The sequence below is a fragment of the Piliocolobus tephrosceles genome, chromosome 11 (assembly GCF_002776525.5).
Source record: "Piliocolobus tephrosceles isolate RC106 chromosome 11, ASM277652v3, whole genome shotgun sequence".
NCBI lineage: Eukaryota > Metazoa > Chordata > Mammalia > Primates > Cercopithecidae > Piliocolobus > Piliocolobus tephrosceles.
This window is the reverse complement of record NC_045444.1, coordinates 59265949-59338037: the sequence shown is the minus strand read 5'-3', so window position 1 is coordinate 59338037 and position 72089 is coordinate 59265949. Positions and strand designations below refer to the sequence as shown.

The 72089-nt window shown below is 41.4% G+C and overlaps 1 protein-coding gene and 1 pseudogene across 3 annotated transcripts; one reads left to right on the top strand and one right to left on the bottom strand.

Annotated features, from left to right (window-relative positions):
• Positions 1 to 13361: 13361 nt before the first annotated feature.
• CDCA7 (cell division cycle associated 7) lies at positions 13362 to 27502 on the bottom strand. 3 transcript variants are annotated; one of them, XM_023185985.3, is made up of 10 exons: positions 27344 to 27484; positions 23497 to 23622; positions 22843 to 23079; positions 18844 to 19080; positions 18408 to 18485; positions 17277 to 17471; positions 16670 to 16810; positions 15817 to 15966; positions 14975 to 15111; positions 13362 to 14626 (listed from the first exon to the last, which is right to left on the bottom strand). In XM_023185985.3, exons 1-10 carry the CDS (start codon positions 27362 to 27364, stop codon positions 14596 to 14598), a joined length of 1353 nt encoding a protein of 450 aa, XP_023041753.1. In that variant the 5' UTR covers positions 27365 to 27484; the 3' UTR covers positions 13362 to 14595. The 3 variants fall into 3 exon arrangements, with proteins under 3 accessions (XP_023041753.1, XP_023041755.1, XP_023041754.1); XM_023185986.3 differs by lacking the exon at positions 22843 to 23079 and having other exon boundaries at positions 13366 to 14626; positions 27344 to 27502; XM_023185987.2 differs by lacking the exons at positions 18844 to 19080; positions 22843 to 23079.
• A 16053-nt stretch (positions 27503 to 43555) lies between these two features.
• On the top strand, positions 43556 to 43778 carry LOC111522148 (annotated as a pseudogene).
• The last annotated feature ends 28311 nt before the right edge of the window (positions 43779 to 72089 follow it).

The following is a 72089-nucleotide window of genomic DNA, read 5'->3' as shown; positions in this document are numbered from 1 at the left end:
TTTTTTTTTTTTTTTTTTTTGACAAGGTCTTGCTCTGTCATCCAGGTTGGAGTGCAATGGCAAACAGGTCACTGCAACCTTAAACTCCTGGGCTCAGGCAATCCTCTCGCCTCAGCCTCCCAAGTAGCTAGGACTATAGGCGTGTGCCACCACACCTGGCTAGTATCTTTTATTTTTGTAGAGACAGGGTCTTGCTACGCTGCTCAGTTGGTCTCAAACTCCTGGCCTCAAGTGATCATCTTGCCTTAGCCCTCATCAGCCTCCCAAAGTGCTGGGATTACAGGTATGAGCCACCACACCTGGCCCATTTTTGTTAAGTAAAAAAATGTATATATACCCAGACACAGAAAACAGAGTATGTTAAAATGTTAAAAATGTTTATTATCTCAGGTGATAAGATTAGAGTTACCTTTATTTTCTTCTTTATGCTTTCAAGCATTTCCCACATTTTTACAATAAACACAGATTAACTTTGTAATCAGAAAAAAAAAAAAGTAGTTTTTTTGAGACCCTGTCTCAAAAACAATAAAAATAAAAAAGAATGGAGAGATCCTGCCCAGGCATGGTAGGTCACACCTGTAATCCCAGCACTTTGTGAGGTAGATCACCTGAGGTCAGGAGTTGGAGACCAGCCTGGCCAACATGGCGAAACCCCATCTCTCCTAAAAATACAAAAATTAGCTGGGGTGGTGGCATGCACCTGTAATCTGTAATCCCAACCACTCAGGAGGCTGAGGCACAAGAATTGCTTAAACCCGGGAGGCAGAAGTTGCAGTGAGCTGAGATCACATCACTGCACTCCAGCCTGGGTGATGGAGTGAGACTGTCTCTAAAAATAAAAATTAAAATTAATAGAGGGATCCCCAGAAGACTTTGAGAAAAATACAGGTCACTTGTTATAAAAAAACAAACAAAAAAAAAAAACCACGAAAAAAAAAACAAGATTATCACCAGCAAAGACCTCTGAAGGGTGAGGGAACAAAACTACAAAAATCCGAAGAGAAATTTGATTTTGTATTCTCTTTCCAATCAAACTAATAACTAAGTTTGAGCACAATAATTTTCAATGTGTGCAATGACTTAACTCTTCACCTGGCCGATTTAATTGCCTCAGGATGTACCCCAGCACAATTAGAGTGGAAACTAAGGGAAGGAAAAATGTGGGTTACAAGAAATTATGGAATTTACTCTTCTTTTTGTAGCAAAAAGTTGTGTAGCAAAATAGGGGAGTAATTTAGTGGCTTCAAGAGAAGAATGAAGAGGGTTCCAAGCAATAAGTAGAATAAAAAAGAAGAAAGATTAAATATATGATAAAGTATGTATTTCATTTTCCTTTCAAGAATAAAGGCAATCTAAAACCCTAGGAGAAATTTTGACATGTCTATAAAAAAGTTAAGAGAATAAAATGTGGGATAATTTTAAATAATCACTGGAGTATAAGAACAGATAATCCAACTGATGGTGGCACTGAGAATATTCTCCTTTGAGAGGCTGGCCACAGGTTGTCATCAAGAACTGAAAGGAAGGCAATGTAATCATAACGTATCATACCAGGCACGGTGCCTCAGGCCTGTAATCCCAGCACTTTGGGAGGCCAAGGCAGGAGGATAACTTGAGGTCAGACGTTTGAGACAAGCCTGCTCAACATGGCGAAACCTCATTTCTAACAAAAAATACAAAAAATTAGTCAGATGTCATGGCATGCACCTGTAGTCCCAGCTACTTGAGAGGGAGAGGTGAGAAAATCGCTTGAACCCAGGCGGCAGATGTTGCAGTGAGCCAAGATCACACCACTGCACTTCAGCCCAGGTGAAAGAGTGAGACCCTGTCTCAAAAAAGAAAAAAAACCCAAACATATCACTCACAACAGTAGTAAAGGATGCTATATCATCTTATTAATGTACATTGTTTATTTGTTCTCAACCTTTTGAAGGATCCTATAGACAAGGCTCAGAAGACATTTTTAGATCAAAAGGTAAATAGTATCAGCCTTGATTATGCAAAAATAAAATGAGAGTTGCCAGAGTTAGTAGCAGAAGTTAGGAAGAGAGGTCAGGAAGTCAACGAGTAAACCAAAGTTTATACATCAAGAAATATGAGGAAAGAATTATTAGTTGAGATATGGAGGTTATTCCTCAAAAGTTATAAAAACTGAAGTTAAAAGTGGTTGCTCCCTGGAAAATAGGGCTGGGGTTCTGGAGAGGTGGAGAAAGGAGCCGTTGCTTTTTATTGTAAATTCTTCAGAGCTATTTGATTGCTTTAGCGAAATGTTTTGATTTGAATGTTTGTCCCTCCAAAACTCGTGTTGAAACTTAATCCCCCATGTGGCAGTTTTGAGAGCTGGGATCTTTAAGAAGTGATGAGGTTATGAGGGTTCTGCCCTCAAGAATGGATTAATCTATTCATTGATTAATGTGTTAATGAAGTAACGGGTTAATGGTTTCTCATGGGAGTGGCTCAGTGGCTTTACAAGGGGAGGAAGAGAGACCTGAGTTAGCAAGCTCAGTCTCCTCTCCACGTGATACTCTGTGCCACCTTGGGACTCTGCGCAGAGTGGTCCCAGCAAGAAGATCATCACCAGATATGGGCCCTGGACCTTGGACTTCTCAGCCTCCATAACTATAAGAAATAAATTCCTTTTCTTTATAAGTTACCCAGTTTCAGGTACTGTAAGCAACAGACAATGGACTAAGATAGCAAGTCCACATTATTACTTTAATTTTAAAAAAGAAAAATAATCCATGAAAGACATGCCACAAGTAGCTGTCCAAATAAATATAAAGGAATTATTATTACTTCTAATAGTGCATTTAAATTGATGTTACCTAAAAGTAAGTCATTATCACATAATTTAGATGTGAAACAAAGGGTAGAGGGATAAAAGTTCTATGTAGCATATAATCTTTTTTTTTTTCTTTGAGACAGTCTTGCTCTGTTGCCCAGGCTGGAGTGCAGTGGTGCGATCTCGACTCACTGCAGCCTCCGCCTCCCGGGTTCAAGCAATTCTCATGCCTCAGCCTCCAAGTAGCTGGGATTACAAGCGTGCCCCAGCAAGCCTGGCTAATTTTTGTATATTTAGTAGAGACAGGGTTTCGCCGTGTTGGCCAGGCTGGTCTTGAACTCCTGACTTCAAGTGATCCACCTGCCTCAGCCTCCCAAAGTGCTGGGATTAGAAGTGTGGGCCACTGTGCCCGGTCATATAATCTTAATAATGTTGATAATACTCAGGTTCAGTACCCACAAATAACCCAATTCTTAACTGCGGTTACTTGTAAGGGGAAAGATTACGGGTGATTTTAATTATGACATTCCAATTTTCTATAGTAAGTAATTAAAAGATAATTTTTATTTTTGAGACAGAGTCTCACTCTGCCACCCAGGCTGGACTGCAGTGGTGCCATCAGCTCACTGTAACCTCAAATTTCTTGGCTCAAGGGATCCTGCCTCAGCCTCTCGAGTAGCTGGAATTATAAGGCATGCACTATCACAACTGGCTAGTTTTTCAATTTTTTGTAGAGATGGGGTCTTGCTATGTTGTCCAGGCTGCTCCTGAACTCCCAGTCTTAAGCAGTCCTCTTGCCTCAGCCTCCCAAAGTGCAAACTATAATTTTATAACCATCAAAAGATACTGAGCAAAAAAAAAAATTAATTATTTAAAATATAATAAACATAGGCTTATTTCCCATATCCCGCTTTATGTCTGTCCTGACAATTTAACATTTTCAAATGAAGTGCTATCATTGGTTAATTTAAAAGCAGGAACTGGCTGGGTGCTGCGGCTCACACCTGTAATCCTGTAATCCCAGCACTTTGGGAGGCCGAGGCAGGCGGATCACGAGGTCAGGAGATCGAGACTATGCTGGCTAACATGGTGAAACCCCATCTCTACTAAAAATACAAAAAATTAGCCGGGCGTGGTGGCGGGCGCCTGTAGTCCCAACTACTTGGGAGGCTGAGGCAGGAGAATGGCGTGAATCCAGGAGGCAGAGCTTGCAGTGAGTTGAGATCGTGCCTCTGCACTCCAGCCTGGGCGACTGAGTGAGACTCCGTCTCAAAAAAAAAAAAAAAAAAAAGTGGGACTTCTTGTTAATAAAGTAGTGTTGAATCCTCATATCAAGATGGGGTGGGACTAAGTAGGGTTGTAATATCCTTCAGCATTTAGAAAGACTGAGATAGGATCAGAGAATGACTGATAAACTCAGAGAATTAGCAAAAATTCTCAAGAATGCACCGATGGGAAAGCAGTTCCCTTAAAAATAACAGTAACATCGATATACAAAAATGAGTTGTGTTTCTATTTACAAGCAATGAATGATCTGAAAATGAAATTAAGATAACAATTTGGCTGGATGCAGTGGCTCACGCCTGTAATCCCAGCACTTTGGGAGGCCGAGGCAGGTGGATGGCCTGAGGTCAGGAGTTCGAGACCAGCCTGGCCAACATGGTGAAAGCCCGTCTACCAAAAATACAAAAAAATTAGTTGGGCATGGTGGTACGTGCCTGTAGTCCCAGCTATTCGGGAGGCTGAGGCAGGAGAATTGCTTGAACCCAGGAGGCTGAGGTTGCAGTGAGCTGAGGTCACACTGCTGCACTCCAGCCTGGGCCACAGAGTGACACTCCTTTCTCAAAAAAAAAAAAAAATTCCAGGCTGGGTGTGTAGTGGTTCGTGCCTTTAATCCCAGCACTTTGGGAGGCCAAAATGGGTGGATTACTGGAGACCAAGAGTTCGAGAGCAGCCTGGGAAACATAGCGAGACTCTGCCTCTACACAAAATTTATTTCTAAATAGAATTTTAAAAGAAAAAAGAAAACAATTTCAGCTATAATAGTATTAAAAGTAACGAAATACTTAGGAATAAATTTAACCAGGGATATGCAAGACTTATACAAAGGAAACTAAAGCATTGTTGAAAGAAATTAAAGAAGTCCTAAATAAATGGAAAGACATCTCATGTTCACAGATTGGAAAATTTAATATTGTTAAGATGGCAATATTCCCCCAAGTTGAACTGTAGATTCAGTGTAATCCCAATCAAAATTCCAACTTCCATTTTTGCAGAAATGGACAAGCTGATACTTTAATTCACATCAAGTTACAAAGGACCCCATATAGCCAAAACAATATTGAAAAAGAACAAAGTTAGAGGGATCACATTTCCCAACTTCACAACTTACCTAAAAATTACAGTTTTGTGGCCAGGTGCGTTGGCTAACACCTGTAATCCCAGCACTTTGGGAAGCAGAGGCAGGCAGATTATGAGGTCAAGAGATAAAACCATCCTGGCCAACATGGTGAAACCCCGTCTCTACTAAAAATACAAAAATTAGCTGGGCATGGCGACACGCACCTGTAGTCCCAGCTACTCGGGAGGCTGAGGCAGGAGAATTGTGTGAACCCGAGAGGCAGAGGTTGCAGTGAGCTGAGATCGTGCCACTTCACTCCAACCTGGCGACCGAGCAAGACTCCTCCTCAAAAAACAAACAAAAACACTACAGTTTTGTAATCAACACAGTATGGGACTGGCATAAGGACATAAAGATCAATGGAATAGAATTGGGAGTCCAGTGATACACTCATATATTGGTGGTCAATTGATTTTCAACAAGGGTGCCAAGATCATTCAATGGGGAAAGAATAATCTTTTCAACAAATGGTGCAGGGATATTCAATATTCATATGCAAAAGAATGAAGGTAGATCCCTAGCGCACACTGTATACAAAAGTTAACTCGAAATGGATTGTAGACCTAAATGTAAGAGTTAAAACTGTAAAGCTCTTAGAAGAAAACATAGGGGTAAATCTTCATGACATTGGATTTGGCAGTGGATTCTTAGATATAATACCAAAAGAACAAGCAGAAAAAAAAACAATAAATTGGACTTCATTAAAATGTTTGTGCTTCAGAGAACACAAGCCAGTGAAAAGACAGTCTGGCAGTTCCTCAAACAATTAAAAACAGTTACTATATGACCCAGCAATTCTACTCCTAGATATATACTTAAGCGAAATGAAAACATATGTGCACACAGAAACTTGGACAAGTTTTTATCAGCATTATTCATAATCCCCAAAAAGTAGAATGCTCATCAGTGGGCAAATGACAATGTGATATTCCCACACAATGGAATATTATTTGGCCATAAAAAGAAATGAAGTACTCCTACATGCTATAACATGGATAACATTGAAAACACTATGTGCCACATGAAAGAGGTCAGCCACAAAAGTCCACATACTTTATGATTCTATTCATATGAAAGTCCAAAATAGGGGAAGCTATACAGACAGAAAGTATTAACAGGTTGGTGGTTGCTTAGACCTAGGGGAAGCAGAGATGAGAGGTAGGGATAATAGCTAAAGGATACAGGGTCTCTTCCTGAGGTGCTGAAAATGTTCTAAAGTTGACAGTAGTGATGGCTGTACATATTTGTTGCTATGCTTAAAACCAAGGGTTGTATTCTTTAACAGAGCATTTCAAATGTTTGCATGGTATATGAATTATATCTCCATAAAGCTGTTAAAAATAAAAGTGGAAAACCCACAGAAATGGGAGAAAATAATTGCAAATCACATATCTGCTAAGGATCTAATATCCAGAATATATAAAGAACTCTTAAAACTCAAAACAAAAAGAAAAGAAACCAATTTAAAATGGGCAAAGGGTCTGAACACAGCAGCTCACACCTGTAAGCAAAGTGCTTTGGGAGGCCAAGTGGGAGGATCGCTGGAGCCCAAGAGGTTGAGGCTGCAGTCAGCTATGCTCATGCCACTGTACTCCAGCCTGGGTAACAGAGCAAGACCCTGTCTCTTAAGTAAATAAATAAAAATAAAAATGGGCAAAAGACTGCAGTAGACGTTTTTCCAAAGATAATATAACGGCCAACAAGTATATAAAAGTATGCTCTACATCATCTGTCTTTAAGGAATGGAAGCCAAAATCACAATGAGATACCATTTCATGCCTACTAGGATGTCTATATAACAAACATACAAACCAGAAAATAACAAGTGTTGGCAAGGATGTGGAGAAACTGGAGCCCTCACACATCACTAATGGAAATGTAAAATGGTGCAGCCACTGAGGAAAAGTTTGGTAGCTCCTCAGAAAGTTAAACACACAATTACCCTATGATCCAGTGATTCCACTCCTAGGTATATACCAAAGAGAACTGAAATTAGGTGTTCAAACTAAATGTGTAAGTGAAATGTTCATAGCAGCACTATTCACACTAGCCAAAAGGTGAAAACAACCAAAACGTCCACCAACTGATATATGGATAAATTGTGGTATATCCATACAATGGAATATTTGGGCATGAAGAGAAATAAAATAATGATACATACAACATAGATGAATCTTATTTTTTTTTTTTTTAACATGGAGTCTCACTCTTGTTGCCCAGGCTGGAGTGCAATGGTGCAGTCTAGGCTCACTGCAACCTCCACCTCCCAAGTTTCAGTGATTCTCGTGCCTCAGCCTCCCAAGTAGCTGGGATTACAGGCACCTGCCACCACGCCCGGGTAATTTTTATATTTATATTTATATATATATTTTTGAGATGGAGTTTCTCTCTTTGTGCCCAGGCTGGAGTGCAATGGCGTGATCTTGGCTCACCACTACCTCCACCTCATGGGTTCAAGCTATTCTCCTGCCTCAGCCTCCCGAGTAGCTGGGATTACAGGCACGCACCGCCACCCCAGCTAATTTTGTATTTTTAGTAGAGACAGGGTTTCTCCATGTTGGTCAGTCTGGTCTTGAACTCCCAACCTCAGGTGATCCACCAAATTTTTATATTTTTAGTAGAGACGGGGTTTCACCATGTTGACCAGGTTGGTCTCAAACTCCTGACCTCAAGAGTTCCATCTGCCTCGGCCTCCCCAAGTGCTGGGATTACAGGCATAAGCCACCACACCCGGCCTAACATGAATGAATTAGTAAGTGAAAGAACCCTGCTGGGTGTGGTGGCTCATGCCTGTAATTCCCAGCTACTTGGGAGGCTGAGGTGACATAATTGCTTGAGTCCAGGATGCAGTGAGCTATGATCACACACCACTGCACTCCAGCCTGAGTGACACAATAAGACCCTGTGTCTGTTTAGAAAAACAAAAAAGCCAGATACAAAAGGCAACATACTGTATGTTTCCAAATGTCCAGAATATAGGTAAATCCATAGAGACAGAAAGCGATAGGTTCTTATGGGTTGGAGAGAGGAAAAAAAGGGGGGTGATTTTTTAATGGGTACGAGGTTTCTTTTGGGAGCGATGAAAATGTTTTAGCGTTACATAGTGATGATGGTTGCACAACACTGTGAATGTACTGGAAGCCACCTAATTGTTTACTTTGAAATGGTTAAAGCGGCAAATTTTGTGTTATGTGAATTTTACTACATCTTTTTTAAAAATTGGGGGAAAAAAAGCAACAAAAAGCTAAACAATGGGCAGAGACCCAGCAAGCTTGATATTGAATTGTTTCCAAACCCAGTTCTCTGGTCAAGCAAAGTTGCAGTAGAACTTTTCCCTTCCCAAGGGCAGCTCTCTAGTTGAGTCCCAAATCCTGCCTTGCTGAAATCAATTAATAGAGTTCTTGGTGTCTGCCCTAATCATCATGCACAGATAAAATTTAGTTCATATCCTTTTCTCCCTCCCCAACACTGAAAAATAAGATAAATAGAATCTATCTCCATAATTTTCCTTACTCATTTAGTTCAGTAGCATCTGTTTATCATGATTTACAAGAATTTGGCTGGCAATGAGTTGCAGAAAGCATTTGCATAAAGGAATTTTATTTACATATTTTTCTTCCTTAAGCACTAAGGTACTCAAAATGGTCACATCTTGGAAATTCAGGCAAGCATCTGTGGTGATTATTACTTAAAACAACAACAACAAAAGAAAAAACAGGCCATGGTGACTCATGGCTGTAATCCCAGCACTTTGGGAGGCTGAGGGCAGGTGGAACAGTTCAGGACCAGCCTGGCCAACATGGTGAAACCCCGTCTCTACTAAAAACACAAAAATTAGCCGGGTGTGGTGGCGGGCACCTGTAATACCAGCTACTCAGGAGGCTGAGGCAGGAGAATCACTTGAACCCTGGAGGCGGAGGTTGCAGTGAGCCGAGATTGTGCCACTGCACTCCAGCCTGGGACAAAGCGAGACTCCGTCTCAAAAAAACACAGTGGATGATCATTAAGCAGTGAAAAACATTTATAGCTATTCAATTTAGAAGACAAACTTAAGGATTAGTCTATTAAAGTATGGAAAACCAAATAAAAATAAAATAAAAACTGAAATACCGGTTCCTGTTGATAAGGCTTACCTACTAAGTCTGTAAGGAGAGGAAATTTTACTTTTTTTCTTTTCCGAGACTGAGTCTGGCTGTCGTCCAGGCTGGAGAGCAGTGGCACAATCTCTGCTCATGGCAACTTCCACCTCCCAGGTTCAAACGATTCTCCTGCTTCTCCTGCCTCAGCCTCCCGAGTAGCTGGGATTACAGGCACACACCACCACAACTGTCTAATTTTTGTATTTTTGGTAGAGACTGGGTTGGGTTTCTCCATTTTGGCCAGGCTGGTCTCAAACTCATGACCTCAAGTGATTCGCCCAACTTGGCCTCCCAAAGTGCTGGGATTATAGGTGTGAGCCACTGCACCCGGCTGAAATTGGGCTTTCTTAGCATAAGCCCACAGAACACAGTCCATCCTTGGGCACTTGAGTAAAACAGAAAACAATTATCTACAGTACTTGTTTTTCCTCTGAAACTCTAAAGCTTAATTCCGTGTTCATACTTGTGAGTACTGATTATAACTTCAGAATTCTTTTTTTTTTCTTTTGAGTCAGAGTATCACTCTCTTGCTGAGGATGGAGTGCAGTGGCATGATCTTGGCTCACTGCAGCCTCCACCTCCCAGGTTCAAGCAATCCTTGTGCCTCGCCTCCCAAGTAGCTGGGATTACAGGTGCACCACCAGGCCCAGCTAATTTTTGTATTTTTAGTAGAGATGGGGTTTCACCATGTTGGCCAGGCTGGTCTCAAACTCCTGACCTCAGGTGATCCCACCCCCTTGGCCTCTCAAAGTGCTGGGATTACAAGCGTGAGCCACTGCTCCCGGCTGGAATTCTTTGTATAATAAAATTGTGTTTATCTCCCATATATATAGTTAAGTGAAAAAGGCAGGGTAAAAATAAGTATGCAGTAAGTAATATGCTACCATTTATCTGAAAGCCAATAGGAGGGTAAAAATTATATATATGATGTTTACATTTTTAAAATCAGGGCCTAATTTTTTATTTCTTGTAGAGACAGGGTCTCACTATGTTGACCAGGATGGTTTTGAACTCCTGGGTTCAAGCAATCCTCCTGCCTCAGCCTCCCAAAGTGCTGAGATTACAGGTATGAGCCAACCACGCCCAGCCTAATAACACTGAAGCCATATTGTATGTACTATAATTCTGTATTACTATATAATTGTTACATAATTTTATATTGTATATATTGAATATATAATTTTATATTATATAATTTAATATGTAATTTTATATTCTGTATTATATTATACTATATACATATATATTCTGAAGCCATGTACATAGCCACATTACTATTAATTTTACATATAAATACCAGTATGTATAAGCATATGTATGCATGTGTATATATGTATATATACACAAATATACTAAAAATTAATAGATAGATATAAAAGAAATGTGTTTTGAAAACAAAAAGCACTTGGGAGAAATGGCTGACTCCAGGCTTAGGGTAGAGATGTGCAAGAGTGAGCCTGTAACATTGGATCTTACCAGAAAACAAAAAGTTACCAAAGACCACACTGGGGCCAAATTTTAATGCTAATAGTTGCACATGTAGTGTAAGTGCTACCATATGAAACAAAACACAGATTGGAAAAAAACAAAATGTTCATGGCTTTCAGCTTTGAGTGGTATCTCTTCTGCATGCTCCTTCCCTCAAATGCTTTCATCACCTGGATGTTATAATGGATAAAGGACTTTCTCTGGAATGTGCCAGCTCCTCTGCAATCAGGAGTCCATCCCTTACAGTACCAGTCAGATTCCTGGCTCTTTACTGCCACCCCAAGCTCTAGTCCCTCTTCGTTGTCTCACAGCAACAGCTCCTAGGAAGTTTTCTTGCCCTCTGCTTTTCCTCCTCCTTCCCCGACCTTGTAGTTATCTAAGGAGTCCTCTCCACCCACAGGATTCCCATGCCCTTCAGTTAAAACCTCGGGGGTTTCTATCCATGCAGGATCATCCAAGGCCCTGGTTTCCTACTGTCCCACTGCCTCATTCCTTCTGAACCTGCTCTCCACCCATCTGCACCTCCAGTGCAACCCCCTGATCCACACAAGCGCCCAGACCCCTTCCAGCCCTGCCAGCCTCCTCGTTCAGCAGGGTTTCTACAGTAAGCCACATCAGCCAGGCTGGACCTAGCACCCAAGATGTCTTTGTTCTCCTTGCCAGAACCTGATCAACCCGCTCTTCTCCTTCTTTGACTCCTAAGGCAAAGTCAGCTTAAAGAGGGCAAAAAAAGAATAAAGTCCTCTCCCTGGTGTTTGGCCTAGCTTTGCCTCTTTGGAGTTCTGTATTACTGGGCATTTTTCTCGACTTACCTGGATTTACTTCCCCATCCTTTCAGACACCTGTGAGGTTAGCATTAACATAAAACCTATTCCCCTCAGGACTGAGGACCTAACACTGTCCCCATACTCCCATCTCCTCCTAAAGCACTGAGACCTCTAGTTCCGTTCTCCCAGTGACCCCATTTCCTTGCTGGGGCAATAGGAAGTCCCCTCTCACTTTCTTCTGAAAGCAAAACGAAACAAAAACAAAAGCCTCCAGCAGAACCCTCTAAACTGCCGCCTTTGCCCTTCATTGTGAAAGCCTTTTTAGTTCGTATTTCACTTCTTAACTCTTAAGTAAGAATCAAAATGTAGATACCATCTCTACCTCAGAAAATTCGACCTCAGGTTGAAGAAACAAGTATGAAAGCAGTTCCTGCGGCACAGCCACCCTAACACCACTTTTCACAGCTAGCTGTGAAAACTGGAGTTCTCTCCACTCAGGATGGCCTGTGGAGCTCTGCAGTGGGCCCCATGGGCTCCCACAGTCGAGGCTGAGGCTGGGCAACTGACCTAAGGCTCCTTATTATAAAATGGGATCATCACAAAACCCAGGAGCTCACCCATGTTTTAAAATGTCTGGTGATGGGAAAATGCCAGTTAGTTATTTTCCCTTCATTCCTGCTGAGAACATTATTTTTGGGTTTTCGTCTTAGTTCCATTAGATTGTAAATCCTTTAAGGATAAGGCATCCAAATCAACTGTTACAGTTAATTTTGAATGAAAACCACATTAGCTCTACTTTCTATTAAAACACGTTAACACCTAAACTTTTCCAAAAAAGCATCAATTTACATAAACTCTAAACATTTAAGCTTCCCAATTACATATCCAATAAGGTTGGATTATAATTTGGGTTAAGACCCAAAAAGTTTACAAAAACAAAGTTACTGATTTCTTTTAGATCTACATAGAATACCAGTTGTACAACTTCATTTAGCTTGCTCTTCTCCCCAAATGAGTATGAGGTAAACATGGCTTCTCAGATAACTCCAGAGCAGACACAGTAAACTTTTTCTGTCAAGTGCCAGGTTGTAAATATCTTAGGTTTTGTGAACCATGCTGTCTCTGCTTATTTAACAACCCTTTACAAATGAAAAAAAAAAAAAATACTTAGTTCATATGCCGTATGAATAAAGGCTGCAGCAGCATGTAGCCCACAGGCTGTAGTTTGCCAACCCCTGGTCTAAAGAATTGGACAGCCAGTGTGGTGGTGGCTCTTGCCTGTAATCTTAGCACTTTGGGAGGCCGAGACAGGAGGATCACTTGAGTCCAGGAGTTTGAAACCAGCCTGAGCAACATAGCAAGACCTGTCTCTACAAAAAATAATAAAAAAAGCACTGGACTGTGAGAGCTTTTAGACCATGCCTTTTTTGTTTTGATTCTCACAGTCCTGGAACAAGCCTCAACGTACAGCATGCATTTAATGTATGTTTGAATGGTTGATAAAAGTAAGCCAGGTATTTATTGCAAAGCACAACACAAAGGAAAACACTACAAAACTTTATGGGCATGTATTGTTTTCTATCAGGCACTGTGGTGATCTCAGCCCATTTTCTGATCATAGGTATCAGTCCTGTCACCTAGTGAGGTCCTTCCAAATGACCTGACCTTAGAACTTCAGAAACTTCAGTCAAAAGGCAGACTTTTTTAGAAAAGGTAGAAATGGCCTTTTATTTAAATATGAAAAAAAATTAGAAGTACAGTAAGATTATTTTTAAAAAAGCAGACAAGTTAGAACAAACATTTTATTATTAAAATAAACTTTTGTATAAAAGCATTACAAATCAAAAGCTATATGTACACTTATCGATTCAAGGTCCAATTATACATCAAACATTGAATGGCACAGCAATGGTTTACACATGCAAGTAAACTGGGACATACAAACACTTAGATTCCGCCTTTACCAAATAACTTGATTAATGCAACGAGGAGTGGGAACACTGACACAGGAAATCTGCCCAGCAACTCAACTGGCAGAGATGTCAGGTTAACAAACTGCGGAAAGTTACATCTCCAAAAAGGCACTTCTCATTGTTATAAAAGTGCTTAAAATCTAAATTGAACCTTGTGCCTGGTTTATAAATTTTCAAGAAACTGCAAAGAACCACTGACTAGTTTTTAATATCAAGTTTCCATGCAAAATTGTCCAAGAATTTATTTGCAATACCTTACATGTGAACTGAAATAAACTTTGCAAACTACAATTACACTAAAGTGTTACACCGAAAATTCAGCCTACTCATAATTTCCAGATAGCTCTTCCATCATACTTTTAAAGTATTACATTGCCCACCAACCTTTGAATCATGATTGTGCAAGCTGGACGCACCACTTACCCTTCAGGCAGAAGAAATTAGGAGAAATTAAGTCTCAACTGTGACAACAACTTGTAACATAAGCGCAATACATGGGATTGAGAGGCATCAATCTGCAATAATTACCTAATTTTTCCACATGGTTTTGAGACTTTTGTGCCTTGATTATATTAAAAATTTCAACCAGTATGAATGCTAAATCATACTTGTTTTTGTGTAAACAACTTAGAAGGTTCTTCTCTGAAATTCAATAGATCTAGTTAGTTAATACTTTTATTGTTTCCAAGTGCTTAGGTTTTATGAAGGCTATTTCAACACCAAGTAAATAAAATATGCTTTCATAAAACTGTAATTTAAAAGAAATTCAAAAACTAAGCGGTTGGAGAGGGGCATTGGAAATAGAGGGGGATGCTATGAGATGGGGGTTGGGAGCAGAGAAGAAACTGCAGGAGGGCAAAGTGTAACTAGCAGTATACCTTCCGTGATGCTCCAGAAACACATGTCTACTAAGATTAACTTGACTGGAGTTTCTTATGAAACAGGCTGATCATCAAGATTCTTAACTCAGGTTTCAGTGAAAAAATTGGAAACTTTTATAAGAAAGATTTGAGAAGTAGAAGGCAGGCAGCAAATTTTCCAGATATTATGCTTGCATTTCAAATTCCTGTTTCAGGCTGTGAAAGACAAAAGGAAACTTGTCAGGACATAGTTTTCAACCAAAGAATTCTCTTTTGAAAAAGCCTAATTCATTTTTAAAAACATTTTTATTGAGTTATAACATCATTATGGTCAAGTGTATGCATCTTCAAGTATATAATCTGACTTTTTCATACACACCCACCCACCCAGGTTGCCACCACCTAAGTGAAGACAGAAAATGTTCTCATCCGCTCCTGTGTGCCCCCTTCCAGTCAGTCTCCACCCCGCCAGACATAACCACTCTTCTGACATCTGTCATCTTTTCATTAAGACATAAATGAATATAAAATTCAGATGTGGAAGAGAAAAAAAACACCCACTACCTTTTCAAGTAGGCATGCACATTCCCAAAGCCATGATATTTGGCTAAATACACAAGGACCCCAGTCGCACACCGTCCATCTCGCTGCCGGCAGAAACTGCAGTTGCAGATTCCTCGACAAGGCGGGCAACGCCAGTTCTGAAGGAGGATTGTCAAACGGCACAATTAAGTTAAACCTTACCTCCCCACCAACTTATCTACATTACATTTAACCCCTTCTTCACGGTTAAAAATTTGTATGATTAATACGCATTAGTCATGCCTGATGCTTCCTTCCAGGAGTGGAAGTCACAAGCAGCTACCAGGAATAAATGGAGCAGCAACTTCCCAGGGACAGTTCAGACCACAGTATGGTGGAAGCGGCTCATGGCTATGCAGCACCATCACTCTGAATTCATTTGTGTTCTGAATTAAGAGCACCCTGGGATGGGTGTGGTGGCTCAAACCTGTAATCCCGGCACTTTAGGAGGCTGAGGCGGGTGGATCACGAGGTCAAGACATCAAGACCATCCTGGCCAACGTGGTGAAACCTCGTCTCTACTAAAAATACAAAAATTAGCTGGGTGTGGTGGCGTGCACCTATAGTCCCAGCTACTTGGGAGGCTGAGGCAGGATAATCGCTTGAACCCAGGAGGCAGAGGTTGCAGTGAGCTGAGATCACGACACTGCACTCCAGCCTGGCAACAGAATGCGACACTCCATCTAAAAAAAAAAAAAAAAAAAAAAAAAAGAGCACCCCGTAACACAAAGGGCTCCACCCCTTCGCCGATGCCTTTTTCTGGCCTCATCACAGTTTGTGATTGACCTTCAAGCCCACAGGACCAACCCCTGGCAGGCACCTACCGGATCCAGCAGAGCATCCCTGACCTCTTCACCATAACGGTTTCGAAGGCAGGGGCCACAGAACTGGCCTCGAACACCCCAGCAGTCTGGGTTTCTGCAGTTTGTTTTGGTATCAATAGTCTTCTGACGGCATTGATGACAAGTAGAGCCCTACAAATAAGCAAGTAAGAAAAAACAAAAAACAAAAAGCCACTGCTTTTTAACAGAGAAAATGGCATATTTACAGAATGTCCCTCTTCGTAGTACAGTCTTACATTTTATTTTGTCTGTGAATCTCTGTATACCCATGTACATGCCAGGGTATGAAAAAATAACTCAACCAGGTGCAGTGGCTCACACCTGTAATCCCAGCATTCTGGGAGGCTGAGGAGAGTGGATCGCTTGAGCCAAGGAGTTCGAGACCAGCCTGGGCAACATGGCAAAACCCCATCTCCACTAAAAATATAAAACTTGGCCTGGTGTGGTAAAACCACTTTCCTTTAAGAAAAGGTCTTATTAAAAAATAACCTACCCAAAGCCATTTTTATCTTTGGTGCACCACCACACCCCCAGCACCTAGCTATGTATATACACATAATAGATATGCAATAAATATATGTTGACTGATTTGATTTCTAAATTAGGAGAAAAGATTTACCACACTAGACTTACTAAGCAGATAATCAGATAATTCTACTGTGAAAGAGGGCTAAATCCCAGGGATACTTAAAACTTTTCCTTCCTTATGTGAAAAAAAACATATAGGCACACATTTCACATGCTAAGCCCTTTAGACCCTGGGCAACACTTAGGGACAGAAGCTCTCTTCCTCTCACAGATGTTTACATCTCAGGTGTAACTGAGAGGCTCTCACCAGTGAACGGTTATATATCTTCTCTCGAGAGTTGCTGCAGATGTTCTCCAACTCTTCCTCTGTAATTTCTTCCACTGGGCGAATTATATGCGGAAGGGTCATGGATGATCTGGAGCGACGACTTCTGGGCAGGTCATCTTCCTGCATTACAAGGAATATAAAACACAGAGCTTAAAAACTGAAAAACTGATTGAAAGAGATTCAAAACTGAAAACTAGAGATGCAAATATGAAACAGAGATTCAAAACTGGCTCTCCCCAGCTCTGAATCTCAGATACTTGACTTGTAATTTCTTCTCACAAACTTCAACCTGGAAATCTCTCCTAGAGCTTATGGTAGAAAAACCGGCCATATGCTTACCGTAGCCATAACTGGACATTTTGGAAACGATGCCTGCAGTTAAGAAGAGATGAAGAAAACCCAATTCTCACCTGCTAATAAAATTACCAAGTAAGCTTATGTGACGTTTACAATTGTGAATGGTTAGAGAAAAACATTTACTATGGATCGCCTGGTGTTGAGGATGTGTGTGTACCTGCGCTGTGTCTAATGCCAGGCCTACTGAAGATGAGAATCAGAAGAGCAAGTACCAATGCCAAGAACTCACATTCATGTAGCCGTCCATGGTCTTCCTCTTTCTCACCAACATGTACTTATCCTCTTCCTCCTCCTCCTCCATGGGTAGAGCATCAAGGGACCCGAGGATCCGGGACCTTGACCTGGTAAGAGGACGAGCTCTCCGTTCAGGGTTTCTCCTGGAAGCAACACCCGGGAATGTACGCCTTCGTGGTCTCCTTGATTGCTAAACAAAGCACACATAAGGGAATCCATTTATTCCATAATAAAGAGAAGTAGTACTTTGGGGAATTCATACCTTCTCCTTAAGGAAGTTTTAAGTAAAGAGAGCTCTATTTTTTCATTTTCTTTGTCATTTACATAAATGCATGGCAAAATGAGCCTAAAATCTATATGGCTATCTTTATTTTGCTTTTGTAATACCAAGCCCAGTTTCTTTCAACTTGAGAGATGAGCTATTTATTCTTTTACTTAATGAAGATGTAAGAAATGATCTTCTGTTCTAAAAAAATTTTTTCTCTGATGTCTCTTGACCCTGTAGAAACACATTCAGTTTCTACATTGCACAACAGAGGCATATCTGTATGGTTTCCCTCTTTCCATCTTTCCTTTCCTCAGGGGAAGGCAGGAAAAAAAAATCTTTTCTATCACAGCAGACACACCAAATCTCCCTGAGTTGTACCAGCTTAATTCCTCAGAATGCAATTGTATATGATACCAAGCTATGACTGGATAAGAAATTGTGATTTTCTTATTCTATTTTCATTCTCCAATTTTAAAAACATCTATTGCACATCTACCATGTAAGAGGAATGTGCTCCCACTGGAGAAGAGAAAAAAGTTTTTGATCTTCATTACCTGCCCATGAGGGCAGGTAATTAGTCTAGTTGACTAATTACCTAGTGCTGGACTTAGTCTAGTTGGGAAGAAAAGAAATAACCAATCAAAAGGGGTTCAGTGCCACAGAGGCACAGCAAGGAGAGATCAAACTACCCAGGATTCAAGGAGGATCATCCAGAGATCTGTCAGGGGGTTTCCTCTAGGTCCCCTTCGTTTGTCTAGAAGGCCACACAAATAAAGAAATTAGATTTTAAAATACAACACAGATCTACCTTACGTGTGTCCAAAACACTACTGTATATAAAGAAGGACTGGTACTTACTGAGTCGGAGCCTGGGAGGGGATGTCTTCCAGGGAACGAGCCAGGGAAGCTTTCCAATTCAGACATGAGTTTTGCAAGCTAAAAAGGGAGGAAATTAAACTGATATCATTGGCTTAGAATAACTGCCGAAAAAGAGCAACTAACTTCTTGAAAATACTCAAGTACATCTCCTGGTTTGAAATGTGAAAGTAAGTTGACACATTCAAAGTTTCTGATTTCCTCTATACTCTTAACCAGGCCTTTAACAGATTTAAAAAAAAAAGGAGTTCAGGGAAGAAAACACATTTTGAGGCACACATTGAAGACTTCACAGGTAAACAAAAGTAACTTTTTATTCATGTAACAGAAAAAAATAACTTTTTTGTGTGATGGAAGATTTAAGCAATGAGTCGCTTAGAGAGGAAAAATTAATTCTAACACAAAGTCAGATACCTACCATTGCTTTGTTTTGCTTTATATTTAAAGCCCTTTTCTCCAAAAAATTCATGCCACTTTCATCTTCCGAATCGGAGTTGGAATCAGTCACAGAATTCTCTGAGGGCTGGGGGGACTCTGCTTTTTTGTTGGTTGCTCCCCTAGTACTTCGCGCTGGAAACTTCATTGCCACCCTGAGAGGTCCAGAGTGCCTGCACTGGCTGCGGGTCCTACAGCCTTCCCGAACTGACTGCAGCCTCTAATCACAACAACGGAGTCATTAGGACTTGATCAGCAGACAAGCTTCATCAGTATGACTACAAAGTCCCTTCTGAACGAGACACTTGTATGAAATGAATTTTAACTGAACATTGACACCTCTGGGTAACAAAATCAGGAACTACAAAAAGTACAACAATCAACAGAGTGCAGTTTAATTCCATGTAGCCTACCTGGACTACACTGCTATAAGCTATTTTCACAGTCCCTAGGCCTGTGGTTCTGAGCCTTTTTTTTTAAATGTTAAAATTCCTACCACCTACTTTTCATTTCTTTAAAAACAGATCTTTACGTATTTTAAAAGAATTCTGACAAGAACAAATGTGTTCTCCTGGCTGGATGCAGTGGCTCACGTCTGTAATCCCAGCACTTTGGGAGGCCAAGGCGGGTGAAACACTTGAGCCCAGGAGTTGGAGACCAGCCTGGGCAACATAGTGAACCCCATCTCTGCCAAAAAAATACAAAAATTAGCTGGGCATGGTGGCGCGCGCCTGTGGTCCCAGCTACTTGGAAGGCTGAGGTGGGAGAATGGCTTGAACCCAGGTGGCAGAGGCTCAGTGAGCTGTGTTCGTGCTACTGTACGACAGAGCCAGACCCTGACTTGAGAAAAAAAAAAAAAAGGGAAAAAAATGTGTTCCCCTATAAATATGGCCTCAATGTTGATGGCAATATTAAATTATATTAACACATCTCAATTCTCTACTTTACAAAAATATATAATAAAATATACATAAGATTTATCACGTTAACCATTTCTAAGTGCACAGGTCAATGGCATTAAATACATGCACATTGTTGTGCAGCCATCACCACCATCCATCTCCACAATGTTATCATCTTCTCCAACTAAAACTCCCTCATACCCATTAAACAGTAATTCCCCATTCCCTCTTTCCCTCCGCCCCGGCAACCATTATCCTATTTTCTGTCTATAAATTTGACTTCTCTAGGTACTTCTCTAATCTACTTTTAGAAGCTCAAAATAAAAATATTTCCAGATTCCAAAAGTAATATAGGTTTTCATCATTAAAAATTTATCCAAATTAGCCATAGGGTAATATAAATCAAAATCACAATGAGAGGCCGGGTGTGGTGGCTCACGCCTGTAATCCCAGTTCTTTGGGAGGCCGGGGCAGGCAGGCCTCCTGACGTCAGGAGTTGGACACCAGCCTGGCCAACATGGTGAAACCCCATCTCTACTAAACCCCATCTCTACTAAAAATACAAAAATTATCCAGGCACAGTGACACACGCCTGTAATCCCAGTTACTTGGGAGGCTGAGGCAAGAGAATCGCTTGAACCCAGGAGGCAGAGGTTGCAGTGAGCTGAGGTCATGCCACTCCACTCCAATCTGGGCTACAGAGCAAGACTCCGTCTCCAAAAAAAACAAAAACAAAACAACAAACCCCCCTCCCGCCCCCCCCCCCACACACAAAACATAATGAGACACCAACCACTTCATAGTAGAGCTAAAAAGCAAAAGAAGGCCAGGTATGGTGGCTCACATCTGTAATCCCAGCACTTTGGGAGGTTGAGATGGGCAGATCACCTGAGGTCAAGAGTTCAAGACCAGCCTGGCCAAGATGGCAAAACCCCGTCTCTACTAAAAATATAAAAAATTAGTCAGGTGTGGTGGCACGTGCCTGTAGTCCCAGCTACTCGGAGGCTGAGACACAAGAATCGCTTCAATCCAGGAGGCAGAGATTGTGGTGAGCCAAAATTGTGCCACTGTACTCCAGCCTGGGTGACAAGAGTGAGACTCTGTCTCAAAAAAAAAAAAGCAAAAGGAAAATTAAAAAAAAACTATTAGCAAAAATTTGGAGAAACTGTAACCCTCACACACTGCTGGTAGGAATACAAACTGGTATAGCCTCTTTGTCTATTTCTCAAAAGGTTAAACAGTTACTACATGAACCACAATTCTACTCCTATGTATATACCTAAGAGTATACGTCTACACAAAAACTTGTACACGAATGTTCACAGTCGCATTATTCATAACAGCCAGAAAAGTGCACACAACCCACTTATCCATCAACTGATGAATGGGTAAATCAAATGTGGTTGATTTACACAACAGAATATTCTGCAATAAAATGAAGAACTAACACATGCCACAACATAAATAAACCTTGAAATCATTATCCTAAGCGAAAGAAGCCAGTCGCAAAAGACCACATATCATGATTCAATTTATATGAAATATCCACAATAGGCTAATCTATGACAGCAGAAAGCAGACTGATGGTTGCCAGGAGCTGGGGGTGTTGGGAAAGAATAAGGAGTGCCTGTTAATGGGTACAGAGTCATTTTTCGGGGTCATAAAGGTATTCCAAAATTGACTGTGGTAATGGTTGCAGGTTAAAAAAAAAAGAGAGAAGAAAAAATATCACCCATAAAGTCCCTGAATTTCACCTATAAAGACCCAGTTTTAACACTAAAACATTTATAAAGTGGCTCATGGCTGTAATCCCAGCACTTTTGTAGGCCAAGATGGGAGGATTGCTTGGGCCCAAGAGTTCGAGAACAGCCTGAGCAACAAAGTGAGCCCACATCTCTACAAAAAATTTTTAGAAGTTCCCAGGCAGGGTGGCACATGCCTGTAGTCTCAGCTACTGGGTAGGCTGAGGAGGGAGAATCACTTAAGCCCAGGAGGTGGAGGTTGCAGTGAGCCATGATCGCACCACTTACTCCAACCTAATTGACAGTGCAAGACCCTGTCTCAAAAAAGTCTTACATGCCCACAAACAGCTTTCTGTACTTTTAGTGTCCACGGATTTAGAGAGTACAAAACAACAAAAACCTTTCATGAGTTCCTACCAATTATAATGAATTGGCATTTTATTAACCATGACAGTATCTTCAAAGAACTGAAACACTGCCCAGATATTATTCAGGCTATTGACAATGTTTGTGTCACATGCAGATCTGCAGTCTGGCCCCTCTGCAACAAACTCCAGTAAGCACTGATTTGGACCAAAACACTCCTTGGCCAGGTGGACTGCCACTTGTATCAATGCTACTCAAACCGTGATCCTCAGGCAGTGGATCCATGTCAGACCAGTGAGTTGAAGAGCATGCACCTGATTATCAGTGAACGCACTGCTTCCTTTGTCGAGAAAGTCTTTGGAATGAGAGAATGTGTGCAGAATTAAACAGTACGCTCAGAAAAGAGTGGGACCAAGGCACAGCACAGCAGTGGCAGCAGCAGTCAAAGGAAGGTAGCATGCGTAGGAAAAGCCAACCAAGGAGCAAAAGTAGCAGCAGGAAGGGCCCTCAATGTCATTATCTGCAATGGCGCTCCTGCACATAAGTTATCACAGGTTTTCAAGATGCAGCCACAGATCTACCATGATGAGACCAACATTTATCAAAGGTCTGCTCTATGACAGGCACTAGGCTGGGCACTTGAACTTAAATGCAAATGTAGATAATATTTAGGACTAGTGTGCTTCCTGATTAGGCTGGATTTCTGTGGTGATGAAAATCTGGAGATTGGCCAATTTTATCTTACACTTTCCAAATTTTCAGAGCCTACAAAATGTTCATGATTTGTAAGTCCAGCTACATGAGTAAGTAAACACTGCTCTAAGACACGAAGAAAATACTCAAAATTGTAAAAAGGTCAACAAAGTCTGTTGGCATGACTAAAATCAAAATCGTAAGAAAAATTTTTTTAAAAATATGTCATGCCTCTAAATATATCTTACTTCTTGAAACTGGTGAAATTCTCAAACTCACCATTCCATCTTGTATCTCACTCTCTGAGAAACCGCAAAATGATTCATCGTCAGAGTCGGCATGAAAAATACTGGCCAGTTCGTTAGTGACATCTGGCCTTGGTTTCTGTAAAAATCCACAATGGTCTAATACATCTTGCACCTCACTTTCTGAAAAGCCGCAGAAAGATTCATTATCAGAGTCCTCATAAAAAACATTTGCCAGTTCTTCACTGATATCTGACCTGAATTTAGGTTTCTGTAAAATAAATAAATAAATGTGGTTGTGCATTTTTTTTCTTTTTCAAGAACCAATTTTCCATAAACCGTGCAGAGAGCAAATCACATTTACAAGTGCACTACAAGAGAACAGCTTTTGTTACAAAGAAAAATGGTTCAGAGGTTTACAAATGATTTCTGAGTTGTTATGGCAAATCATCATGCATGTTAGGTTAGGCGACATTTCAAAAGGATAGAATAAGTAGCTAATCTACCTCCAACAATTACTACCTAGAACCACAGCAAAAAGTGAAATGAAATTATAGTGCATACTGTATTTTCATAACGGCTGTATAGAAATGTAGGCAAAAAGCAAGCAGTTTTAATCACGCACAAAGCATGTGGGGCATTTTGAGCACTGCAGACTCAATTCTGTTTATTCTCAGGCAGCACTTACCGTGTTTGCAAAATTATCAGAAGCAAAGCTGTCACAACTGTCATCAGAGGATGACGAGGTTTCCATGGAAATCAACTTCACATATCTGAATTTCTTTAAGTTCTTCTTTACTCTGGGATCTTTCTGCTGTAAATGGAAATAGCACCCCTATTAAGCATGATGCTTACTTAACTAAAGACATCATTTTTTTAGTTTAGTAGGTTCAAACAGCACAGAGTAGTTATGTCCATTTATCATACCCTACATAGAAAAGGAAGTTTGTCAACTGCTACAAAAAACTTTTTCTTTCTTCTTTTTGTAAGAAGCAGGATCTCGCTCTGTCGTCCAGGCTAAAGCACAGTGGTGAGATCATAGCTTACTGCAACCTGGAACTCCTGAGCTCAAGCAAGCCTCCTGTCTCAGCCTCCTAAGTAGACAGGACTACAGGCATGCGCCACCATGCCCAGCTAATTTATTTTATTTTTTTAGAGATAGGGTCTTGCTATGTTGCCCAGGTTGGTCTCAAAGTCCTGGGCTCAAGCGATCCTCTCATCTGAGCCTCCCAAAGTGCTTGGATTACAGGCATTAGCCACTGTACCTGGACCCAAAAATCTTTAAAACCAGGTCAAATTCTTTTTTTTTTTTTTTTTTGAGACAGAGGCTCGCTCTGTTGCCCAGGCTGGGGTGCAGTGGCGCGATCTCGGCTCACTGCAAGCTCCGCCTCCTGGATTCATGCCATTCTCCTGCCTCTGCCCTCCGAGTAGCTGGGACTACAGGCGTCCGTCACCACGCCCAGCTAATTTTTTGTTTTTTGTATTTTCAGTAGAAACGGAGTTTCACCGTGTTAGCCAGGATGGTCTTGATCTCCTGACCTAGAGATCCGCCCGCCTCAGACTCCCAAAGTGCTGGGATTACCGGTGTGAGCTACTGCGCCTGGCCAAAACCAGGTCAAATTCTAAGAAGGGATCCCTTGGCAGGAAAATTATAAAGACATTTATCAATTTTTTCAAACATCTGTAGAGCTACCTCTCAACCCACCTTTATGAGCCCCTAATCTTTAGCTCTTAGCATTATACTGGGCTCCACAGGAGTTTTTAATGCTAAACTCCTAAAATCCAACCTGTTTTTTTTTTTTTTAATTAAACTGTACTTCTAAAAGGAAATTTCAAAAGTACAAAGTGGCAGAAAGATTTTCTCCCTCAGCCAAAATCAAGCTAATGAGGTATTTTTTGTAAGCTTTGGGCTATGTACTGTGATGCTAATTTCACAAACTACAAAAACTGGGCAGGACCTCTACTTCAAGATGGCAGGCTTCCAAGCAGGCCCCATTCCAATCAAGAGGGCTATCCTGATTTCCACACAAGTCTTTACAAAGCAAATACATCAAACCCTTCAACAGATGGTACAAGGAGCCAAGTTAAAGGTCAAACAGCACTCCAAATGCAGGTGCGATACCTGATTCCATTTTGGCACTATTACTTGAGGCTGTCATTCAGCTCTTTCTGCTGTTCCTTTGCTATACAAGACTTAAGTTTTTAAAAGTCCTTTTATAAAGTGCAAATTACTTATATAGAAATGCTTCATTCATTCATAAATACTGAACAGCCTGGCACTGCTCTCAGAAAATGCAATTGGCATCTATCTTGTGTAAAAAGGATAGCGGTTTGTCATTTCTTAACATTTAACGAGATTTCTTAAGTGTTGCTTTAGGTCCTGTATTTTTATTCTCTTAAATGGGGCCATGGAATAGCAGAAGTGATTCCTTATACTGAAAACTTTGAAAGGGCAAGCTCTGCTTCAGATTCTACAAAATATGCTAAGATGTAAGATGTCAGGTGACCAGAATGCTGTTGCCCTCCTTCTTTGCCTAACATTACGCATTTCAGTCTCTTGAAAATACATGAGGGCACCCCCAACATCCCTATACCCCTAAGTAAACTCCGTTCAGTCATCTTAGGAAGTTTTTGTCTTTTGCCTTTTTAACAAGGCAGGACAATGTGTAAAAGGTAGAGCTACTAAATATAAAGGTTAGGTGTGTGTGTAGGAGGGTGGCTCACACCTGTAATCCCAGTGCTTTGGGAAGCCAAGGTGGGAGGATCACTTGAGCCCACGAGTTTGAGACCAGCCTGGGGAACATGGTGAATCTCCGTCTCTACTAAAAATACAAAAATCAGCCGGGTGTGGCGGTGCGCACATGTAGTCCCAGTTACTTGGGAGGCTGAGGTGGGAAGACTGCTTGAGGCCGGTGGGCTGCAGTGAGCCGTGATTGTGCCATTGCACTCCAGCCTGGGACACAATGAATGTTGGGAGCTGAAAAGGATCTCAGATCCCATTTTTCATATGAGGAAATTGAAGGCCCCAGGAAGGTGTAATAGACTGCAAGATCACAGGGGCAGGAAAGAGAACCCAAGTCTGCCATCTTCTTAAGAGCAGTACTCCTCGCATTACTGCAGGAATTACCACCTTTTATTCATCAATCTACCTGCAAGCAGTCAGAGGCCCCAGATAGCTCAAAGGCGGCATTCTATTGGATGCTGTCCGAGAAATACATGCTGAGTTCTAACAAGTCAGCACAAGCCAAGAGTTATTTACCAGGCAAATGTATCTTTGGAGGAAAAGCCACAAAAAAGCAGCAAGGCAAACAGTCAAGACGGAGATGAACTTCTTTGGCAGGTAAGTAATAACTAATAACATTTATAGTAGTTTTTCGTGCCAGGCACTATGTTAAGTATGCTTTCAGGTCAGGTTTAATTCTTTGCAACAAAGGTGCTATCGTTATTTTCACTTAGCCAATGAGGAAACTGAGGCTCAGGAAGGCGAAATGGATTACTTAAGTTCCATGGCGGCTCAAATTTGAACCCAAGTATGTCAGGTTCCAAGACCAGCTACACATGGTTTTCTCCATCCGGAAAGCCAATGCCCAGCTCCACCGGGGCGGCGACTCAGCTCTGAAACCACGCCTCATCGCACCCACCCCCGCGAACCTGTCCTCCTCCGCGTGGGTCCCAAACCCCGATACTTATTTTAAACGTGTCATTGTCTTCCGTTTCACCCAACCCCCACTCTTCTACCCTCTCCAGGAGCCCGACCCTACGTTCTGGCTTCCGTTAGAGCAAAAAGTAACGTTCCATTCAGAGTAAAGTCCTGCAGCTAAGAGTAAGGCTGGGGGGTGGGGGGTTGGGGGTTGGGGGTGGGGGTGGAGGAAGTGGGAAACGAGCAAATGGTCGGCGAACGGTTTGGCCCACCAAGCCCTTTAAATGCACTTAACCGCCGCCCGGTACTACGGTCAATTCCCACTGAGTGCGCAACCCAAGTTCTAGGAGACCGGTTCGAAAGACCTTAACGATCCAACGCACTGGCCCTCAGCGGTTAGAAACGGACGCTTTTGCCGGGAGGGGTGCGCGCCCAAGGGCCACCCACTTAGCGTGGGTATAGACGCGGCGAGCCACGCACTGGCTCCGAGTTGTGTGCGGGAAAAGGATGGGCCGCCGCAGGACAAACTCCTAGGGGACAGGCAGGCCGGCTCTGCCTGGCAGGCACAATCGGGACCGGCCAGCCCTCCCGGACGGTGTCCGGCCTTTGGCGGGCGCACGTGCCTAGGGCTTTCCAGCGCTGCCAGCCGTCCTGCAAACGACTCAAATCTCCACGCCGCCCGCACTTCGGATGCGCACGCCGCGCAGGAACGTCCCCATGGCCCTCAGTTATTCTAGGTGCACTAAATCAGGGGCTTGCCCAAGTGGGCAACGCCTAGGCGGGCCACCAGTGTAAAGGCAGCGCTAGGCTGCGGAGTTGGAGAGGGTCGGCCCGCGCCCGCCTGCGTCCAGCCCCCACCGCGCCCGCCCCTCGGGTTAGCCCGCCCAGCCCTCACCGGCACGCGGCGAGCGTCCATGCTGGTGGCGGGTGCCCAGGTCGGCGCTTGGAGCTGGGAGAGCGGAGCAGCAGCGCGGTCAGCGGTCCCACAGCAGGAGGAGCAGCAGCAGCGCGGCCAGCAGGCGGGGCGCGCCGACCCGGGCCCGGAGGGGCGGGGCTCGGGCTGTCTTTCCCGCGTTTGGACACAGGTCCTGCAAGCTGTGGTAACGGCCAGACCTGGCGCAAGACTAGGTGGTCCCCTGGAAAAAACACGACCTCCCTATATATTCTGACCTAAAGGGATAGCCTTGGCCACTCCTAAAATCCCTTTGAGAAAGGGGCGCTTTAGGGGCTACAAAGATCACTCTCCTTATGCAGCTGCACGGTCCTGAGCGAGTGGCGCGAAAATGGTTCGTATTGCCCCGGGGTTTTCTGGCTGATTTGCATGAATTCTCGTGGTGGCGGAGGAAAAGTGGAGTCTCGGGGGTGAAGGAGAGCAGTGCGAGGGTGGCGCGGATCACGCACCGTGGCATTTAGCACTTTCATTGCTGCTAACAATGAAATGATTTTATTTTAAACAATAAAATGAGTGCCGTTTACAAGATTTAAAAACTCATAGAATCCAGCACGAACTCCACTCTTCATAATCCAATTCACCGCCCCTGGATGTAACCTCTTATCTGGGAACCACACCATTATCTGAAACAATAAAATGAGTTAAATCCTGATCTTTCCAAAAAGCACAGGAAGCCAACTTGTTTTACATTAGACTTGTGGTTTTCAAAGTGGAAGAAAAGCCGCAGCCGCTTGATGTAGACATCTATAATATAGTTAACCTTTAACGATTATCTGTTGGGGATAGAAACTAAAGATTGAACAATTATGGTTTGATGATCTTTTCTGTCTTCAGAATTGAGAACTACCCTGAGTCAGTGCGAACGGGAAACACTTTTCATTGCCCTTTTAACCAAACTTGGCATTACAACGAGATAATGAAATAAAGTGAGGCTTTTTGTCTGTGTGAAGAGCAAAAAACTTGCTTCTAGAAGAAAAAGTAAATTTAGTTTCTTTAGAAGACACTAACTAATTATACTCTTAACATTTAAAACAAGCGCTTAAAATGAAAACATTCGCATTTCCCACCTCATTTCAAAACTTTTCTCTGGGGAATAATTAATTCCTTCGCAGTAAGAGTGTGCGTGGACATACTGTGTTCCTCTCTGGGTATACTGAATACAAAAACTGAGCAAGTAAATAATGCCCGAGGACAATGGATTAGAAGGAGTCTTCCTGCCTTTCTTAAATACAGCTACCCAGTGATCACTCCGCCACTGTGCAAGGGACAAATAGCTCAAGGTCTAGAAGGTGAGTGGCAGGAGGAGAGGCTATTGGTGGGTGGTGAAATTACAGAATTACAGGGCCCTCAGTAAGTATTTGTTGAATGAATAAACATTTGGGAATGTAATTTTGTGCCACTAAAACTAAATATATGAGAATTTGGAATTACTAGACCCATGAAGCAGGGGAAGATTAAGTCACTTTGCCTGTGAAAGGCTCTGATAGGGAAATTTTTAGTCTTCCTGGGGGCACAAGAAAATTATTTGGTGTATGTGTTTTTTAAGGATAAGATCTCTGGTCTGGTCTTTTTAGTAATCAGGAAAATGCAAATTAAAACAAGTGTTACTGGAAAGGGGTCTCGATCTAGACCCCAAGAGAGGGTTCTTGGATCTTGCACAAGAATTTAGGACAAGTCCGTAAAGTGAAAAGGCAAGTTTATTAAGAAAGTAAAGGAATAAAAGAATGGCTACACCATAGACAGAGCCGCCTGAGGGCTGCTGGTTGCCCATTTTTTGGTTAATTCTTGATTATATGCTAAACAAGGGGTGGATTCATGCCTCCCCTTTTTAGACCATATAGGGTAGCTTCCTGATGTTGCCATGGCATTTGTAAACTGACATGATGCTGGTGGGAGTGTAGCAGTGAAGACAACCAGAGGTCACTCTCCTCACCATCTTGGTTTTGGCTGGCTTCTTTACTGCAGCCTGTTTTATCAGCAAGGTCTTTATGATCTGTCTGCTGACCTCCTACCTCATCCTGTAACACAGATAACAAAGTGGAATGCAGCCCAGCAGGTCTCAAGGCTTATTTTACCCAGCTCCTATTCAAGATGGAGTTGCTGTGGTTCAAATGCCTCTAACACAGGAGATACAATTTCACTCAGACTGGCAAAACTTAAAGAGCCTGATAAGACCAGATATTGTTAAGAATATGAGAAACTCCCACAATGATGTTAGTAGTGTAAATGCTTAACTTTTCAGAGCAATTTGGGAATAGAGGCATACCTCATTTTATTGCACTATGCTTAAAATTAAAGGTCTGTGGCAACCCTATGTATAGCAAGCCTATCAGTGCCATGTTTCCAAAAGTGCATGCTCATTTAGTGTCATTTGGTAATTCTTGCAATATTTCACCTTTTTCATTATTTTTATATCCATAATGGTAATCTATAATCAGTGATCTTTGCTATTACTGTTGTAATAATTTTGAGAAGTCACAAATTGTACCCATATAAGATGACAGACTTCATCAATAAATGTTGTACGTGTTCTAACTGCTCCACTGACCAACCATCCTGTCTCTCTATCTCTCCTTATGCCCCCCAGTCACTGAGATAGAACAATATTGACATTAGGCCAGTTAATAACTCTACAATGGTCTCTAAGTATTGAAATGAAAAGAGTCACATATCTCTCACTTTAAATCAAAAGCTAGAAATGATTACGCTTAGTGAGGAAGGCATGTTGAAAGCAGAGATAAGAAGAAAGCTAGACCTCTTGTGCCAAACAACCAAGTTGTGAATGCAAAAGAAAAGTTCCTGAAGGAAATTAAAAGTGCTACTCCAGTGAACACACCAACGATAAGAAAGCAAAACAGCCTTATTGCCGGTAAGGAGAACATTTAAGTGGTCTGGAGAGAAGATCAAACCAGCCACAACATTCCCTTAAGCTAAAACCTAATCCACAGTAAAGCCCTAACTCTCTTCAAACTCTGTGATGACTGAGAGAGGTGAGGAAACTGCAGAACAAAAGTTGAAAGCTAGCAGAGGTCGATTCACAAAGTTTAAGGGAGAAAGCCATCTCTATAACATAAAAGTACAAGGTGAAGTAGCAAATTATTCAGAAGACCTAGCTAAGATAATTGATGAAGGTGGCTACACTAAACAAAAGATATTCAAAGTAGACAAAACAGCTTTCTGTTGGAAGAAGATGCCATCCAGGCTTTCATAGCTACAGAGAAGTCAATGTCTGGCTTTAAAGCTTCAAAGGACAGGCAGACCCTCTTGTTAGGAATGAATGCAGCTGGTAACCTTAAATTGAAGCCATTGATCATTTACCATTCCAAATTCTTAATTCCTTAACAATTATGTGACATCTACTCTGCCTGTGTTCTATAAACAGAACAACAAAGCCTGAATGACAGCACATCTGTTTACAGCGTAGTTTGCTGAATATTTTAAGCCCACTGTTGAGACCTACTCAGAAGAAAAGATTCTTTTCAAAATATTACTGCTCATTGACAGTGCCCCTGTTCACCCAAGAGCTCTAACGGAGATTGATGAATGTTTTCCTGCCTGGTAACACAGCATCCACTCTGCAGTTCGTGGATCAGGCAGTAATTTTAACTTTGAAGTCTTATTATTTAAGAAATACATTTCATGGCCGGGCGCAGTGGCTCACACCTGTAATCCCAACACTTCAGGAGGACAAGACAGGAGGATCACGAGGTCAGGAGATTGAGCAAGTAAATAATGCCTGAGGACACGGGCATCCTGGCTAACACTGTGAAACCTGTCTCCACTAAAAATACAAAAAATTAGCCGGGTGTGGTGGTGGGCACCTGTAGTCCCAGCTACTCGGGAGGCTGAGGCGGGAGAATGGCGTGAACCCGGGAGGCAGAGCTTGCAGTGAGGCGAGATCGTGCCACTGCACTCCAGCCTGGGCGACAGAGCCAGACTCCGTCTCAAAAAAAAAAAAAAAAGAAAAGAAAAAAAGAAATACATTTCATAAGTCTGTAGCTGCCGTAGATAGTGATTCCTCTGATGGATCTGAACAGAGTCCATTGAAAACCTTCTGAAAAGGATTCATCATTCTAGATACTGTTAAGAAACTTGTGATTCAAGAAGTTTACATTCTAGTAGGAGAGCAGAGGTAAACAACAACAACAAAAAAATAGTTTCAGGTGTGCTAACTTCCGCAAAGAAAAATAAAAGCAAGGTGAAAGCTAAAGACAGGAGAAGGGGATAGAAAATGAAAGAGGTACAAATTTAAATAAGAGAAACAGGAAAGGCTTCTCTGAGAAGGTGACACCTGATGAGGAACATGAACAAAGTCAGGAAGGAAGCTACAGGAAGAAGAGGAAAGTGCTGGTTTCAGGCACAGTGCACAGCTGGCCCAAAGGCTGTAAGGCAGTGCACAGCCAGGCACACTATAGAAAGCCAGGCAAAGAGGGAGAGAGCCCAGATCACGTGGGACCTTCTTGGCTATGAGAAGAACTTTGAATTTATTCCAGATATGATGGGAAGTCATTGAAGGATTCTGAGAAAAAGAAAGACCCAATCTGACCCCATGGACTGTGTGGGTCATAAACTGAAGGAGAGCCAAGAGTGAAAGCTGGGATACCTATGGGCTCCTGTAGAAGAAAATGATGGCTTGGACTGGGATAACTGTGGGGTCAGATGAAGTCAGATTTCAGATATATTATTATTATAAAAGTTAGAGCTAACTGGACTTGAGGGATGGATGGTTCATTCATATTGGCATTATGTACCATAGTAAAATACTGCAGTCAACATGCCCCTCAGAAGGGAAATGGATACATGAACAGTGGTGTATTTGTACAATGGAATCTGAACAGTAGTTCAAATGAATGGCATAGCTTACTGGCATCATTGTTGAGAAATCTTAACAGTGTTCAGTGAAAAAGCAAATAGCAAAAGTATCTATAAAGTGTACCCTTTATGCAAATTTTAGAAACACAAAACATACCTAAGTTGTGAGAGTATAGAAACCTAGACAAGCAGAATATGACAGAAGTTAACTTAAGGTGAAAAAGGAGGAAAGAGGCAAGGGTGGGGCCTTTGATTCTATTATTAATGCTTCTTTTCTTTTTCTTTTTTTTTAAAGGCTGGGTCTTGCTATGTTGCCCAGGCTGGAGTGCAGTGGTGTGATCATAGAACATTACAGCCTCCAACTCCTGGCCTCAAGTGATCTTCCCACTTCAGCCTCCCACATAGCTGGGACTATGGGTTGTGCACCACCACCCAGCTATCACTCATGCTGTTAAATTAAGTTTAGCCCAAAGCCGCCTCCTTACATATTTTAAGTTTAGCCTAAAGGCTTCTCCATACATAATGAACTGTAACCCAACTGGATGTATAAACAGACCAACCTACTCTTGTACCAACCACCAAGTTTTGGCCAATCAAGGGTGACCAACTGTTCAAGCTATATTCAAATAAGGCAAACCCTGAGCTGTAACCAATCCAGCTGTTTGTGTAATTCACTTCTGTTTTCTGTACCTCACTTTTCTTTTTCTGTCCATAAATCTTTTTCTACTATGAAGCTGCTCTAGAGCCTCTCTGAACCTACTCTGGTTCAGGGGATCCCCGATTTGCAATTCTTTGCTCCATTAAACTGCTAAATTTAATTTGTCTAAGGTCAGTGCTTTAACAGTGCTTTCTTGAAAAATAAAAATCATGAGAAGCAAATATGGCAAATTGTTAAATGTGGCAAATGCCAGTGATTAGTACATGGGTGTCTTTTACATGTTTACTTCCTGTGCTTTTTTTTCTTTCTTTCTTTTTGTATCTGAAACATTTAATAATTTAAAAATGTTTAAGTTTTGGAGAGTTTGTTCTGCCAATCAATATCAATATATTTGTTGTATTAAATATGCAGTTCCTATAAATAGGAATGCAAGTTTGTCTTGCAATTTTAGGTGCCTCATAAAGGTTTTAAGTCATTCTATTAATCACACACTGGTAAATATTTTCATTTTAAATGAAAGACACAAAATGAATAAGCATGGAAAATCAGTGTTCAGGGAAAGATGATGGCACAGGCCACAGCAAAAGGTAAAAGGAAATGACATTTTATAAGCATATACTTATACAGACAGTATTTGATATGAGGGTTGTTAATACAACAGGTACTTAGTAAATACTTATTATAAGTATTATTTGTATAAGTTAATTTAATTATTTTTTAAGTTCCAGGGTAAATATGCAGGATGTAATGTGCAGGTTTGTTACATAGGAAAATCTGTGCCATGGGTGGTTTGCTGCACCTCGCAACCCATCACCTAAGCATTAAGCCCAGCATGCCTTAGCTATTTTTCCAACTAAAGTGGTTGTAGGTGGAATTTTATTTTTACATTTTTTTCTTTTTTGAGACAGGGTCTCACTTTCACTCAGGCTGGAGTGCAACAGCATGATCATGGCTCACTGCAGCCTCAACTTCCTGGGCTCAGGCAGTCCACCTACATCAGCCTCCCAAGTAGCTGGGACTACAGATGTAGGCCACCACATCTGGCTGATTTTTCTATTTTTTGTAGAGATGGTTTTGTCATGTTGCTCAGACTGGTCTCGAACTCCTGGGCTCAGACAATCCGCCTGCCCTGGCCCCTCAAAGTGCTGGGATTTCAAGCATGAGCCACCGTCCCCAGCCCTGGAATTTTAAATCTTCAAAATATTCTAAAATATCAATCTCCTGTTAAAGAGCTTTGAATTCCCTGGGCTACTACAAACTTTAAGAATTCTGTGTTTCCCTATACCTTTTATTCCCCTTGGACAAAGAATTCCATTTCCTATTATTAAGTTTGAAACTTGACCGTGAGGTTCAGAGCACTTGTATAATGAGGTAAGCTAAAGTCAAACTGTAACTCAGAATGATTGGTTTTCAGACAAAGAATGCAACTGCTAATAGCATGTATCATTTTTAGATGAGATTTCAAAACAATGCTAATGTTTCATGTGCTGCTCTCAGTCCCACACACCCATCTCTCAGGCAGTATAACATGAACCCAAACACCCCTGTAAACCAGAGACCTTCAATAGACCGGATACCCCCGGAGACAAAGGGCTGGAGCAATTTCACTGTGTTTGTGGATATAGACAGGTTGCAGTCTGTCAGGTCACAAATCTCTGTTTTAAATAACCCCTAATTACAGATTTATCTCTCCAGTGCCTGCTTTCAGGATGCATAAAGGCAATATAGCTAAAAGGCCTAAAGTTAGGCTTCAATTGACAAAAGCCGCTCTGTTGGAGGGCCCAGCCCATTATCACCCTGGCTGTTTGGTTCACAAATGCTGGCTCTCCAAGCCATATTGATATGTTTGTTTTTCATTGTACGTCAACATTGTTTTAAGTAGATCAGTTTGCTGACATCTGACACCTGATTAGAAAAAGGAATATGGAAAAATGAATGCAAATCTGACCATTTTTGGCAAGAAGAAATACTTGTTTTTCCGTGGATGAACATTGTCTATTGTGAAATATATTAACTGCTAGTGTTAAAACATCATTAAACACTTTGCACAAGGGAAAGTCAAGCTTTGGTTACTGAATCAGTCAGTTCCAATGCTATGGAAACTGAATTACAGCCAAAACCTAATTCGGCTTACTTCTTACACAATTTCCCTGTCACTTGTTCACCTTTCCATAATTTCTTTTTTCCATTTGGCACAGTTTTTGTCTGTTTTTATGCAATAATTTTTCATTTGTTTTTAGTTTGATCATTTTTCTCTCTGGAAACACCCCAAAAAGGTGTTAAAAGTCTCTGTTCATTGCGTAGGCAACTTATTCTAAATTGTCCTAGTTGTGAATTATATAAATCATCTATTTCTTCTTCAGATCTGTTCCTTTTAAGCAACTCTTTGGAAAGAGAATTGCTGCAGAGAGAAGAACTTCATTAACTAAAAGGAGACTTAGGGCTCATTTGTTTAATTTCTGAAGTAAACCAATGCAAGATATTGGTAGGGGGTCCCAGGGAAGAGACTAATCTGTACATTGTCCTATCAACCTAGAATTCAAAACTAGTCCCCCAGCAGGCCTCAAAAGTTAAACATAGGGCCAGGCCAAGTGGCTCATGCCTGTAATCCCAACACTTTGGTAGGCTAGGTGGGTGGATCACCTGAGGTCAAGAGTTCGAGACCAGCCTGGCCAACATGGTGAAACCCCATCTCTACTAAAAATACAAAACATTAGCTGGGCGTGGTGGCACACACCTGTAATCCCAGCTACTCAGGAGGCTGAGGCAGGAGAACCACTGGAACCCAGGAGACAGAGGTTGCAGTGAGCTGAGATAGCACCACTACACTCCAACTTCAACCTTGGAGACAGAGTGAGACCCTGTATAAAAAAAAAAAAAAAAAATGAATAAAATATGGATCCTTTGAACATGGATAAAACTTAAAAATATTACACTGAGTGAAATAAGCCAAGCACAAAAGGATAAATATTGCATTATTTCACTCATATGATGTACTTGGTATAGGCAAATTCATAGAAACAGGCCAGGCAGGGTGACTCACACCTGTAATCCTGGCACTTTGGGAGGCTGAGGTGGGTGGATTACTTGAAGTCAGGTGCCGCAAAGAAGAACCAGCACTGAGACAAAGGATTTCTCAGCAAGGCAAATTTACTTTGGCAAAAGGGTGCTGCCTGCATCAGTCATGATCGCAGGAGCACACAGAACAAAGAAGAGTAGGGTTTTTATTCCTAATGCAGATTCTAGCTCTGTGTCTTTCCCCCACTGACTGGGGTTGGACTGCACAGTCTAAACTAGTCCTGATTGGCTAAATATTCAAACTTTCTTAGATAAGGGAGGCACATGATAGAGGAGAGAGGGAGAGGAGGAAGGGGTCACCTCTGGGGGACTAAAAAGCTAAACTATTCCCACATAAGGAAAGGAATGTGGACTGGGGCTTATCATATCTAGGCATATTTAGACAGGTCAATGCCCAGCAAAAGCAGGGTTGGTGGGGGAGGGGGGTGGTACTTGGAATTTAGAGAATAAAGAATAGGAGAATTTGGCAAACTGTTTGATGAGGAACGTAGCTGTATCTAACATCAGGAGTTTGAGACCAGCCTGGCCAACATGGTGAAACTCTGTCTCTACTAAAAATACAAAAAAATTAGCTGGGCATGGTGGTGCACGCCTATAGTTCCAGCTACTCCAGAGGCTGAGGCATGAGAACTGCTTGAACCCAGGAGGTGGAGGTTGTAGTGAGCCGAGATCACACCACTGCACTCCAGCCCAGGCGACAGAGCAAGACTGTCTCAAAAAAAAAAAAAAAAAAAAAAAATCATAGAAACAGAAAGTAGAATACCTGTTACCTGGGACTGGGTGGAAAATGAAATTGCTTAATGGATACAAAGTTTCTGTTTGAGATGATGAAAAAGTTCTGGAAACAGATGGTGGTATGGTTGCACAACTCTGTGAATGTACTTAATGTCACTGAATTGTACACTTTAATTTTTTTTTTCTCAAGACAGAGTCGTGCTCTCTCACCCAGGCTGGAGTGCAGTGGCACAATCTCAGCTCACTACAACCTCCATCTCCCAGGTTCAAGCAATTTTCCTGCTTTAGCCTCTCAAGTAGCTGGGATTACAGGTGCACGCCACCACACCTGACTAATTTTTGTATTTTTAGTAGAGACAGGGTTTCACCATGTTGGTCAGGCTGGTCTTGAACTCCTGACCTGACCCACCCACCTCGGCCTCCCAAAGTGCTGGGATTATAGGCATGAGCCAGCATGCCTGGCCTGAATTGTATACTTTAGAATGGTTAACATCTACTATGTGCCCATAAAAATTAAAAAATTAAAAAGTAAAAAAATGTGTTTAATAAGAATGGTTAAAATGGTAAGTTATATGTTCTGTGAGGTATTTTTTGTTTTTGTTTTTTGTTTTTTGAGACAGAGTCTCACTCTGTTGCCCAGGCTGGAGTGCAGTGGTGGGATCTCGGCTCACTGCAACCTCTGCCTCCTGGGTTCAAGCAATTCTCCTACCTTAACCTCCCGAGTAGCTGGGATTACAGGCTCCCACCACCACACCCTGCTAATTTTTGCTTTTTCAGTAGAGATGGGGTTTCACCATGTTGGCCAGGCTTGTCTCAAACTCCTGACCTCAAGTGATCCACCCACCTCAGCCTCCCAAAGTGCTGGGATTACAGGCATGAGCCACCGTGCCCAGTCTGTTCTGTTTTGTATGTTTTATCACATCTTTTTTTTTTAAATAAAAACCTACCAGAAGTCTTGATTCCATGAGGTTTCTTTTTTTTCTTTCCTTTTTCTTTTCTTTTTTTTTTTTTTTGACATGGAGTTTCGTTCTTGCTGCCCAGGCTGAAGTGCAGTGGCACAATCTCGGCTCACTGCAACCTCCGCCTCCCAGGTTCAAGCAATTATCCTGCCTCAGCCTCCTGAGTAGCTGGGATTATAGGCGCCTGCCAACACGCCCGGCTAATTTTTTGTATTTTTATTAGAGACAGGGTTTCATCATGTTGGCCAGGCTTGACTTGAACTCCTGAACTCAGGCGATTCATCCGCCTCAGCGTCCCAAAGTGCTGGGATTCCAGGTGTGAGCCACCATGCCCCTTCTTTTTTTTTTTTTTTTTTTTTTCCGAGACAGGTTCTGGTTCTGTCACCCAGGCTAGAGTGCACTGGTGCAATCTCGGCTCACTGCAACCTCCAACTCCCAGGTTCAAGTGATTCTCCTGCCTCAGCCTCCTGAGTAGCAAGGACTACAAGCATGTGCCACCACACCTGGCTTATTTTCATCTTTTTGGTAGAGACAGGATTTCACCATGTTGCCCAGGCTGGTCTCCAATTCCTAGGCTCAAGCACTCCACCTACCTCGGCTTCCCAAGTGGTGGCTCACGCCTGTCATCCCAGGCATGAGCCACCACACCTTGCAGATTCCATGAGGTTTCATGGGGTCAGGTTAAAGGTGTTGAGAACAAAGAGGAGAATCACATTCTCATGCCAGCCACTCCCAGCTTTCCAGAGAGGAGAAGAGATTACTGTTGGAAATGTGGTAGAATTATTAACAACTTATAAAGAAATCATAGTTCACAGCTCCTTTTTGCTGTAATAGTGTGTAAAGATTGCAATTTTTTTTTTTTTTTTTTTTTTGAGACAGAGTCTTGCTTTGTCACCCAGGCTGGAGTGCAGTGGTGCGATCTTGGCTCACTGCAACCTCCACCTCCTGGGTTTAAGTTATTCTCCTGCCTCAGCTTCCTGAGTAGCTGGGACTACAGGCATGTGCCACCACACCCAGCTAATTTTTTGTGTTTTTAGTAGAGACGGGGTTTCACCATGTTAGCCAGGATGGTCCGGATCGCTTGACCCTTGTGATCCGCACAAGGTCGGCCACCCAAAGTGCTGGGATTACAGGTGTGAACCACTGCACCTGGCCAACATTGCAGTTTTTTAAAATAGCGATAAAAATGTTTCACTATTATGACACATAATCTCTATACCCATAAAGATGTATTCACTTTTTGGGCCATCAGGGAGAAATGTGATGAAAACATTCAGAATTGTCAACTGGCCCACATGCACAGAGATCCAACCCTGGGAGAACTAGCATCCCTGTCCCTTGGTGGGTGTCCCCTAGCATGAGGGAAATAAGCTACAGGATACTCAGGCTGAGTTACGTTCCTCCTGGAACACCTAGGAATATCTGGCCCAGGGAAAGAGAGTTGGTTTGTTTGTTTGTTTCAGACAGAGTCCCGTTCTGTCGTCCAGGCTGGAGTGCAGTGGCAAGATCTCAGCTCACTCCAAACTCCGCTTCCCGGGCTCAAGCAATTCTCCTGCCTCAACCTCCCAAGTAGCTGGGATTACAGTGACATGATCTTGGCTCACTGTAACCTCTGCCTCCTGGGTTCAAGCGATTCTCCTGCCTCATCCTCCCGAGTAGGTGTGATTACAGGTGCCCACCACCACATCCGGCTGATTTTTTGTATTTTTAGTAGATACAGGGCTTTTCCAGGTTGGCCAGACTGGTCTCGAACTCCTGACCTCAGGTGATCCACCGGCCTCGGCCTCCTAAAGTGCTGGGATTACAGGCATGGGCCACCGCGCCTGGCCAGAAAGGTTTTGAAGTGGCACACAATGATCTACTCAAATGGTCTCCCAATGGGCTGGGTGGAACTTATCCCTCCTGGGGTTGTAACTAAGAATGGGCTGCTCCCTTGGGGATTAAATGAAAGAATTGTAAAAATGGGGGGAAGGCTTTTTCTGTCTCAGCAAGACTAGAAACTACAATTACAAGTGTCATCAAACAGACCCTCATTGATGACTGAGGGCGTGATGAGGTGACATGAGTAATAACAGCAAGGCACTTTGCCCATGACGACCACCAGGCAGTGGAGCAGAAAAGAGGCACTAACAGGTTTCACAGGGACAATCTAATGGCAAGCAAGGAGATCACAGGCGTCTCTTGAGCTAGAATTTGAAAGGCTTAAGGACTTTGGGTTTCATCCTGAAGGCAATAGGGTTATGAGCAAAGGAACAATATAATACAATTTGCATTTTAGAAAAATAACTTTGGCAGCCAGAGAAGACTGTCCTGTAAGAGGGCAAGGCTGGAGGCTGGGAAAACAGAAAGCGATTCCAGCAATCTAGACAAGAAATGATGAGGGCCTAAATTAACCTTCTTTGGATGGGATTAAAGGGGCAGCAGAGCATGAAACTGGACATAAGAGATATTAAGGAAAGTCAGAGGGAACGAGAATATAACCAGTAGAAGAAGAGTACAAAATGGCACAATTAACAGAGATTTAGAGTGGTGTCATAAAAGAAAAAGAATCTCACTCATGTCCTCGGGAAACAAGCCAATGAAGTACATTCCTAATGCCACATGAGTTTGGAGATACATTTTTTTAAATGTGTGAAAAACTGAAAACTATGTATATGATTCCAATAATCGAATCAAAGTTAGAAGTAAAGACATTGGTCTTCAATTGGAATGATATAATTACTAGGGTGATCAAGTGTAAGGAAGACCCCATGTTAGTGGATTTACTCTGTCTGTACTATTCGCTCCACGCCCAGTGCTTTGCTAACATAAATTCACTTAAGGCAGGAGAAAACAGGATCTAGTTTTCTAGGGGCAAGACTCATAGTGAGCTGAGCTCATCCCTACAGTACTTTAATTCTTAGAAATTTATTTATTTTTATTTATTTATTTTTTTTTTTGAGATAGAGTTTCGCTCTTGTTGCTCAGGCTGGAGTGCAGTGGCATGATCTCGGCTCACCACAACCTTGGCATCCCAGGTTCAAGTGATTTTCCTGCCTCAGCCTCCCAAGCAGCTGGGATTACAGGCATGCATCACCATGCCCAGCTAATTTTTTTGTATTTTTAGTAGAGACAGGGTTTCTCCATGTTGGCCAGGCTGGTCTCGAACTCCTGACCTCAGATGATCCGCCTGCCTTGGCCTCCCAAAGTGCTGGGATTATAGGCGTGAGCCACCGCGCTTGGCCTAGTAATTTATTTTTTAATTTCCTCATTCATTTAATAGGTACTTGATATACTTTACCTTTTTTTTTTTTTTTAAGATGGAGTCTCAGTCTGTCTCCCAGGCTGGAGTACAATGGCACAATCTCGGCTCACTGCAACCTCCATCTCCTGGGTTCAAGCGATTCTCCTGCCTCAGCCTCCCGAGTAGCTGGGATTACAGGCATCCACCACCACGCCCAGCTAATTTTTGTATTTTTAGCAGAGACTGGGTTTTACCATGTTGGTCAGGCTGGTCTCGAACTCCTGACCTCAGGTGATCCACCCACCTTGGCCTCCCAAAGTGCTGGGATTACAGGCGCGAGCCACCATGCCCGACTACTTTACTCTTTAATTAATATACTTCAATACATATTTAAATAATAAATACTTAAATAATATGTCAGCAGTGTTGACATAAGTACCATTTAGTCCATAGGTTGTATGGCAAGAAGGAATTGGAGCAGAACTTGGATGTTGTCAAGAGGTTGTATATTCTGAGACTGAAAAGCATACTTTATTATTGCCCTATTATATCATCTCTCGATACAGTACCTGGCTTTGATTTTAGGAGACTTTTTTCTTTCTTTTTTTTTTTTTTTTTTTGAGACACAGTTTCACTCTGTTGCCCAGGCTGGAGTGCAGTGGCATAATCTCGGCTCACTGCCTCCCAGGTTCAAGCAATTCTCCTGCCTCAGCCTCGCGAGTAGCTGGGACTGCAGGCATGTGCCACCATGCCCAGTTAATTTTTGTATTTTTACTAGAGACTAAGTTTTGCCATGTTGCCCAGGCTGGTCTCGAACTCCTAACTTCAAGTGATCTGCCCACCTCGGCCTCCCAGAGTGCTGGGATTACAAGCATGAGTGACCACACCCAGCCTAGGAGCCTTTTTTCTTTTGGAACAGGAGCGTGAGCTTATAATTAGAAAAGTATATTTGAATTATATTGGCCTAGGGCTACTTTGGAACTATAGAATGAGAAAACATGTGTTTATCAGACTTGATAATAATAGCTAAAATATATTGAGCACTGCATTCATGCCAGAGATGTACTCATTTTATCCCAATGCCAATTTGTGAGGTAGCCTTGGACTATTACTTAGGAATAAGTACACTGAGACACTGAGAGATTAACTTGTCCAAGTTCATAAAACATGTGGTAAGTGGCAGAGCTACTTTTCTAGCTCGGGTGGAGTCTACATTCTTTACCATTGTACTGAGTGGGACAGCATCTGAATACCCATCCCTGGCAGCTTAAGCACTGCATTTGACACCATGTGGTACTGCTCCCCTACTTCCAGTCACCAAAGATTGGACGCCTGATGACATAGGGACTGCTGATTCAGAAACATACACACATGCATGACGTGAACTAAGCCAGTCATTTTCCTTCTCTTGGCTTCATTAATCTCTTCTAATACCAAGAGATAATGCTGGTCAATGGTAAGATTAAAGATAAAACCATGAGCTGGTTTTCTGGCAGACCAAAGCCTGCTGTGAGCCAACTTATGAGGAAGCAGAAAAGACTCAATGGCAAGTGAGGAGGCTGGGCTGCTTAGGACAGCATTAAGAACTACTCAAAACTTGGAAAAATTAGGAGCTGTAAAAACTGTTTCCATCAGTCATGAATCCGAGTTGGAAATTGGTAAGGCCTAGCTATTCTAGTTATTGTCTTTCAGAGTGAGGGTTTGAAAGATATCGTCTAGTTTGTCACCAGTGTTACGAGGGCATCTCTAGCATTCCCTGCCACGTTGTTTCTGTTTGAACTTCTCTTTTTTAGGTGAGAGACTGGAAGCCTGGCTATGGTGTTATATGACTATCGTAGGGCTGCCATAGCAAATTCCTGTCAACTTCGTGGCTTAAACAATAGCAATTTATTCCCTCAGAGTTCTGGAAACCAGAAATCTGAAGTCAGGGTGTTGGCAGGGCTGTGCTCCCTCCACGGGCTCTAGGAGAGATTCCACCCTGTTCCTTTTCCAGCTTCTATGGCTGATCACATGCCTTGACTGGTGGCTGCTTACTCCAGTTTCCACCTCTGTATTCACAGAGCCTTCTCCTCTGTGTCTGTGTCTTCTCCTCCTGTGTCTCTTATAAGGACATATGTCATTGGATTTGGGGCCCACCTTAGTAATACAGGATGATCTCATCTCAGGGTCCTTAATTTAATTAATCTGTAAAAACTCCTCCAAATAAGGCCACATTTACAGCAGCTTGGCATTAAGACATGGACATACATATTTTCAGGGGCTGCTATTCCACCTATTCCAGGTCCTGGATGTGGTGTGGTGCCATTGTTTTTCTAAAAGCCTAAGGAAAGACAAAGGAGAGTAATACACTTTCAGGTTTCTGTCAGTGTTTCTTTTGTTTAATGAACTCTATGGGTTGGGGCCCATGAAATTCTAGAAGGATTGCTAGAGAAAGTATCCGCCCACAATATTCTGCATGTTTTATGTCTGAAGCATGGGGAAAGCCTTTACAAACAATTCGATTAACTCTTCCAGGGTTAATTTTGGGGACTCCCAGAAAGATAAAATAATAAGAAAAAAAAACTGAAATCCTGCCATTTGACCAGTGAAAGCTACTGATCCAGTGGACTTAGAAACCTTCCTGAGGGACCTGATGCAAATTTGCACCAAAGCAGCAGCTGCATTTCCACAGTTCTAGCTTCACCTTCACAATGTTTCCCTTGCTCAAAAAAGCACTAAGTAATCTCCAAGTCTGAACAATGGCAAGGCAGAGCCCCTACACCTGATTTTCATGACAAACACAGTAATGCTGTATGAGCTAGTGAAGCCACTTTCTGTATCGCTGTGCGGATATGTATAGCAACACAAATTGGAATAGAATGGAACATGTCCCCTGTTGGCAGAGTCACCCCAAAGGAATGGAGAGATCAGTAGGCAGCCCAGCTGGTATAATACTGAATTGTTCAGAAAACAACTCATAATTGATGCCAAGTGAAAGTACTGTGTACCCATCAAAACATGACATTATTGAAGAAATAGTGAACTCTTCAAACAAAAAATTACCTAGGATCACAAACTGGTGTTGTCTAGGAGACAGTTCAGGTTACAGATAAAACAGAGATCTACCCAAGATAACTCAAGTAAAAGATACATGGGGAACAACAAAGAGACTCGTGCAAACCCAGTATCAAATATTAGGCTTTAACAGGTCTGGGCCATGTGGGGAGTGGGGTTTGGATTTGTAGCAGCTCCAGGAGTTCGTGGATCTTCACCAGATTCTCCACCCGTAACATGACTGGCCTGTACACCACTGTGTGTTTCTGTCTCCTGACGTCAAATATAATTTTCAGAAAGTTAGAAACATAATTCCTACAGTTTGCTGTTTTGTACACAACTGGTTAATGTCCCACAAGAACATGAAACCATCTTCTTCAGAATTATCTTCCCTATTGACAGAAAAGAATCACATCTTATCCATTTTACACGATTATAGAATGTCTAGTATCTAATCAATTCTGTAAACAAAGTCCATTTCCCTAGAGTTAGGTGATGCTTAAGTCAAAGATTTGGCGTGACACTAAAAATTCACAAAATCAAAAAAAAAATTTCATAGAATCATATCATTGCTTTATTTCTAAGTTTTGCATAATTCTCCTAAACATTCCCCCTTTTGATCAAAAATAATCTTTAAGCATCCTTATTGGATAGTCAGCAAATCTAGAGCCATGTGGCACTGATCAGCTACTAAGACCAGAATATTAAATTTTGTCTAGAGATTAAAAAATCTATAGTTTCATCTTCAATAGCTTCCATGGATCCAGAGATGATTTCTATGACTATTTACTCATCCATCTCAAAGTTAGGAAATCAAAACCAGAGAATTCAGCTCTACTAAGTTTTACCTGCAATACCTTGTAAACATACACACAGGGTCACCTCGGACTTTTGTCTGAACTCTTCTTTATTCTAGACCTTGTGGTCTGATGCCATTTTCATAAGTGTTGATTATTTTTCTTGGCACCATGTTTTTCCCTCCTTATAATCTGTCTTCTGACAGAGCCCCTCCAGTCTTTAAACTTATTTCTACCTTCCTGCCCCTGGCTTCTATCTTGTAATGAATTCCCCTTTTCTGTTTAAGCCAGCTTGAGTGGATTTCTGTTGCTTATAATTGAGTCTGAACCAATTCAGTCACCTAATCCTACAGCCTAGGGTAACCAAACGTCAACTCAGACTTTGGTGGGACCCCACATTACCCTTGGAACTGAAAGATCTAAACTAAAATTTATGTTTGTCTGACATTTTGATTAGGAAGAAACTATCAAAGGTAAAATTTGAGCTAAGTCTTGAAAAATCAGGCAGTTATTTATTTTTTTAAAAAAGTAGTTGTACAAAAAATGTATTTGTGGGGACTTCCACTTCTGAGAAGACAAAACAGACATATTTTTTTCCCCATTTCTCCTACTAATTATGACTAAAAACCCTGGATACTGTATATACTAGGATACAAACATAAGGAGACTCCAGAAGATAGAAAGAAGAAAGCAAACCAACAAGGTACACTGGAACCTGAGAACCCACACACAGGGGACTTCCTTTGATTTCCTTTTTGCCTCATGATCCCAGACTTGAAGTGGAGGAAGCCAGCAACCCATATTGTCAGTGATTCCAGACCAAAAGAGCCCCAACAAAAGTCTATTCTCTCCAGCCAAAAGACCAAGAAAGATGTAGCCAAATAAGACAAGAATTTTAGATGATACCCACTCTACTCCATCCAAATACCATAGAAACCAATTGTGGCACCATCCCTACCCCCATCAGCAAAAGTCAAGAAGCCTAAACTTCCGCTCAAGAGATACCATAACAAGGTATCCCAACACCCAACCCCAAAGGGTTGGTGTCAGAGAGGGACAAGCAGATAGCTGAGAGTTTCATCTCTGCTGGCCAGTAAGAGGGACCTTCCCCTCCCCATGGTGTCAGTGGAGACCATGTGGGGAGCCTGGACTTCCAGCCCTTTCCAGCACTAATGAGGCACCCTTTGCCACTCCTGCCAGGGTAGTATCAGAGGGTCTAGTGAAGAGTCAGAACTTTGACCACTGTCTAGCAGTAATTAGGTCACTCCCACCAAGGTGTCAGTGGAGACCACATGGGGAACTGAGGCAGAAGGAGCCTGCTCCCCTCAGGTCTCAATGGTGGCCAAGTAGAGAACATGGACGTGTACCTCTGCCTGTCGTAAAGAGGCATCATCATCACACATATCTCCCTTACGAAAGTAGTGTCAGAAAAAGCCAACAAAAACAAAAAGTTTAGATAAAATCGAGAGTCTCAGAACATAATACAAAATGTCTAGGTTCCGATGGAAAATTACTCATCATGCCAAAAACTAGAAAGATCTCTGTCTTAGCTTAGGCTGCCATAACAAAATACCATAGACTGGGTAGGTTAAATAACAGGAATTTATTTCTCACAATTCTGGAGACTGGAAGTCCAAGATCAGGGTGCCAGCAGGGTCTAGTGAGGGTCCTCTCCTTGGATTCCTGTGTCCTCACACGGCCTTTCTTTGGTGCACAAGGGTGGAGAGAGGGAGAGAGGAAGCAAGCTGTCTAATGTCTCTTCTTTTAAGAGTGCCAGTCCCATAATAAGAATTCCACACTTATGACCCCTCAAAGTCCCCATCTCCCAAGCATTATCACACTGGGGCTTAGGACTTCAACATATAAATTTGTTGGGAACACAGTTTGGTCCATAGCAATCTCAAACCAGTGAAAAAAGGCAATCAATATATGCCAGCACCAAAATGAGAGAGACATTAGCATTATTTCACAAAATTTTAAAGCGGCCATGATAAAAAAAATGTTTCAGCCAGGCATGGTGGCATGCACCTGAAGTCCCAACTACTTGGGAGGCTGAGGTAGAACTGCTTGAGCCCAAGAGTTCAAGACCAGCCTGGGCAACATAGTGAGACCCCCTCTCAAAAAACAAAACAGTTGGCCAGGTGCAGTGGCTCATGCCTGTAATCCCAGCACTGGAGGAGGCCAAGGTGGGAGGACTGCTTGAGCCCAGCAGTTCAAGACTAGTTTAGGCAACATAGAAAGACCTTGTCTCTATAAACAGTTAAAAAATTAGCTGGGTATAGTAGTGCATGCCTATGGTCACAGCTACTGGGGAGGCTGAGGTGGGAGGATTGCTTCAGCCTGGGCATTTGAGGCTGTGGTGAGCTATGATGCCGCTGCAATCCATCCTAGACAACAGAGAAAGACCTCATCTCGAAGAAGAGGAAGAAGAAGAAGGAGAAGGAGGAGGAGGAGGACAATGACCCAACTGAAATATTAAAATTTAAAATTTAAAAATACAGTAACTGAAATTAAAAGGTACTGAAATTAACAGCAGAAAGGAGTGAACTGGAAGATAATGCAATAGAAATTAATATGAATAACAGAGAGAACATAGCCTAAAAAAAAGGAGGAAAGAAAGTCAAACAGGGACCTGTGGATTATAATAAGTATCTAATGTTAGTATCATTAGAATCCTATAAGCAGAAGCAAAAAATGAGAAAGTACTCAACAAAATAATGGCTAAAAGCTTTCCAAATTTCTCAAGGGGCATAAATTCACAGATTTAAGAAGCTGGGCATGGCTGGGCATCTTGGCCCATACGTGTAATTCCAGTGCTTTGGGAGGCCAAGGCAGGAGAAGCACTTGAGGCCAGGAGTTCAAGACCAGCCTGGGCAGCATAGTGAGGCCCATTCTCAAAAAATCAAAAACGGCATTATGGCACATGCCTGTAGTCCCAGTTACTTGGGAAACTGAGGCAGGAGGATCACTTAAGCCCAGGAGTTTGAGGCTACAGTGAACTATGATTGCAACATTGCACTCCAACCTGGGCAAAACATGAGAAACTATCTCCAAAAAAAAAAAAAAAAAAAATAAGGTAAGACAAAATTAAACTTAAAAAATTAAATATAGTTTTTAAAAAGCTTAACAAACCCCAAAAAGGATAAACTCAAAAAACCATACCAAGGATCAGGCATGGTGGCTCATGCTCATAATCCCAGCACTTTCGGAGGCTGAGGCAAGAAAATCACTCGATCCCAGGAGTTTGAGACCAGCCTGGGCAACATAAAGAGACTCTGTCTGTAGAAAACAAACAAACAAACAAACCATACCGAGATATATAATAATTAAACTAAAGACAAAGAAAAATCTTGAAAGCAGCCAAAGTAAAATAATACCTTATCAATAAGGGAAACAATTAAAATGATAGTGTACTTCTTATCAGAAAGCATGGAGGCCAGAAGGAAGTGGCACAATATTTTTTCAGTGCTAAAAAAGAAAACTGTTGATATGGTTTGGGTGGGGACACAGCTGAACCATAGCATCTTGAATTCCCACATGTTGTGGGAGGGACCTAATTTTTGTATTTTGTGTAGAAATGGAGTTTTGCCATATTGCCCAGGCTGGTCTTGAACTCCTGAGCTCAAGTGATTCACCTACTTTGGCCTCCAAATTGCTAAGATTACCCATGTGAACCACCATGCCCGGCAAAATATAGTAATCTTAAATATGTATATGGCTAAGAATAGAGCTGCAAAATGTGAGAAACAAAAACTGATAGAACTTAAAGGAGAAATAAATACATCCATAATTATAGTTGGAGACTTCAACACTCCTCTCAACAAGTAATAAAACAAGTAGACAGAAAACAAAGATATGGAAGAACTCAACATCATCAACCAATAAGAGCTAAGTAACTTTTATAGAATACCTCGCTGAATAACAGCATTATACACTCTCTTCTCAAGTGCTCAGCAAACATAAGCAGATACATCATATCATAGGTCAGAGCAACAATCCCTAAGAAAGTTAAAAGAATGTACATCACACAGAATGTGTTCTCTTACTGTGATGAAATCAAACTAAAAATGAATAACATAAAACTAAGAGGAAAATCTTCCAACACTTGGAAACTAAACAACACACTTCTAAATAATCCTTAAAAAGGAAGTACCAAGGGAAATTAGAAAATATACAATACTTAATGAAAATAAAAATACAACATATTAAAATGTGTCAGACACTCCCTGTTGGTAGGGAAATGCATAACCTAAATGCATATATTAGGAAAGAGGATAAGTGTCAAATTAGTAATTAAAGCTCCCAACTCAAGAAATCTGAGAAATAAGTGCAAACAAAACCAAACATATCCAGAAGAAAAGAATAATGATTCAAGTATAAATCAGTGAAATTTAAAACAGGAAACCAATAAAGGAAATCAATGAAAGGAAGATCTGGGTCTTCGAAAAGATCAATAAAATTGACAAATCTCTTTTTAAACTGACAAATAAAAAAGAGAATACACAATCGCCAATATCATGAGTGAAGAAGGGGATATTACTACAGACTCTGCAGACTACACAAGGAAAATAAGGAAATACTATTAACAACCTGACACACAAAAACTTGGCAACTTAGATAAAGTGGACCAATTTTTCAAAAAAAAACACAAATTGCCACAGCTCACCAAATATGAAATCAATAGTTTGAATAGTTATATAACTATTAATAAAATTGAAGATGTAATTTTAAAATTTTCCCCAAAAGTCATAACCAGGCCTGGATAGTTTAGAGAAATTCCACCAAAAAATTAAAGAAGAATTAACACCAATTCTATACAATCACTTCCAGAAAATAGAAAAGGAAGGGACACCTCCCAACTTATTTGATAAGGCCAGTATTACTATAATGCCAAAAGCAGAAAAAGACAGTACAAAACCCAGCAAACTACAGATCAGTATTCAAAGAGGGAAACTTTCTAACTTGATAAAGACCATCTACAGAAAACCCAGAGCTAGCATTTCACCTAATGGTAAGACTGAATCCTACTCTGTACAATTGGGAAAAGGCAAGGTTGTCCATTCTTCATATTAATTACTTCTATTTAATATAGTACTAGAAGTCTAGCCAGTGCAATAAGGCAAGAAAAAGAAATAAAAGCCATATAGGTCAAAAAGGAAGAAATAAAATTGTTTCTATTTGCAGATGACATGATTATTTATGTATAAAGTCTCAAGAAATCTACAAAAAAAAAAAAAAAACCCAAAACCTTTCTAGAATGAATATTTACAGCAAGATTGCAGGAAACAAGTTAATATAAAAAATCAATTGTATTTCTATATATTAACAATGAATATATGGACATTGAAATTAAAAATACATTACTGGCCAGGTGTGGTGGCTCATACCTGTAATCCCAGCACATTGGAAGGCTGAGGTGGCAGGATCACCTGAGTTCAAGGCTGCAGTGAGCTATAATCACACCATCACTCTCCAGCTTGGGCGAAAGAATGAGACCCTGACTCCTAAAAATAAATAAATAAATAAATAAAAACACATTATCATTTACAATAGTACCAATAAAAAAGAAATAGGTGTAAATCTAACAAAACGTGTACAGGACTTACATGTTGAAAACTACACAACGTTGTTGAGAGAAATTTAAAAATATATAAACAAATGAAAAAAAATACTGTGTTATTGGGTTAGAGATCCAATATACTAAAGATATCAGTTTTCAAATTGATATACAGTTTAATACAATTCCTAGCCAAATACCAGCAAAGATTTTTAGGTATAGAAAATAAAAAGCAGGCTAGGTGCGGTCACTCAAGCCGGTAATCCCAGCACTTTGGGAGGCCGAGGCAGGTAGATCACATGAGGTCAGGTGCCAAGACCAGCCTGGGCAGCATAGTGAAATCCTGCCTCTATTAAAAATACAAAATTAGCCCAGCATGGTAGCACGGGCCTGTAGTCCCAGCTACTCAGGAGACTGAAGCAGGAGAATCGCTTGAACCCGGGAGGCAGAAGTTGCAGTAAGCCAAGATCACACCACTGCAATCCAGCCTGGGTGACAGAGGGAGACTCTGTATCCAAAAAAAAAAACAACGGAAGGAAGGAAGGAGGGAGGGAGGGAGGGAAAGGGGAAAGGAAGGAGGGAAGGAGGGAGGGAGGGAAGGGCGGAAGGGAGGAAGGAAGGAAGGAAAGTAGAATAGCTAAAACAATTTTTAAAAAGAATAAATGGGGCTGGGCCTGGTGGCTCAAGCCTATAAGCCCAGCACTTTGGGAAGCTGAGGCAGGTGGATCACTTGAGGACAGGAGTTCGAGACCAGCCCGGCCAAAATGATGAAACCCCACCTCTACTAAAAATACAAAAAATTAGCCGGGTGTGCAGTGGCACATCTGTAATCTCAGCTTGTTTGGAGGCTGAGTCGGGTGAATCGCTGGAACCCAGGAGGTAGAGGTTACAGTAAACTGAGATCATGGCCACTGCACTCCAGCCTGAGAGAAACAGCAAGACTCCGTCTCAAAAACAAACAAAAAGAATAAATGGAGAGAAATCGGTCTATCCAATTTTAAACTTACCATATAGCTATAGTAATCAGAATCAGAGTGTGGTATGATGAAGGGATAGATATATACATCAATGGAATTTCTGTTGAGAACCCAGAAATAGACAACCACAAATATACCTAATTGATATTTGACAAAGCTGCAAAAGCAATTCAATAAAGGAAAGACAGCCTTTTCAACAAGCAGTGCTGGACAATTGTGCATCCATAGGCAAAAAAAATGAACCTCAACCCACTTTTCACACCTTATTTGTATAAGGTCTCACTATGTTGCCTAGGCTGGTCTTGAACTTCTGGTGTCAACAATCCTCCCACCTCAGACTCCCAAAGTGCTCGGATTACTGGTTAGGCCACCATGTCTGGCCCTATAATATTCTCGAAATGGAAATGTTATAGAAATTGAGATGAGACTAGTGGTTGCCAGGAGTTAAGGAAGGCATAGAAGCAGGAGGAAAGTGGACGTGGTTATAAAAAGGCAACATGACAGATCCTTGTAGTGATGGAAATATTCTGTGTCTTCACTATGTCAATGTCAACATCCTGGTCATGAATAGTTTTGCAAAATGTTACCACTGGGGAAAACTGGGTAAAGGGTACATGGGACCTCTATTACTTTTTACAATTACACATAAATCTATAATTTCCTCAACATAAAAAGTTTAATTTAAAAATGAGGCTAAGCATAAAAACACTGAACAGCTGTCTATTAAAGCCTAAAGTAAAGATTCTGTCCATAAAGCAGCTCAATTTTATTTTTGCAAAGACAAATTAAATCAATATCATAAGAAGAAAAAAAACTTGTGAGATTCTGTTTCAGAAATGATGTAGAAACTTCTGTGGGGCCACACTCCTGGACAAGATCTAAAAAACAATTACCTGAAGGCACTTGACTAAAAGTAGGCGGAAACTGCAGAGGCTGTAGTTGGAAGAAAGGAATGGCTTTTCACTTGAAGGCAGTCCTTAGTCCGTACCAGACAGATTGGCTAAAACTTCAGTAGAAATTTACAGTCTTGGTTAGGTGCAGTGGCTCATGCCCGTAATCCCAGCATTTTGGGAGGCTGAGGCGGGCGGATCAGCTGAGGTCAGGAGTTCGAGACCAGCCTGGCCATGGTGAAACCCCGTCTGCACTAAAAATGCAAAAAATTAGCCAGGCATAGTAGTGCGCACCTGTAATCCCAGCTACTCGGGAGGCTGAGGCAGGAGAATCGCTTGAACCCAGGAGGCGGAGGTTGCAGTGAGCCGAGATCGCGCCATTGCACTACAGCCTGGGTAACAAGAGCGAAAATCCGTCTCAAAAAAAAAAAAAAAAACACACAAAAAATTAGCTGGGCGTGGTGGCAGATTCCTGTTATCCTGTAATCCGAGCTACTCAGGAGGCTGAGGCAGAAGGATTGCTTGAACCTTGGAGGCAGAGGTTGCAGTGAGCTAAGATCGCACCATTGCACTGCAGCCTGGGGGACAAGAGCAAGATTTTGTCTCAAAAAAAAAAAAAAGAAAAGAAAAGAAAAGAAATCTGCAGTCTTCAGTCTTACTGGCTTGACGAAACAGATGACAGAGTTCAAAGTGGCCACAGCAACTGGAAACTGAGGGAAAAACCTCAGAAAGGAGACAGTCACAGAGGAGTGGCCTCCAATTCTGCAAAAAACCCCGCATGTAAGAATTCTGCAAAAAACCCTGCATAAAAGAATTCTGCACATAACAGTGGCTCCCCTGGAGACAGTGAAAAGCCCCAGAGGCACAGGGTGCCATCTTTTACATTTCAGCTGGGCAGCAAGGTGGGTGGGCACAGTGGATGCTCACCCCTCTGCCACAGTTACAGCGTTACAGGCCAAGCAGGAAGACGTCATGGCTTACGATGTGAAAGAATCTTGATGATTTTTACTCCAAATTTTCTAAAGTTTTCAAAAATGCAATATTTTTACTTAATACTTTAAGCATATATGACGCTATGACACTTTGGTTTTATTCCTCCCTTCATAATGTTTTTCTCTTAAGGCTTTTTTTTTTTTTTTTTTTTTTGCAATGACTTCCCCTTTGAAAGCATACTTTTGCTGTTTGCTGTGTTTTGGGCAGCCAGTCTCTTCTGATGGGTCTGGTGTCTCTAGCTGCATGTGTGGCCTCAAGACAGTAACGATCTGGGTCTGGGTTTAGGGTTTGTTGGAGCCAGAATCACAGATCACAGCTTTGTGAGGGTGGACAGAGCCCTAGCAGTTCTGGCTTACAGCCAAGGTGCTGGGCATACAGGCACCCATTAAAAAGTGGATACATTTGGGAAAAAAAAGAAAAGAATTCTGCATATAAACTCTGCTCAAATCTCTGACTGATCTCTAAACCACATATGCAGAACATATCCAAAGAGTTCAGCCATGGATAAAAGAGCTAAACAAAGATTTCAGCTGCTGCCAACTGCAAGGAAGTTTGAGTTTAGAGTCTGAGGCAGGACTAATTAACTTCCTGTTAAAAAAATCAAGACTATTTGATAGAATAGAACAGAATCTGAAATCTCTACAATGTATCATTTACAATGCCATGAATAAAATCCAAAATTACTAGACATAGGAAGAAAAAGAAATTGTAATTCATAAGCAATCATTACAGGCTGACTAGAAGATTTCCCACATACTGAGTTAGCAAAGATTTTTAAAACAGCTGTTGAAACTATGTTCAAGAGCATAAAGGAAAATATCCTATAATTAATTTAAAAAATAATAAGACATATAAACACAGAGATCACAAGTATTTCAAAAAATCAAACAGAAATTCTAGAGCTGAGGCTGGGCATGGTGGCTCTTGCCTATAATCCCAGCACTTTGGGAGGTGAAGGAGGAGAGATCACTTGAGCCTAGGAGTTCAAGACCAGTCTGGGCATTAGAGTAAGACCCTGTCTCTATTTAAAAGAAGAGAAGAGAAGAGAAGAGAAGAGAAGAGAAGAGAAGAGAAGAGAAGAGAAGAGAAGAGAAGAGAAGAGAGAAAGAAAGAAAAAAGAAATTCTAGAGCTAAAAAATAAAAAAACAAAACAAAATACGTAATGGATGGTCTTAATAGAAGACTAGAGAGGATATAAGAATCAGTGAACATAAAGACAGATTATTAGAAATTATGAAATTTCAAGAACAGAGAGAAAAAAGATTGGGGAGTGAGAAAAGAAAGACAATGGAATTGGAGCTTAGTGACCTATGGGACAATATAAACATTTCTAACATATGAGTAATTACAGTCCTGGGAGGAAAGAATGGAATAGAAAAAATATTTGTGGAAATAACAGTTGAAAAACTTTCAAGTTTGTAGATTCAAGAAGCTCAGTGAACCCCAAGCAGAACAAATACAAAGTAAACCACATCTATAGTGTCTTTGTAAATTTTCTAAAAAGCAAGGATGAGAGAAAAATCTTAAAAACAATTTTTAAAAATCAATACATTATAAACAGGGGATTACAATACAAATGACCACTGACTTCTCATCAAAAGTATTTGTTTTTTAAGTGTTTCAAAGTCAGTGTCTTAGGTGTAATTCAATTTTAGCATACCACCAGCCATAAAAAAAAAAAAAACCAAACAAACAAAAAACAGTTGGACGTGTGTCCATGATGCCAAGCCCTTGACATAATTATTGGGAATTTATTATTTGGTCACATCCTTCGAAATAGATCAAAGAGCAAATTATTTCATGGTAGACTGACAAAAACCTAGTTGCTTAAGAAAATAAAACTGTGCCTTCAGTATATAAATAAGTATTAGCACCAGGTTGTCATATCAGCTCTTGAAAAGCCAGGGTAGAAAGGATTGGTAGCAGAGAGTTTAGAAAAAAGACGGCTGATTAAATTGGATTATCATCCTGGCATCCCCTTCTTCTAATCTTTAGCCAGTGCTGTCTCCCTGGGGGCTTATTTTCTTTATATTCTTTGGATAACAGAAGTGTTAGTTTTCAGGTAATATTGACCTGATCCAGGACTAGAGTCAGATGACTTAAAAGAAAATTTTATAAGTCTCTTCAGGATCAAGATCAATGATTAAAAAACAAAAAGAAAGGTAACAATAGAGATTTCTGAAATTGAAGTTTTCATCAGAGACATTCAAACAAATGAACTTATAGAGCTATTTTAAAGCTATCTTCACAATGGTTAGAAATAGAAAGCAAAAAATCAAATATAAAACATAAATCAGAAGTGGAATTGAGCATGTTATAGTGAATCTTACAAAATTTAACAACCTATAAGGATAAAAACATCTCAGGGGAGCAAAGATAGAACCTCTTAGAATGGCTGTATTCTCAACAACCTTTCACATTAAAGTTGTAAAACCTGATTCTAACAATGGCACTGGACTGAAGGTGTTAAGCTTTTGAATTCTCAAATCTGTATTTCTTATTCTGTCTTTTCTTCCTGACTCTAGATTGACATTCACCACTGTCTCATGGTCAGAGGAAGTATGTTACTGAACAGTATTTTCCTAACTTCAGTCATTCCAGCACTGTTGTCTCATGTTTTGCCATAAGTGTACAATCTTTGTACTATTATTTATTAGTTTTCTTTAAGTTGACTCACGTTTTTTACTTATATGTAATTGAAAACAGTAGCTGCAATGAGAAAAGCAGTGCAATTAGCCATCAATAAAATTATAGAGAAATAAATATAATACAAAACATAATTATTATGTTCTAATTAGATGTTGTTGTCTTCCAAAGTCTGACACCTGTTCTGTCTTAGATAAAACAAAAAGTATCCGATGTTAAATAACATTAATGTCAGACTAAGCCTTTCTGCTTGATACAGTTAGAAAGATTTTTACAGGATTAAATGAAAACTGAAAACGTAAAAAAGAAGAGAGGGAGAAGAGAAAAATGAGCATGGTCCAAAGTTGCACTCAAGTATCAACAGAAAAAAAATTCTAATGTAGTATTAAAGAGAATGGAGGCATGACTAGAATTGAACAATTAAATATATATATATATATATTCCTTGAGTCATGCTCTGTCTTCACCTCCATGCTCCCTTTGATTATTCTTTGAATAGAGAATATCATATTTGCAATGATAGGAAGTAAATTAAAATAATCAAAACAGTGGCACTTATAAAATTCTGCAAAATGCAATAAAAGGTGCTTATATTTGGTAGAAATTCTTCTGGATAAGTTTGATTTTTTTGTTTGTCTGACAATGTACAGAATCTAATTTTCTCAAAGTGGAATTAACTATATTTACTGTGCTTTCAGATAAGTTTAATACTTCCTTTTACATTTTGAATAAGGTATATAACCATTGCAGAGTTAATAAGGTTAAACTAACAACTGCTGGCAAAATTTAAACAATCAATTGACTTCAGATTGATCTTTATTCTACATAAATAATTTAAAAGTCATTTTATAAAGGTTATTCAACAAGAGAATTAAACGAAATCTATCAAGATTTTATTTTATTTTATTTTATTTTTTATTTTTCATTCTCTTTTTTTGAGATGGAGTCTCACTGTGTCGCCCAGGCTGGAGTGCAATGGCGCGATCTGGGCTCCCTGCAAGCTCTGCCTCCCGGGTTCACACCATTCTCCTGCCTCAGCCATGTGAATAGCTGCGACCACAGGCGCCCCCCAACACGCCTGGCTACTTTATTGTATTTTCAGTAGAGACAGGGTTTCACCGTGTTAGCCAGGATGGTCTTGATCTTCTGGCCTCATTGTCCACCCGCCTCAGCCTCCCAAAGTGCTGGGATTACAGTCATGAGCCACCGCACCCAGCCTAAGATTTTATTTTATTAAATACAATCTAATGAGAGGGAGGGAGCGGGAGAAGGGGGGGGGAGAGAGAGAGAGAGAGAGAAAGAGAGAGAGAGAACATAAAACAAGTTATTTCCAGAAGTTTACTGTGGCATATAGGGTGAAATGGAGAATTGTAATTGTTTTAAAATCTGAAATTATTATTGTATTGTTCTAGTATAATGCTATTTTAATATGAATCCCAATTAAAATATACTGTTATTATCTCATTATAAAAAGAGAGAGAGAGCGAACTGAGGGTTCTGGTGTTGATAATGTCAGAGTAGCTAGTACTATGATAACTCTCTCACAGAAAACAATGATAAATTCTGGACAAAATGTGACCAACTATTTGAAGACACTGGAGAGGGGCCGAAAGCAGGCAGAAATTAGAAGGGATTTCAAAGTTAAATGAGGGGAACCATACTAATTTGATGGGATCTACATTTATCCGTATTTTTCTATGTCTTTGCAGCCTGGGGCAGTTAGAACTCAAGCAGAAGTATGCAGTCTTATTTGCTGGAGGTGTTAAAGACTGTGATTTCAGAGCTGCAAGAATGGCTAGAAATCTAAAGTGAAATCTGAGAAAAAAGCCATGAAAGAGGGAGTCCCCAAATCTGCATATAAACTCCTGTCAACTAGTTGGCTGACCCCCAGCCTGTGCATGTACAGAGATCATTTCAAGGGTCCCACTGGAAAGCAATAGTTGAAAGGATGAGAGAACTGAGTAGATACGCCAGCTACTATCTACTGCAGGAGACAAGGAGTTTGAGTGCTGCATAGTTAAGAGACTCAGTAAACACCTTGGTCTTTGAATAGGCTCACACTGAAAAATCATAAAATCAAGACTTCACAGGGTTAAGGTGATCTGCCAGTAACTCAATTGTCTGCAGAGCAAATATCAACACTCTTCAGAGAAATCTAACAGAAATCAGAGTCTACAAAATATCATCCAAGATGTCCATTATAAATATGAAATTACTAGACATGTGGAAAAACAGGAAAATTTGACCCAGACTCAAGAAAAAAAAATTGTGACATAAAAATATACCCTAAGATGACTAAGATGTAATTAGTAGACAAGGATTTTAAAGCACCTATTATATGTAGTTTCAAGAACTTAAAAGATAGTCATAGTAAATAGACAGATGGGGAGTATCAACAAAGAAATGAAAACTATAAGAAAAAGTAAATTGGAAATTCTAAAACAAAAGGTACAATTGCTGTAATAAACAACGTACAGGGTGAGCTGACAAAGAGATTGCATATAGTCAAATGAGGGCTACACTCTAATTTTTATCTTGCCCAACTTCCTATCTAAGGGGTCAGGAGAGTCATGCCCTACAAACCATACATTCTCATCAGACGGGTTTTATTTAACACTATATATCATGATTTATTTTCCAACCTGACTCTGGCATAACATTACGAGACAAGGAGGCCAGGTGCAGTGGCTCACGCCTGTAATCCCAGCACTTTGGGAGGCCCAGGCGGGTGGATCACCTGAAGTCTGGAGTTTGAGACCAGCCTGGCCAACATGGTGAAACCCCGTCTCTACTAAAAATGCTAAAATTAGCCGGGCCTGGTGGTGCATGCCTGTCGTCCCAGCTACTCCGGAGGCTGAGGCAGGAGAATCATTTGAACCCAGGAGGCAGATGTTGCACAGGGAGCCAAGATCACACCACTGCACTCCAGCCTAGGCAGCAGAGTAAGACTCCATCTCAAAAAAAAAAAATTATGAGACAAGGAATAAAATCCAAATATTTTACCCCAAAACATGTTTCTTTGCCATATTTTGAAATGGCCCTGCAAAACTGTTCTTCATGGGGGAAAATGTGCATCTGTAATGCATCTCTATTAACATAGTTAGATCTTTTTCTTTCAGGCCCTCCCAATCCTAAAGAGATTAACTAAGATCTGAACAGGAAACATTTGTCATCTATTGTCCCTAAAGGCAGCCACTATAAGACTTTAAAAGAACTTTCATCTTTACAATCTTTATCTTAACCTGAACATTCCCTTTCTATAAATCCCAGGTCTTTAGACAAACACAACCAATTGTCAACCAGAAAATGTTTAAATTCACCTGTAGCCTGGAAGACCCCCTGACTTGAGTTGTCCCACCTTTCTGGACCAAACCAATGTATTTCTTAAATGTATTTGATTGATGTCTCATATCTGCCTAAAATGTATAAAACCAAGCTGCACCCCGACCACTTTGGGCACATGTTCTCAGGACCTCCTGAGGGCGTTGTCACAGGCCATGGTCACTCGTGTTTGGCTCAGAATAAATCTCTTCAAATATTTTACAGAGTTTGACCCTTTTTGTTGACACAAAGAAGGAGTCAGTGAACCTTAAGGCAGATCAGTATAAATTATCCAATCTGAGGAAAAGAGAAAAATCAATTTTAAAAAGAAAACAAATACTCAGTGACATATGAGACAATATCAAACAGACTAAAATACATGTAATTGACATCCAAGGAGAAAAAAAGAGAACAAATGAGTCAGAAAGGAATTTGAATAAATAAAATAGTCCCCCTCCTCATCCTTGAAGGATATGTTCCCAGACCCACAGTAGTACCTAAAACCATGAATAGCACCTGCTGTGGTTTGACTATGTTACCCGAAGTTCATATGTTAGAACCTTAATCCCCTGTGCAGCAGTCTTGAGAGGTGGGTCATTAAGGAAGTAATTAGGTTGTGAGAGCTCTGCTCTCGTGAATAAATAGAAATGGGAGTGGGATCCTGATAGAAAGAGTAAGTTTGGCCTGATTTTCTGTCTCACTTGCTTGCTCACCATGTGATGCCTTCCACCTTGGAATGACTCTTGTCAGATGCCAGTGCCATGCTCTTGGACATTCCAGCCTCCAGAACCATGAGCCAAATAAACTTCTGTTCCTTATAAATTACCCAGTCTGTGGTATTCTATGATAGCAGCAGAAAATGAACTAACACAATACTTAATGTTATATATACACTCTTTTTCCTATATATAAATACCTATGATAAAGTTGAATTTATAAATTAAACACATTACTGTTGTGCTTTAGGCTCATTATTAAGTAAAATAAGGACTACTTGAATATAAGCACTGCAATACCATGACAATAGATCTGATAACCAAGACCGCTAGTAGTAGGAAGTATATATAGTGTGGATATGCTGGACAAAAGGATGATTCATTTCCCAGGCAGAATGGAGTGAGATGGTGCAAAATTTCATCATGCCTTTGAGAATGGCATGCAATTTAAAACTTACATTGTATATTTCTGAAATTTCCCATTTAATATTTCCAATCTTAGTTGACTATAGGTAGCTGAAACTGTGGAAAGTGGAACTGCAAAGGAGAAGGGACAATGGTAATGGCTGAAATTTTGCCAGATTTAGTGAGACATATCACTTTACAGATATACAAAGCTCAGCAAACCCAAGCAGAATAAACACAAAGAAAACCACACTTAATCACAGTATAGTCAAACTACTGAAATCAAAGAGAAAAATAATTTCTTTCTTTTTTTTTTTTTGTTTTTTTTCTGTTTTTGTTTTTGAGACGGAGCCTCACTCTGTCGCTCAGGCTGGAGTGCAGTGACTTGATCTCAGCTCACTACAACCTCCGCCTCCCAGAGTCAAGCAATTCTCCTGCCTCAGCCTTCCAAGTAGCTGGGATTACAGGTTCACACCACCACACCCAGCTAATTTTTGTATTTTTAGTAGAGACGGGATTTCACCACATTGGCCAGGCTAGTCTCAAACTCCTGATCTCCGGTGATCTGCCCACCTCGGCCTCCCAAAGTGCTGGGGTTATAGGTGTGAGCCTCTGCACCTGGCTGAGAAAAAGAATTTCTTGAAAGCAGCCAGAGGAAAAGAAAAACACATTACATACAGGGGAATGATGTTAAGAAGGACTGCCAGCTTCTCACTGGAAGCAATGGAGGCCAGAAGGTGATGAAACAACATCTTTAAAACGCTAGGGGAATAAAATTTCTGCCAAAAACTCAATATGGAGTGAAGGTATCATCAAAAATGGGGCATAAGGTAAGACATTTTGAAATATCAGGGTGATAAAACTCATCAACAGTAGACATATAGTACAAAAAAATAAAGGGTTTGTCTGGCTGAAAGAAAAGACATTATATGAAATTTGTATCTACTGAGCAGAAGAAAGAGCATAAGAAATGATAAATGTGCAAATAAATAGAAAAGGCTCTTTTCTTTCATTCTTTCTTTCTTTAGAGACAAAGTCTCACTCTGTCACCCAGGCTGGAGTACAGTGGTGCCATTATAGCTCCCGGCAGCCTTGAACTTCTTAGATCAAGTGATTCTCCTGCCTCTGCCTCCCAAATAGCTGGAAGTACTGGCACACACCACCAGGCCTGGCTAATTTTTTTTTATTTTGTAGAGACAGGATCTGGCTATGTTGCCCAGGCTGGTCTCAAACTACTGGCCTCAAGTGATCCTCTTTTCTCAGCCTACAAAAGTGCTGGGATTATAGGCATGAGCCACCATACCCTGACTTTTTTTCTTTCTTAATTTCTTTTAGAAAGCAACTGATTGCTGAAAGCAAATAATATTGTATTATGGGATTTTAACATATATAAAAAGTATATATGACAACAATAACAAAATAATGAGGAAAGTAAACAAAATTATACTATTACCAGTTTCTCAATTTTATGTGAAGTGGTGCAGTATTAACTCAGAATGTACTGGTAAATTAAGAATCCATATTGTAATCCCTAAAGCAAGTATGAAAATAATACAAGAGGTATAGTTAAAAAGCCAGTAGAGCAGCTAAGATTGAGTACTAAAAATATGTGATTTACCAAAAATAAGGATGGGAAGGAGAAACAAAGGAACAAAAATATTTGAGACAATGGGAACTTCTACAAAACAGTAGAATTTAATTCAACATACTGATAATTGTATCAGATGTAAATGTATTAAACACTTCAATTAAAAGGCTGTGACTATAGACTGAATGAAAAAGGAAGACCCAGGCCAGGCACAGTGGCTCCTGCCTGTAATCCCAGCACTTTCAGAGGCCAAGGGGGGTGGATCACCTGAGGTCAGAAGTTTGAGACCAGCCTGGTCAACATGGTAAAAACCCCGTTTCTACTAAAAATACAAAAATTAGCCGGGCGTGGTGGTGTGTGCCTGTAGCCCCAGCTACTCAGGAGGCTGAGTCAGGAGAATCACTTGAACCCGGGAGGTGGACGTCACAGTGAGCCGAGATTGCACCACTGCACTCCAGCCTGGGTGACAGAGTCAGACTCCATCTCAGAAAAAAAGGAAGACGCACTATGTGCTGCCTAAAAAAGGCTCACTTTAAATGGAAAGGCATAGGTTGAAAATAAGAGGATAAGGAAAGATATACCAGGTAGACAGTAAGTATAAAAAAGTAAGAGAAGCTATGTTAATGCCAGATAAATTAGGCTTCAAAACCAGAAAGTATTATCAGAAACAAACAGACACATTTTATAATGATAAAAGGGTTAAGTCACCAGGAGGATCTATCAGTCCTAAATGGCAACATAGAGAAGCCCTGTCTCTACAAAAAACTTTAAAGTTAGCCAAGTATAGTGGTGTATACCTATAGTTGCAGCTGCTCGGGAGGCTGAGGTAGGAGGCTGAGAACCCAGAATGCAAGGCTACACTGAGCCATGATCATGCCACCGCACTCCAGCCTGGGCAAGAGAGTGAGACCCTGTCTCAAAAAAAAGTAAACAAACCAACAGAATTTGAAGAATTTGAAAATCACAATCAAGAAACTTTAATTACTCAATTGATATTTATAACACATTTCACCCAGTAACTATAGAATAGCAAAATATACATTATTTTCAAGTCCAAAAGGAACATTCATCTAGATATACCATACCATGTGTTAGGTCAGAAATACATCTTAATAAATTTCAAAAGAAATTCTAATTGTGCATAATATATTTCTTAACCACAAGGAATTAAATTAGAAGTCAATACCATTAAGATATCTAGAAAAGGCTCAAATATTTGGAAATTAAACACACAATTAAATAATCCATGAGTCATAAATTATGAGGGAAAAAATATTTTCTGAATGATGATAAAAGTACATTAGAGGGCCTGGTGCGGTGGCTCACACCTGTAATCCCAGCACTTTGGGAGGCTGAGGTGGGAGGATCACCTGAGGTCAGGAGTTCAAGACCAGCCTGGCCAACGTGGCAAAACCCCATCTCCACTAAAAATACAAAATTTAGCCAGGTGTGGTGGCGGGTGCCTGTAATTCAAGGAGAATCACTTGAACTGGGGAGGTGGAGGTTGCAGTGAGCCGAGATTGTGCCATTGCACTCCAGCCTGGGCGACAGAGTGAGACTCTGTCTCAAAAAAAAAAAAAGAAAAGAAAAATAAAAAGAAAAACAGTACATTAGAAAAGGCAAAATGAAACTATGGTGATAAAAATCAGAACAGTGATTGCCTACGGAATATGGGGATTAAGGGAAAGATGGCACAAGGGATGACGTTCTTGAATTAGCAAAGGTGTGACTAACTGTTTTTGAGGACAGATTGTCTGAACCAATAGGCAATGATGCCACTGTGTGCTATTAGTGCCATTATTATTATTATTATTATTATTACTATTTTTTGAGACGAAGTCTCACTCTTGTCTCCCAGGCTGGAATGCAATGGCAAAAGGGCGATCTTGGCTAGCTGCAACCTCCGCCTCCCGGGTTCAAGCTACTCTCCTGCCTCAGCCTCCCAAGTAGCTGGGATTACAGGCGCCTGCCACCACACCTGGCTAATTTTTGTATTTTTAATAGAGACAGTGTTTCACCATGCTGGCCAGGCTAGTCTCAATCTCCTGACCTCAGGTGATCTGCCCACCTCGGCCTCCCAAAGTGCTGGGATTACAGGCGTGAGCCACCATGCCCAGCCTATTACTGTCATTATTATGTCTCCAGCCAAGACTTTTCCTCTGAATGCCAAATTCGTATGCTTAATAAGCAACTTGATGTCACTTTGAATGTAACGTATCAATAATGGGACTCTTGATTCCCTCCTTACGTCTACTTGTCTCCAAATCTTTTCCACTGCAATAAATGGCATTATCATTTACCCAGTTGCTTAAGCCAAAGACCTAAGCAGAGTCTCCCTCTGTCGCCCAGGCTGGAGTGCAGTGGCGCAATCTCGGCTCACTGCAAGCTCCACTTTCCGGGTTCACACCATTCTCCTGCCTCAGCCTCCTGAGTAGGTGGGACTACAGGCGACTGCCACCACCCCTGGATAATTTTTCGTGTCTTTAGTAGAGATGGCGTTTCACTGTGTTAGCCAGGATGGTCTTGATTTCTTGACCTCGTGATCCACCTGCCTCGTTTCTTGACCTCGTGATCCACCTGCCTCGGCCTCCCAAAGTGCTGGGGTTACAGGCGTGAGCCATCGCGCCCAGCCAATTTCTCTCTGTTTCTTATGTTTCACATCTAATCTGTCACCAAATACTGTTGATTCTGCTTCTAAGGTATAGTAGTTCCTCTTTATCCTCAGTTTTGCTTTCCACAGTCTTAGTGACCCACAGTTAACCTCAATTTGAAAATATTAAATAGAAAATTCCAGAAAGAAATAATCTATACACTTTTTTGGGCCTGGCAATAATTTTTTTTTTTTTTTTTTTTTTTTTTTGAGACGGAGTCTAGCTCTGTCGCCCAGGCTGGAGTGCAGTGGCGCGATCTCGGCTCACTGCAACCTCTGCCTCCCGGGTTCATGCCATTCTCCTGCCTCAGCCTCCCGAGTAGCTGGGACTACAAGCGCCCGCCACCACGCCGGGGTAACTATTTGTATTTTTAGTAGAGACGGGGTTTCACCGTGATAGCCAGGATGGTCTCAATCTCCTGACCTCGTGATCCGCCCGCCTCGGCCACCGAAAGTGCTGGGATTACAGGCGTGAGCCACCGCGCTCGGCCGACAATAAATATTTTAATGTTTGTTTCATTTTTATGATGACAAATAATTTTCAAGTTTATTTCCTTGCTTGTTTGTTTGTTTAAATACAAAGCTAAACTACAAACAGGTACAATCAAGACATTGTATCTCACATTTACACTCCCATCAGATCCTCTTCCAATTCACTGACCACTGATTAGGCTAGTGGGGGATGGGGATGAAGGCTTTTTTAGGTAGCACCCTTGTGAGGCCTGGGGTGGGGCTGGGGGATAACAAAAAGGAGGACAGGCTCTCATACCTGTCTCCATTCACATTTACCTGGGACCAGGGTAGGCAGGAGATACCAGGTCATGGCTCCTGAGCCCTGTCCCCCTGGACTGCAGGGACAGTAAGTGAGAATCAGTCTAAATTGTGTGCCATTCTGAGTAGCATGAGGAAATCTTGTGCTGTCTTATTCCATCCCACCTAGCACACGAATCATCCTTTGGTGCATATATATCCACACTATGTATGCTACCCACCCGTGAGCCACTTAGTAGCCATCTCAGTTATTAGATCAATCATCAGGTCAACTGGACGTATTGTAGTGCTTGTGTTCAAGTAACCCTTATTTACTTAATAATGGCTCCAAAGTGCAAGAGTACTGGTGCTGGCATATTACTATAATAGTTCTATTTTATTATTTGTTGTTATTGTTAATCACTTACTATGCCTAATTTATAATTAAACTTTATTATAGGCATGTCTTTAAAAAAGCATATATAGAGTTTGATACTGTCTGCACTTGCAGGTATCCACTGAGGAACTTGGAATGTATCCCCTGAGGATGAGGAAGGACTATGAATATGGCAAATCCATCTACATCTTTTCTCTGCCACTATTGTTCTAGTGTAAACCATTATCACTCTGAGTGCTCCAGTGACTTCATAAGCCAGAGCAGATTTTTAGAAAAGTAACTTGGTTTGTGTTGCGTTCCTGTTCAAAAAGTCCTTTATCAGGTTTCCAGTGCCCCAGGTACTACGTGATCTGGCTTCTGCCCACCTCCCCCATCTCATATCAATGCCCCACCTGATTAATGTGATCAGCACAGGAACATCTCAAAACTACCTTGAGGCCTTTGTGCATGCTATTCTTCTGTGTGAAATGATCTTTGTGCTCTGATTCTTTCTCAGCCTTAAGTCTTTCTAAGTTTAAATGTTACCTCCCTTAGGTCCTATATTATTTTCAGAGTGATCTCCCCTAAATCATATTATATTCTCTATCAGTGCTTTGGATCGAATGTGTTCTCCAAAGTTCACGTGTTGGAAACTTAATCCCCAATGCAGCAGTGTTGAGAGGTGGGAGCTTTCAGAAGTCATTAGGTCCTGAGAGCTCTGCCCTCACACATGGATTAACAGTGATGTTGCAGGAGTGGGTTAGTTACTGTGGGAGTGGGCTCTGGATAAAAGGATAAGTTTGGTCTCCTTTTATCTCTTGCTCTCTCTCACTCTTTTACTCTGTGATGCCTTTTACCATGTTATGCAACAAGAAGGCTCCCACCAGATTTGGCCCCTTGATCTTGGACTTCCCAGCCTCCAGGACTGTGAGCCAAATAAATTTATGTTCATTATAAATTACTCAGTCTCAGGTATTCTGTTATAACAAAACAAAGTGGGCCAGGTGTAGTGGCTCATACCTTTAATTCCAGCTTTTTGGGAGGCCAAGTTGAGAGGATCGCTTGAGCCCAGGAGTTCAAGACCAGCCTGGGCAACATAGTGAGACCCTGTCTCTGAAAAAATCCAAACAAAACCATAATAGACTGAGACACTCGGCATTCTATTTATTTTCACCACAGTTCCTCTCAGAATCTGAAATTTTTATAGTTTTGTGTTTATAACATCTCGCCTACAGTACCCGACACACACACACACATACACACACACACACACACACACACCTACCTAGAATGTAAACTCCAGGAAAGCAAAGACCCTGTCTAATTCATAGCTTTCATATTGGTGTGGTGGCCTGTGTATCCTGAATGTTGAATGAATTCAGTTAGGGAATACCAGGGGATGCCAAGACAGCCAACTGAGAGTTTCCTGGTTGTACTATTTGTAACAGTCTTCTTTTTGTTAAAACCTACTAACTGTTCTTTTGTTTTAGTTAAAAAAAAATGCTGGGTTTGTTACTCTCATTTTTGACAGCTATAAAAAGGAGAAATTAATCCACACAATCTCACACAATCTGGGAGGAAAAATAAACTTCTGTACTAGGCCTTTCAAGGCTCTTTGAGACAGACAGAGAAACAAAGATGGACAAAGAACGAAGGAGATGGACTAAGAAGCTGAATCATCTCCCTGCCTCTTGTCTCACTCCCACCACCACAACCCACCTACCCAACCCAGACTTTCCCTGGCCTTGATTACACACATGTGACTGTATAGTTCCCCTGTTTGCAATTCCTCAATGACTTTTCGTCAAATATTGAATACAACTCAAGAATTTCAACCCAGGCCATTTATTAATCTTTAGTTCTTTGTTCTTGCCAGTGACTCAGCCTGCTTTTCTTTTCTTCTTAAAATTCCGCCATCCATAATCCTCCATTGCTTCAATTTCTTTTTTTCCTTTCCCAAGGCTGGCTATGGAATGGGTCACATTTCCCTAGCAACCCATGTAGGGTAGCTGTAGAGGATCGAAAAATGCTACCCCAAAATGTGTCACTTTGACATAAAGATTATTTTGAGCTGGAAACAAATGAGAATCAACAGATGTGAAACTGCCATTGCAAAGTAGTTGTAGCTGAGGCAATGAAAGAGATCTGACCTAACCAACTCATTTGGCTTCTAACCTCCAAGCTGTCCTTGTTCATTCCTGGGTATAAGCTGAACTAACTTTGAGAATAAATTAGTCTATGGTTTAAAGCAAAGACGATAAAAGCCCTTTCCCAAAACAAATCTCTTTCTTGCCTGGGGACTAGACTGCTTTTGTAGGACTAACAAATTAGCTGCAAGATTAGAAATTATGGTTTAGGAGTCATGCAAATGAAGGCTACAAGATTCCAATCCTCCCTAAATTGCTCCTAAGATCAGTCCTTGAGATATTTTGCAGACCCTGCACTTGATGGGTCAGCTGGCACCACCCAGATCAATTAACTGGCTCATCTGATCTTGTGTTCCCCACCCAGGAACTGACCCAGCACAAGAGAACAGCTTCAAGAGAACCTACGATTTTATCTCCTACCTATCTAACCAATCAGCACTCCTGGCTCACTGTCTCCCCCCAGCCCCCACCCACCAAATTGTCCTTAAAAACTCTGATCCCCAGCTGGGCGCAGTGGCTCATGCCTATAATCCTAATACTTTGGGAGGCTGAGGCAGGTAGATCACTCGAGGTCAGGAGTTGGAGATCAGCCTGGCCAACATGGTGAAACCCCATCTCTACTAAAAATAAAAAAAAAATCAGCTGGGTGTGGTGGTGCATGCCTGTAATCTCAGCTACTCAGGAGGCTGAGGCAGGAGAATTGGTTGAACCCGGGAGGTGAAGGTTGCAGTGAGCCAAGATTGTGCCACTGCACTCTAGCCTGGGTGACAGAGCAAGACTCTGTCTCAAAACAAACAAACAAACACCTCTGATCCCCAAATGCTGGGGAGTCTGATTTGAGTAATAATAAAACTCGGGTCTCCTGAACAGCCAGCTCTGCATGAATTACTCTTTCTCTATTGCAATTCCCCCGTCTTGAAAAATCAGCTCTGTCTAGGGAGCAGGCAAGGCGAACCCACTGGGTGGTTATGAAATGGGAGAGTTCCCTGATCCCCTCACAGGACTTGTGACAGGGATGTGGCTTCTTTGCTTGGCTGCCACACACTCACATCCCTTACGGGATGGCGAGCATGCAGACAGGCAGTTGCAGGAGCCGGGGCAAGCACTTTTGGGCTCCGGCCCCATGGTAGCATCTAGAGCTTTGTTACAGTTAATGCTTTTTTAGCAGTTGCTATCCACAGATGACTGTTAAACCAGCTCAATGGAGAGTCAGAGTGACAGCCTTTTATACTCTGCCGTCTTGGTAGCTGGGGCCTTGTCCAGTGTCCAGGAAAAATCAGGTCACTCGGACTTGAAGGTTGGTGAATGCAAGGATTTTTTTGAGTGATGGAGGTGGCTCTCAGTGGGGTGGATGGGGATCTGGAAAGGGGATGGAGTGGGAAGATGATCTTCCCCTGGAGTTCAGCTGTCCCCCCACCAATATCCTCTCCAACTGTCCCCAGTCAAACTCCTCTTGACATTCAGATGCTCTTTCTCTTCTCCCCTTCTCTGTCACTCTTCTGGTCTTCTGTACCTGCTCATGGAACTTGGGATTTATATAGGCATAGGATAGGGGCGTGGTGAGACAGAGTGGTCTTGGAAAAGGCAACATTTGAACTGAAAACAGGAATGTCTGTTCCCATTTAGGGCTGTAGGTTTCCAGGCTTGAGGGTGGGGCCTTTGCTGGGGAACCACCCTCTTCTACCAGTCTTTCCCTGCCTCCCACCCATATCAATTACAGAGGCTGAAAGAAGCCTTTTGGAACTTTACTTATCCGAGCAAAAGCAGACACTTCTGAAAAAATGAGGATTTCCATAAATCTCCCCTCCCAGGGAGGTTTTAAGACATTGTGTCACTCACAGACAATTGTTGTCTTATTTAATATTATTCAGTTTTATGGCCATGAAGACCACAGAGAGCTGGTGTTAAAATGGATCTGCACAAACAAACCTTGCCCCATCAGTTTCCCCCAAGTATTTGCCTTCTCACAATGTGTCACCCCTGGAAACTCCAAGTCCTTTTCCTTTGTCTTGGTACTTCTGTAACCACCCAGTGGGTCCACCTTCCTGCTGCCTAGACAGAGACAATTTCTCAAGACATGGAAATTGCAACAGAGAAAGAGTAATTCATGCACAGCTGGCTGTGTGGAAGATCATAGTTTTATTATTACCCAAATCAGTCTCCCCTCACAGGACTTGTGACAGGGGTGTGGCTTATTTGCTTGGCTGCCACACACTTAGCCCCTGGCTAACTTCCCACAAAGTAGGCGAGAAACAGCAGCCAAAGAGAAACAATAGGTACTTTTTGTTTTGAGTGGGTGATTGCATTTTGATAACTTCCTTCCAAGGAAATGCCTATCTCAAAAAGCTTTTGCTTCAAAAAAGAAACGTCCTCTGAGAAGTCTTATTTTTTTTAATTGACAAATTGCAGCCTGGCCCACATAGCGAAGCCGCATCTCTACTAAAAATAAAATTAGCCAGGCGTAGTGGCGCACGCCTATAGTCTCAGCTCTCAGGAGGCTGAGGCATGAGAATTGCTTGAACCTGGGAGGTGGCAGTTGCAGTGAGCCAAGATCGTGCCACTGCACTCCAGCCTGGGCGACAGAGCCTGACCTTGTCTCAAAAAAAAAAAAAAAAAAAAAAATTGTAATTGTATTTATTCATGGGGTAGCATTTGATGTTTTGACACATATATCTGTTGTCTAATGATCAAATCAGGATATTTACCTTATCTATTGCCTCATGCATTCACATTTCTTTGTGGTGAGAGCACTCAAAAGCCTGAGCAGGCATTTTTTTTAATCACTCTTTTTAGACTTAGGGGATCCTTTCCTGAGCTCCCTTAAAGAGTGTTTTGTCTCCCAGACTGTTCTGACTCCAGTCACTAAGACTCTTGAAAACAGGGACCAAGTATTCTGATGCCTAGCACAAGAATGAGAATGGAGTGTTGATTCTGAGCACAAACTCTGACCTGAGGTGGCTGCATGGGGCACTGAGAATGGCTGTGATCCTGGAAGGTGGAAGAGCACAGCAGCCACCTAGCAGCTTCTGCTTGATAAGAATTACTTATGGTCACAAATGTGCATTTGCCTTGTCCTGGTGAGCCTTCATCCTCACTGAGAACCATTTAGGTTTCTTGTGTACCATAACAACTCTGTAGACTTTAGGCTTTCCTGCAAGAACTCTCGTTATCCCCCTCTAGCAAAATGGTCTTCACTGCAGCTTTCAGCACCTGTACCTCTGTGAGGCCCAGCCCCTAATCGAGATGGCCTGGGGAACTCCAGGGTTTCTAGATGACACCCATCAACTCCCCACACCTCACCCACCATGAATGAGAAGACAGATGAATTCTCCTAGTGCTTTATGGCTGAGTTCAGTTCATCAGTCTCCCACTTTCAGGCAAACGCCTTCCGAAGCTCCCACTGCCTCTGCCTTCAATTCCACATCCCTTTGCATTGATCTCATTCATCAACCAGCAGGTTACCAGGGATTTGTAATTATCCTCAAGAATTTTAGATCCCATGCAAATGACCCATCCAACAGCTTGCCTTCAGACTTCCTTAATGTGGTTCTAAAGATTCTAAAGATGGCCAAATTCCTATCACACCTGAGAACAGCTCCATTTGCAGAATGGTCAACTCTAATGACACCACACAACCTCAGTCTCCTGGCCCTCCGCTTCACTTCCTCTAGGGCTGCTTTATAGTTAAAGAAAACCTGCTGTCCTTTGACCTCTGTGTCTTGTTTCCCAGTAAGTACAGGAGAATCCATAGAGCTTTAAACTCTCATCTCTGGTCTGGACCTTGGGATACAAGGCTTCAATCTCTCTCCAACCACTAGCCCTTTACTCTCTGTGCTGCTGTGCCATTCCCCCACAACCTCTACCCAAGCCTTCTCTGGCAGCTGAGAGCTCTTGGAAAAAAATTACATGACAATGGAGGCTAATATTACACTCAATTTATGATGTCTAATTTAGGCTGGATTCTCAATACTTCTGTTCAGTGCTTTATAGGATTTCAGGTCAGTTCTGTCCAAAGACAAAATTACAACAGGTTTAGTTGAAGATCTAATTGGCTTTTGTTTGTGATTTGTGAATCAAGGCAGGTTCCATTCTATAAAACAGAATGAGAGCTCCCACTGGGCAATGGCAGAACAGTCGGTTTTGTAAGGTGGGAACAAGGAAGGAAACAGAACAATTTAAAAAAAATTTGATTGGTTAACTTCAGGTTACTTTTTTGTAAAGATTAAGGCAAAGAGGACCTCCTGAATATGCTGATTCAGATAGGCTGGAACGTCCTACTTCCAGAGAAAAATCTATTTTTGAATCTACCTGCTACCTTGGTTTCAGTTTGATTATGTGACATTTAGCATGAGTGACTCCATTTTGATATGGTCTGGTC

What these genes read in the sequence shown, in the direction of transcription:
- CDCA7 (XM_023185985.3), bottom strand. Translation starts at nt 27,364, where the DNA reads ATGGACGCTCGCCGCGTGCCG. An exon ending in TGGACGCTCGCCGCGTGCCG is followed by an intron (nt 23,623 to 27,343) that starts GTGAGGGCTGGG and finishes TTCCATTTACAG; the next exon opens with CAGAAAGATCCCAGAGTAAA. An exon ending in CCCTCCCAGGCTCCGACTCA is followed by an intron (nt 17,472 to 18,407) that starts GTAAGTACCAGT and finishes TGCTTTGTTTAG; the next exon opens with CAATCAAGGAGACCACGAAG.